Raw genomic sequence first — 72,089 nt, forward strand, 5'->3', positions numbered from 1 at the left:
AATCAGCACTTAGAACCTGAAAGAATGTAGTCCCTCCTCCAGGTGGCAGGCTTGTATTCGCTTTGAACAGATAAGTTTTTGTTTGTTGATGTTTTTTTCTCTTTTTTTCTTTCTTTTCTTTTTTGCGTTTTTTTTTTTTTTTGGTTTAGTTGTTTTTCTTTTTCCTTAAAATGTGTTCACATTTTCATAATATACAGAAAAAAGTATGTGGTTATTTGGTTTGCTCTAAGTCCATTAGAAAATTGGCTTCGGGGAGACGGTCGGGCTGGGGGACTATCCTACCACACGTACCTGCGGGGGTGGTGAGTGCCTTGTTTAAAAATTTTCAAAAAAACTTTTTTTTTTCTTTTTGGAAAACCAACGGACACGTATAAAGCATTCTGTCCACTTGGTAGTTTTCGTAAGTCTTTTTACTTACAAGGGGGAAGGACTGCGGGAGCCTCTTTTTCGATTTTCTTTCCAATGTATCATTATTGTTATCATGAACTATGATTTGTGGAGTCCGAGGGCGGCGTCTAAGTTTCATTGGGTTTTGCTTCTGCTTCTGGGCTGGGTGTCTCTTTAGGAGTTTTCTTCCAGAGAGTCCGTTAGGGGCTCCAGGGGGACGGCCGTGGCCGGCTCGTGCTGTTTCAAGCGCTTAATGGTGTTCTTCAGGGCTTGCCTCTTATTGCAGAACCAAACTCTAACTACTTCCCGGTCATAGTTCAGCTTCTCGGCAATTTCGGTCATTTCCTGCCCAGAGGGGTGTGTGTTCTTCTCAAAGTGGGCATTGAGGATCTCAAGGGCCTGGGGTGTGAAGGAGGTGCGCCGCTTGCGCTTTTTGGACGGTTCGCTCCCGATAAACTCGGTCAGGTTCTGCATACCTGCTCGGTGGCGGGCCTCAGCCTCAGCCATCCACCGCTCAAGCACCGGCTTGATCTTCTGGGCACTTTTAGGGGTGATGTCCAGCTTTTCAAACCTGGCAGGATACAAAAGGCCAGGGTTCAGTTTGGCTGTCAGACTGCTAGCTATAGTGTTCTCTTGGGCTTCCTGTGGTAGGAAAAAGTGGCTTCTCAGGATGGTGTGTCTGGGGGGAGAATTGAGAAAGAACAGTCTTACACTGAGTCCTCTGCCAGGGGGGGCCTCCTGCCTGCCTGCCTGCTTGACCGCCTGGCAGAGCGAATTCACTCCGGATGGGCAGCCGCCTGCAAGGTACGGTCCCCCGCTCAAGCCAGAGCCCGCCGCCCCGCACGCATGCTTCATGCCCCGCATGCAGCCCGCACAGCCACACGGATGGGGGTGGGGGTGGGGAGGGGTGCAGACGGCGGGACCCGCGAGCCCGTGCGCCGGACACAAGAACCCCCCGCCGCTCTTTGTCCCGCACACACTGGAGCGCTGAGCGTTTCCACCCCGCGTCCCAGCCGCGTTTGCCCCACCGTCCCAGCCTCTAAGCGAAAACCAACACCCAACACCGGGAAGCGGTGTCCAAGACAACAGCTGTCATGTTCTTTCGTTTAGGACCATTCTTTCTTAGGTCTTACGCTTACTTTTCCTGAAACTCCTCCCATGGCTCGGTTATGAAAATGTTGTGTCTGTGGCCAGACTCAGTGATGGCAACTGGGACGCGGTTCTTTTCATCTCTGTTGAGTGTCTCATTTTAATCTCAGTCTCTCTCTCTCTCTCCCCCAACCCCTTCTCTCTCTAGTAATAAACAATTTGCACGGTATGTCAGTTAACAACTTGCCCCCTTTCCAGGTGAAACACGGCCCGTTGCTACTTTACTAGGGGTCTGGAGCAGCTGGACACCTTGTAATGGCTACGAACACCCCCCTCCCCTGATGGGCAAGGCCGCCTCGTGCCTTTCAAGCCCCGGCCGGGGTAATGGTGTACTTTGGCACCAGGGCATCAAGCTGTGTTTAATGTGTGATATCTGCAAATGGTACGCCAATGATATCATTTTCTGCGAATGAGATCTTCTATGTATCCATCGCCATCAGCAATTCTTTGCTACACTGATTTTAAAAAGTATGAAGCATCTCCGGACAAAATGATACAGAGTGTTTTAAGAGGTCATCCTGGTATCAAATTCAGCCTCACGCTCAGTGAAATACACCAAAGTGCCAATTGCTTTCGTGCCTGCATTTGTTTATTCTAAACCCAAATTCACGGCCCTCCATGTGATGACTTCAGATACACAGAGCCTCTCTTTTGGATCCTCTTGGGACACACTCTTTTTCAGCGTTCAGTGTATCGAAAGACAACCGCCTGACTGCAGAGTGCACCTTAGAGAGCGAAAATAAACCAGCTATAGCCGGTCAGACTAGGCTTTAGAGGGACTCTTGCAGAAGGGCACAAAAGTAGAGGCTTCCTTTACCGGCCATAATCTTATCTCTGACACTGCATTTTAGATGCGGTGATAAGCCCTGCAAATAGTATCAAGTTTTAACGTGATTTCCATAGCATTGCCTTCCCTGTAGAGCTCAAGGGGTTATTTGTTTTTTTAAAAACCCAACTTCCACTACTGATCAAAGGGGGGAAGAAGTACATTTTGCTTTCAGTAGAAAATGAACTAATTATCTAATGTCATTTAATGAGCTTGCCACAAAGCTCAAACTGTCGTGGTTATTTGCTACATACCACATTTTACCATAAAGGCTGCAGAGCTTAAACTCTGGGTAGATTGACAACAGGCTTCACAGTGCCATGGCATGAGGGACAAAGCTTGCAACAGGAATGTTCGGTGTGTCGGTGGTGTTTCCTTCTCTGTGTCTCTGTTAAGGAGGGACTGGTAAAGCCATGCCCGGGAGTCACGGTCTCTCATAGTGACACCTGGGTGTGCAGGCTCAAATGTGGTTTCCTTCCCTTCTCTTGAATAAATGTGAATTATCCCAATGTCAGAGCTCCGACTCTTTCAATACTTTTCATTTTTTTTTCCTCTTGGCAGTTAGCTCTTAAAACTAGCTCACCAAGACGCTAGAAGCTAGAGAAGGGCTATAAAATCAAGGCATCTGGCATATACTGTGATGCGGTGAATTCCCAGGGTCTCTCTCTCCATTTTAGCCATAGCTTTCTTGGCTTCCCCTGGGGAAGACTTCAGAAATCTACATGTTTGATTGGGAATGCCCCAGACACTCTATGGGTGTCGGTGAAAACATGAGATGGCACTTAAGCCAATAAAAGGAAATCACGTTTTAGGACTAAAAATAAGCCAAAGAGGACTTGAGCAAAAATAACAAACTGACAACTTAAAAAACCTGTGGCTGCCTTCATCACAAGGCTGTCAAGATGAAACAAAATTAATGTTTCCCAACAGGGAGCAACAGTATTCATATCATTGATGCTGTTTGTTAGTGTTGATGTTTCAGTCGGTGTTGTTGGGAATAACATATACAAGCCTTGAAACAAATTTCCCAGCAGTAGTATCCTTGTATAGACTGAATAAAGGTTATTTTCTGCAGGGAGGTATCTTATAAGAAAAAACAGTAGGGGAGACCATAGAAGTGAGAGGATCCTATGGCGCTTTTTGTATTTAACAACAATCAATGGGTTTTATGGAAAATCATTGAGCAAAATGTGAGCTGCAAGCTACTACCCCATACTGATGTTATTTATAACCTTAGTCTTAAACTGCAGGAAAAGTACACTTCCGTCCTTTGGGGAATACATTAAAAGTATAAAGAGCAGATAAAAAGACAGCATTTCATGGATCACCAAGAACAAAATCCACTTAAATGAGTTTAGAGTTGGTTTCTTGGCTTTTCCTGATGGAGGAGGACTCAGAAGGCATTGCCCAAGAGGAAAAAGCTCTTACAGAAGTGCCTTTGTTACCTCATGCATAAACATGGGATTAGTGCAACACACACACAGGCATGCACGGGGTCGGCTGCTGGCGGCTTGACCCAGATCAACTTGAACACAACCAAGGCCGGGTTCTGTCATTTATTTATTTATTTATTTATTTATTTATTTATTTATTTGGAGGGGTGGGGACAGGGTAGGCCAGAGTCTCACTACCCCTTTTCGAGCCACGTAAAGCAGCTGCTTCTTTGAAAACACGGGCTTTTCGTGTTGTGTCTGGGAAGGCAATGTTAAAGCATTCCATTGCGGTCACGAGATGGTTAATTTTCTTGGTAAAGTGTATTTCCTTGGAAACATCCCGAGAGCCATCCCTGGGCAGAAATAGTGGGAGTGTGAACACCCGTTGGGACTGGCAGCCTTATGGCCTTTGCTCAGGATACCCGTCTGCCAACAGGAGCCGGGGGCTCTCAGCTGCGTCGGAGGGTGGGTCCAGAAGGAAGCTTCTGGCCCGCGGTGGGGGATTTCCAATGACACTGCCTTCTTTGTGAGTTGACAGGAGTTATCAAGCCAGGCCCCGAAACTGCTTTAGCACCTTCATTTCTATCAATGTCACCGATTGCAACGTATAAGCCCCTCCCCCCACAACGTAGTTCCCATACTCTACCCCTCCAGCTCTGCCCACCCGAAGAAGACAAGCTGAGCCATGAGGACAAACGAGGCCCAGGCCGGCCAGGAGAGGTGACAGCATGTGGGCACGGGTTACCTGCAGATGGCCGACTGGCTGTACGCGGGGCCCTCTGTAGCACTGAGAGCCTGTCCCACCTGAGTCTGGGTCAGGCCAAGGGACAGGCGCCGGATTTTAAAAGCTTTGGCAAATTCTCGGATCTCCTCCAGATTAACCCCATCCACCTCACCCGCTGCAGTTTGAGGATCTGTGGAGATGTTTTTAAAAACGGGGTCAATACGTCAACACACATCCAAGTAATATCAGTTTATTACGGCTTCTAAGAAAGTGGCTCTCTTTAACAGCAGGTGGTGGGGAAACCGACACGGCAGAATGTTCTCTTTGTCTCCCACGTGAGGCACCCAGGACCCATCCTCAAGTCGTTACACCTCCACGAATCACCCTTCGGGATAGTTCTATCCCAGATACAACCACAGGTAGTTCACACACGACCACTTTCATGGTACAGGAGCGTGTTCCCCTGAGTGGGACCCGTAATAGCCAGGCCAGGAGGGCGCTAGCTAGGGGATACAACTCCATTTTGCCCATCGATAGGTTCACTTATTGTGCAAAAATAGAAACATGGAAAGGTTTCAATTTGTAATGTCTTAAGTGGGTTCTTTAGGGCTAAAAATTGCCCTTGAAAAAAACAGGATTTTGTGTTTTTCGCTTTACCGGATCACCACTGCAGTAAGGCTAACAGATGGTAATGTTGTCTAATTTCTTACGTTCACGTTAGCCCTTCGGAAGAGCATGCTTATGAAGCTGTGAGACTAATATTGTCTTTTTTCCCCCTGGTAGCAGTTTACTGACACGATGCCTTTGTCCCCTAAAAGGGCACATAATAAAAAATGCTTACTGCAGGAAGGCTCCTTTGGTGCCGGATAACGCGGTCAATTTAGGACTTATCAAGGGAAATGACACAACAGCTGGAGAACGAACCCCCGCCCCCCCCCCCCCCCCCCCCNCCTGGAGACAGCATGGGTTGGGGATAGGGGAAGATTTCAAAGTGCTGCTCGCTCCTGCCTGGAGTGAAGCCGTTCTCCCTGCTAGCTGATTCTATTGTTCTCCACCTCATTCCTCGGACTTCCGTGAAAAGTTTTTCTCTTCCTCTTTCTGCACAATAATCCATCATTTTCAGGAAATTCAAGTACTTGTCTAGGGACTCTGGTGGACTAGATTCATCTTCGGGGCTCAAGGCTACAGAAACTCCTGTGATCATGAAGAGAAATAAACATTTGTATTTCAAGGGCCAATTTTTCAAAGACTTTGAAATAAACATGTTAATACCTGGGGGGGCGGGGCTTGGAGCTTCCCATACAAATCTCTCATTGCAGGGGAAATGCACTCTGCCGGTAGAATCAGCAAGACAGTGAGGCACTGTACCTTATTTCTCTTCACATTAAAAAAATCCTATAGAATTTTTGCATGTCCTTCGTTGGAAGTTTGTCGAGGAAAGATTGAAAAGTGGTACAACCACTGCCACCCGTCTGTACTTCTCAAGTGACACCTGGGCATCCTACTGAGTATTAAGGGGGAGCAAGAGAAATAGGGGAGGCAGTTCCAGCCTCTACGGGGTTTAGAGTCTATAGGGGTTGGTGCTCAGTATTATGAATGCGAATCAATTCATGAAAAATACCAGGCTGAGTATAATCAAAAACTAACTGTGTCACCCCCACAGCAGAATTTACAGAGAAGGGAGAGGTGACAGGAGGGAGGATTCATCTCGGTCATGCCCAATGGGCAGCTGTCCCGGAATGGAGGGGCCAGTGGGAGCAGCGTGCAGACAGGCAGGAGCAAAGCACTCTGGGGGTTGCCTGCAAGCGTTCTGGCAGGCTGGACTGGGGAGCTCGTGCTAGGAGTGGGGGTTATTTCAGTGTAGGATATCGAGAATCTGTGTCCATGGGCGGGGGCACAGGGTGACTAGAAAACTGATTAAGGTTAATTAAAATCTTGCTCTATCCCCCCCACCCCCAAATTCTCCCCAGAGGGCTGGCAACCCTGGTTAAAGGAAGACTTGTTTGGGTTGTCCTTGGGAGAGGCTGCCCTCTGGATCTTAATTCCCACCAGTGCAGCAGCCTGGAAGCAACTTCAAGGGTTTGCTAAGGATTCTGGGAAGTCACGTCCATGCACGCAGCTGCCTGGAGCCTCTTCTCTCACTTCTTGCTTTAGACATTTCTAGAGCAGAAGTTGCAAATGAGCAGCTTGAGCATGAAACTCAGCTTTCCTAGAGCTTACAAGTTTTGAGAATTGCCAACATTTAAACATTGGGAGGTTTCTCAAGAAAAACATCTCATTTTTTTTTTTTTAATGTTCCTTTGAAATGCTGGAAGGTTTGGCTGCACCAGGCCTCCATTGGCACTTCCTTGGGAACAATCCATCAGTGGGTTCTCGCTGCCCGTTCAGCTCCTACTCCTTGGCAGCCCTCCTTAGACCTGCTGCCTGGCTCAGCCTATTTTGGGGACTCTATGTTCTGAGTGTGCTTTCCTGACGGGGTGGAAATCACTTCTGGGGTGGTGGTGGGGGAAGGTGACAAAGTCTTCGATTGGACGATGGTTGTGGCCCCCCAGAGGGCCGTGGTCCATAAACAGTACAGATGTGCGGTAGACCTGTGAGAGTAACCTTTCACGGGGGAAGGAGGGCAACTGGGATAAAAAAAGCATAAAATGGTTTCTTGTGGGGGAAGGAGGTGATGATACAATAGTAGTCGAGAAGCTCTGGTTTGGAAGAGATCTGGCCACTTGGTACAGATGGGCACGGGGAGAGAAGGCTGAGGGTCATGGCAGCCTTACCCGCGTGGACGGTGGAGGTTCAAAACCAAGGGTGGAAAATTGGAAACCAGAGACTTTCCTTGTGACGATATGGCTTTTAGGACGGTGCTTTTCTTCCTTTGGCAAGACTAGGAGTCACCTGATGGGGTCCAGGACATGCATTTTGAGCAAGTACCCCAGGTGATTCAGACACAGAAAAGTTGCTGTACCGCCTGTGTAAGAGAGTGATGAGCCAAAAAGGTGCTGTGAAGGGGGACCCCTGGGCCGGCACCCCATCCTTTACTCTTCCCTGACCCCAACTCCACCATTTATGGCAAGAGGCAAACACCTGCATGTCAGAGGGCTGGGGTTGCCAGTGTAGTCTGGAGTTAGAGGGAGAGTTTTTCTCCGGGCAAAGCTAAGTAGCCATTGTGGGAAGTAAACACGTTGCGTTATATTAGCTCCATCTCTAGGTCCTCAGGAATCAAGCGAGTTATGCAGCATGTGAGGGGCGGGTCTTTGATCTCGAAGAATACTGTGCTCTGTGGATGTAAATCCGTCCTATCTTACTTCTTCCCTTCCCTTGCTGCCTTCCAGGCTTCTGTCTCCTCCCTGGTTCCCCGAGACTAGCAACTCCATCCGTGTGTAGATTGCCAGGTTACTGGCAATAACCAGAGTGGGACAGAAAGCTGTGGGCTTTTACTCCCTGCACTGATCTGACTGTCACAGCTTTCACTCCAAAGCTCAGAGAGCTGGGCACCTGCCCCGCTGAGCCCAGGGTCTTCCATGGGGCTCCAGACACTCATCACTCCTTCCTCTTCTCACGCATTTCCCCTCTTGTCTTTTTCCTTGTTCTACTTAGAGAGCTAACGAGATAGGAATTCTTGTGAAATTTAAACTGGTAGATGACCTGTTGGATAAAGGCCAAGAGAAGGGAACTCGTATCTCCTTCTTTGCATAGCTTGTTAATTGCTGGAGATGAGCTGCCTGGTTTTCTTTATGTTATTGTTCTTACCCCTAAAATCGGGTGGTAAAATGTCTTCCTGCAGTTTTCTCCATGAGTTCTAAGATGACAGGGGCCCCCCTTCCCATGCAAAGAAGGGGCCCACCCATGGACAAAAATCGGATTCACCCTGATTACAACATGTGGGACTTGTTTTCACACTTCGGGAGAACTCATGAAGTGGTGTCTGTAAGGTGTTTTTTGAATTAATAATTAAAAAAAAAATCAATGCCTTTTTTTTTTTTTTGATCCTAAAGTTTCGGTCTTAAACTCTTGAGGATTTTCCCTCCACTGTTGCAACAACACCCCTTCCTTAAGGGGTATACGCTGTTCTATCTGAGAAGGGATATACGCTTTTTTATCTCTATCTGAGATGGGCGCTTCTTCCCTGGGCTGTGACTTCAGCTCTCAGGCTGGCTCAGAGGTTGACGTTGTCCTGGGATAGCTCAGTCTGGCCTTCCATCATCCAATCTCCTGGCTCGGGGAGGTTGGGTTAATGTCAAGCATGAATCTGAGACCTGCTCGATGCGGACTTCACAGGGATCTCTCAGATTCGCTACCAGGTCAGTTCAGCACTAGGGCAACCCGGTCAGGGATTTCTCTGCATCAAGGAAGAAGTGACACCTTTTAGAGAAGTTTGCTCCAGATTAAGTCAGCCCAGTATATTAAGTACAGGGTCAGGAAGCAACAGCGACGATTGCCAGGGTCAGCCGCAAGTCTGACCCCTGCTACAGGAGACAGAAGATCAACCTGTTATAGAGATTAACTGGCTCAGAGATTTAGAATCAACTGGCATTGAAGACCGGCAGGATTTCGTAAGTATGATGTTTCCCAAATCAAATCTGGAATGCAAGGGCCGAAAAGTAAAAAAAAAAAAAATTATGGGAACTAAATGCAAATCGGGTGAAAACAAACCTGTTCTGCAGAATCTGGGTCCATACTGAACGGAGTGCTGAGGAAGGACTGGCACAGGTGTTTTAATTTTTTAAATTTAGCTCCTTCCACCAGTTAACGTAGACACCTGTATAAGGGGTTGCTAACTGGGTCGAACCGTCACCATCCATCAACATCATCTTTCTAAACCTCTGCTTGTGGGATTTTTCTATGAAAAATATGCAACTTTAAAGAAGCTGCCAAGTATGAATTAACGGTCTTCTGTAAACACCCATCTGCTTTCTTCTGCTATTCTTGCAGCAAATAATGGGCATATTTACCAAATATTTCTAAGAAATAAGAAACCACTTGAGAACGTGCAATGTAATTTGGGAGAACAGTTTCCTTGCAAAATGGTGACTTCATTGTGGAAAATGGTGTGAACTGTGATCATGGGAATCAGGGGTGCCGTGAGCTATCACCATGCATCTTTATGTTCACTTTATGGTTTGTTTTTTCTGGTAATAGCCAGAGGTCCTTTGCTGTCTAAAAAAATCAACTTTATAGGCCAGGGGTTTAAAGAGTGTGTACTGAAAAACAAAACAAAACCAAACTCAACAAAGAATAAAAAAACCCCCAAAACCCCGAAATCTACCTGTTTTTAAACAGTACTGTGTAATCTTGAGCCAGTTTGAGACATTTGTCAAGTCATTTGTTTGACTCTGTTAGACTTTCCAAAGGCCGTGCTTTTAGAAACTATATTTACCCTGATGACTGTGGAGACCGAGCAAGGCGTAACACAGGGCAAGCTGTGTGGGCACGCGAACAGTACCTACAGTGGGTGTTCTGAGGAGTAAGGAGTCTGCTTGTTTGGTTATGCTGAGCTCAGATGTGGTGCTCTTTGCCTGGAGTGGGGAAGATTTCGGGTGAATTTTGGTTCCATTTTATCTGGAACAATGGCAAGTTGCGCAGTGCTATGATGACGGTCTTTGACCATGATGTGGGAGGGTTCATTGACCAAGGTCTTGGCCACAGGTCAAGTCCAATTTGACCTGGTTCTTCCTATGGCCTTGGTTTCTTGGAGGGATTTGTTGATTAACCATCTAATACTCAATTCAAGAATTATTGATTCTAGCAAGTCCTTCTGTTCTGTCTCAACCTCTAAAACCAAGTTAACTATCGACTGTATTGCCATAGTCCCTGTTCACGTGTTGATCATAGCATTCATTTCCCTTTATTGTAGTTGTGTTGCTTTGTTACCAGTTCATGACCTCCTCCAGGGCAAGGAGCCCATCTTGCTTATTTCTGCTTTCTTAAGTTCTATTCCTGTGCTCGGCATATACATGGCACTGTGTTTTTATTTTTAAGTTGACAGCCTCTGACAAAAACCACCTTTTTACTCCCCTGTAATTTAACCTGTATCACAACTACATCTGAAGTATGGGGTTGGGTCTCCCCACATTATCCTATCTGCCCATTTGGTGAAGTTTCATCTCAGACAAAAATAATTTTAAATGTATATTTCATGCTTGAATATAATTTCAAAATATGCACAATGTCTAGTTTTTCTCTTTATATTAGCTCAGGGAAAAGCCTGTGCTTTAATTGTAAGGCATGGGTCTCGGCCTTTAAAGAATTATTTGAAGATATTTAGGTGATTTGATATATATTGTCATTCAAATTTCACTGGATAAAATTTAGGTGTAAGCATCCTATTTTTTAAGGCAACTGTGTATGTAGTGTGTGTACAACCCATGGAATCAGACTATTCGGGTTATCACCCTGGCCCTGCCACCCATCAGATTTGTCACACAGAGTGTCACCGTCTCTCAACCAAGCGGGATGTGGTCCCTCTGACAGAAGATGGCCAAAATGGGTTGTACTTTCAGGATCTATCCCATGTCAGTTTCAAGATCTGCAAACGAGGATTTCTATGACCTCATTGTATTAAAATGAGCACAGTATTGAAAGTGCTTTGAAAACCCCACTTTACAAATCCAGTCTTCAGCAGAGATTTGTGGGGGCAATCAGCAGCAGAGAAGTGCTCCGTGCTTCACTCATTGTGTAGTTGGGTTTTGAGACAGAAGGAAATCAATTAAACAACATGCTCAAAATCTGTGGCAATTTTAAGCCCAGGAATGGATTTGTGTAAATTCTGACCCCCACGGGACCGCTAGAGCCTCTCCTCTATCTGCCAGAGAAGGCTCCTCATCCAGGCTCTGCATACGGGTTTGGAGTTTCCTGCCTCAAGGGCATACGGTAAAGGAGTCTCTGTCCCCATTTTTTATATTTCATATCAGAATATGTAATATGATTCACTCATTATACACCCAGAACTTAGATGCCTCATTGGCCACTGTGCAATTGAAATTCCATCTGTCCCATTAAGTAGCTCTGTGACTGGTTTCCAAAAAAGGCTAATCCTTTCCTGCCCAGTTTGAGACAAGTGACTGGAGAGAACCCTATCCTCCATCCATCTGTCTCTGTGTTCAGCCACTCATTCATCTCCAACATGGACCGGGTGTTTACATTGTGTAAAATACTGCGTTTGTGGGGTGATTTGTACTTTATATCATATATAACTTATTTCTTCTCTCTAAGATGTTTGATCTCAGTTCCTTTTCTTTCAGGACCAAAGCTTAACAGCCTATCCTAAATTTATGACCTTGCTGCTGTTTACAACTAGAGTATTTTGTGGAACTTAGGCAGAATATCAAATTGGAATGACATTGAAATCTTTTCTGACACCCCTATGAGGAGTGTCTTTATTGGGCAAAATCTGGCTATAATTAAATTAACTTTATTTATGATTTTATTCCAGTAAAACTCGAGTTTCTGGCCCAAACAAGAGCGGCTGTATATCTAAACAACCTATAATAACTGGTTGATGGCAAACTCCATACGTACTCTGAAACTCTGGTGTTGACCCATCTTTGGGATCAGCTTCCAGACTAGTTGAGATACTTGGGTATTTTTTTTTTCTTCCCATAATTCCTCATTTTCTTCTTCATTCCATATCCTTCTTGCCTGAATTATCCATATAATTGAATATACATGCATGTATGCACACACATATATATTCTTTTTTGGGGGGGTTGCTTGCGTGGGGAGGGCATGGCAACCCTCCATTTTGCTTTGCATTACAGATGATGTGTGAGGATCCCTACTGTTCCCATTATAACAAGTTATTCACGACACTTGATCAAACACAGATACTCAGAGGTGTCCTTATTTTATGGCACAGATGGCTATGCAGTGCCAAAGCCCTTTAAACCTGTAATTACTGGATTTTCGGTTCCTGGAAAATTATAATCGAAGGGTACATTCTGCGGTTTTATTTATGGGTAAAAATGGCACCGAAGGTGAATGACTAACCTGAAATCAGACCACCATCCCATTCATCCTCACACATTTTGATTTGCATGTGATACATGTGCTGTCTTCACATGGGGCCACGTACCATTTCTAAAAATTGTATCTATAGGTGACCCACTCAGGGAAGCGGACCTGCAGGCTTATTTGATTTTATGAATGGTGGCGCAGAGATTTCCCATCCCGTTCCAGCCCACGCAGCCTCCCCACGAGCCGCTGGAGACGGCTCATTGTGCGCACACACCCACCCGCCCACGGGCACGCTCTCTTTCATTGCCTCTGACACCTACAAATAGAACGGCAGGGGACTTCAAACACACGGAAAAGCAGCTTGACCTGCTGGCTGAGTGCCCATTGTTGGTTATTTCAGTCCTGAGCTCCGTGGCTCATGGCCTGTGAGCTGATCAGCTTCTCCCTTCTGAAGCCGCAGGGCTGACTCTGCGTGGCAGAAAGCACTTGAGATCGAGACCGGCCCCTGCGAGCACTCATCAAGGGGGTGTGCTCGGGGGGCCTGCTTCCCTAAGGAACCATCTGGCCCTGGGCAGAGACCTTATGCCGGTATTGGCCTAGAAGGGAGAGGAAATTCCTCTTTGATGTTTAAAGAAAGAGAGAAAGAAGGACAGAGGGGTGGCGGGGAGAGAGAAAGGGAGGAGGAGGAGGAGGAGGAGAAGAGAGAGAACGGAAGGCATTGCAGACAGGCAACAAGAAGGCCATCGTGATTTAACCGAGCCAGAAAGGATACTTACTGCTGACTAACTGGCCCACGCTCAAAGCTGAAGAAGAGGAGGATGAGGAGGAAGAAGAGGAAGCCTGCCGGACGGGGCTTTGAGACATGGATGCTTGGCTGTGAGCCAGGTGCAGAAGGCTGCTTTGGGAGGCTGCTTGACCCACTGACGTCTGGGAGGGTTGGTGGAGCTACATGGGAGGAGGATGTAAAAAATACACACATGAGTGAGAAATCGGGGGAGGGAAAATGCCAGAGGATAGAAGTTTCATCTGGGGTTGAAGCATTGTATTTCCAAGAACGTTATACTTCTCAGGCACGGTGCAAACTCTACACAACTGGCAGGGTTTATTTATTTTTTTATTTTTTATTTTTTGGTATATAATATGTTGCTGCTTGCCTGACAGGCATTTTATTAGTAATCCTAAATATATTATTAATTCCCTCCTTGGCTTGCTGGAGTACCCAATTTTCTACCTTTCTCGACCACAGCGTGTGGCTGGACTCTTTTCTGCCTGTTGACACAATTACAGCGCACTTGACAGGCTTCTCCAGTATGTATAGAGAAAATACAGTGCTGGCAATCAACTCGGAGTGTGGGACTCAAGCTTACAGGTGTGGCTGCGTCCAACAGTTTTATCTTCTGTAACTGGTATTTTTAGGAACGTTCCCATTGAGGCTGAGTATGAATTGAGTTTGGGAACTTTCTGTCCCTGTCCTGATCAAAGAGACTGGCTGGCTTACTGTAAAGTTGGGAAGAACGTTCTCTGATGTCCTCTAGGAAACGGAGAGAGAAGTTGGGGCAGCTGGAGGAAAATATCCAGTAACATTTGTAGCTTTCAGTTGTTGATTTCTTTTAACATTTGTAGCTTTCAGTTGTCGATTTCTTACTCTGCGCCACCCTGTGTTAAGGACTCTGATGCCCTTGCTCATTTAATTCTTATATCAGCCTGTGAAATGGGTGTTATTTTGACCTCTCTTTTGCAGACAAAGAAGCAGAAGCTCTGAGAGGTTAAAGGGTTTTGTGGGTTCATCCAGTAGGTGTGGGGAAGCTGGTGTCTGGACACACGAAGTCTGACCCTGAGGCCTGAGCTCTTAATCACCATGCCAGAAGCAAGAATTAACCTAATTTTCAAAATTCAGTGTTCCTCGGGAAAGGCTGTCTTTATGTCCATTTATTCCTGACTCCTTTACAGGTTCTCAAAGGGCGGTTTTTCTGGGTGGTGAGAGAAGCCCAGCTCAGGAGAGGAAAGTTGGAGGAAAGGGAAGGGTTTGCAAATACCAGGTCCCCTTGGAGGCCCAGGAGGGATACTTCTCCATCTGTGCGCTGGCACCCCGCCCCTTCTGCCCAGGAAGCTGACACAGAGGGTGAGCTCAAGGCCCCGGATGGGAGCACGATCAGCTCCAGCCATTGCGACCTTTGTGATTGGAGAGAGCCCTCCTAGGTTTACAAACTGCTTTCGTGGCCATCTTCACACTCACACAGGTGGAGCAGAGTTTTTATAAAAGGAAGTCAGCCTGGGAGTAGAATCAGGTCAGTCCTTGAACTTTAATGGGAGTGCCAACCAAAGTTCAGGGCCTGACCTGATCTTTGACACCTTCTCAGGACCTGACAGCCAGCCTGGGACGTGTTAATGTCACATTTGTCACTGCTTTCCCTGTGCGTGTGTGTGTGTTTGTGCGTGTGCTCATTTTTTCATTCACTTTACTGAGAGATCATTTATACATAATAAAATATACCCATTCAAGCATGCAGTTCGATGAGTTTTGTCAAATAGATACATCTGTGAAACACCGTCATAATGAAGACATAGAACCTTCCTTCCCATCATTCTGTAAAGTTCCCTCATCCCCTTCGCAATCAATTTCCCCCCAAGGCCCAGCCCCAGACAAGCACAATGGACTTTCTGTCACAATGGACTTGTTTGGCATGATTCTAAAAATGGAATCGTACAGTATGTACTCTTCTTTTCTATGGCCTTTTTTGCTTGGATACAGTTTTTAAGATTCATTTTGTTGCATGTGTCAGCAGTATCATCCCTTTTTATTGCTGAGTAGTATATATAGTATCTATTTGTAGTGTGTATCTCTCTATATAGATATCCATGCCACAGGTGGCTTATCCATTCATCTGTTGATGGACATTTGGGTTATTTACAGTTTGGGGCTATTATGAATAGAACGGTCATAAACACTTAATGTACAAGGGTTTGTGTATACTTGTGTTTTCAGTTCTCTTCTGTAAATACCTGGGAGCGGAATTGTGGAATTTCTGTATCCTACTATAAACACATGTTGAACTTTTTAAAGAAACTACCAGACTGATTTCCAATGTGGTTGTAGCATTTCATATTCCCACAAGAAATGTATGAAAGTTCCAGCTGCTCTCCATCCTTACCGATGCCTGGGATTTGTCAATCTTTTAAATTCCCTAATGTGTTTTTTAACCATCAATTAACATTTTACCTGCAAGCAACTGTTAGTAAGATGCTACTTTGGAAATGCATAAGGAGCTATTTCTCCTCTGGTCCCTCGTGGTAATGCTTTTGCTCCCCAGGTTCACATGATAGCCCTATGCAGCAGATATACCTAGCATGATTCTGAGGAGTAAATGACTGACCCAAGATCACGTGGTCTGGAGCACATTAGAATCTGGGCTCTCATTCATAGCTCAGGGCTCCTTCCGGGATGCCGTTTTGTCCCCCTTCAGAATTGCTTGAAGTTACCTTTCAAGTGAACGTCCTTATTGTTACTGAACTGTGCTAAGTGGAGGCTATATTGTGAATAAAAGATAGTGATAATTGACATAGAACCCAAATTAATATGCATCAAGCATCTGCCCCAAAGTAATTAGCCAATCTGCCGAGCACATAATCAACAACTGAATCCAGTAAATTTTATTCTGTAGGGACACATATTAAAGATTAAATCTATTTTTAATTCGCTTAATAAAAGGTGATGGATATTTGCATGTCAGTCTACCCCTTCTAACTTATTGGGTTGTCCTTCTAAATATTGTTACTTGACACAGGTTTTCACAGTTTTGAGTCACTGAATCATGAGATAGCCTTCCGTTTTACCATTCCATCAATATTTTATTGGCCCTGGGTGTGGTAAAGGACCATCAAGGAACTGGGTGAGACAATAATCAATTAAAATTTTTCTTCCTCAGATACAACTCAGTAGAGAAACAAATTAATGGGCTGCAGTCTCACTACAGACTCAAAAAGCAAACGAAGGCTTATGCATTAAGCGATGCAGGAGAAATTCAAGAGGAAAATAAAATAGTTCTTTTAAGAGCTTGTTCTGTATCCACGCAGAGAATGAGATGACTCTAAGATATCTAAGAATCTAAGAAAGACCCATTTCTTCCAAAGGAAATAAGTATTTTTTTTTTTTTAGGACATTGGGGTTCTGCTTTCCCTCCAGAGTTTAACAAGACAATATGGAAAAACCAAGAAAAATTTTGAAAAGTTCTTACTAGTCAAGATTTGGAATTATATAAGCAGTAGCAGGCTTACTGGGGCCCATATGTCTCATTCCAACTTAGGGAATGTATGAACATGTATCTGTTAATTCTAGAATCACTTGTAAGTCCAGATGGAAGAGCCTTTGGTACATATGGAAATGAGCCCAGAGACTGACCTTCTTTATAACTTCTTCCCTCAGAAAAAGCGGGTGCTAGAGTAACACTTCTGTTACTTCCCATCCCTAACACTAATTCTTTCAGGTAAATGACAAAAAAAAAGTAGCCTTATCTGTGATAGTCTTAGTTTAATGATTTTTGGTGCATTAATCTGTAGAAATATTATGTTAAAAATATATGCCTCAAATAAAAAAAGAGAAACCAGAGATTTAAGCTACTCCATGAAACAACTCTGGGTTTCAATATAAAAATTTCGAAGACTTTAAATAAACAGCATTAGAAAGATGTTAATTAGAATTAATTATGTTGTTTTTCAGACCCTGACTTAAATCTGAAAATCACGTATGACTTGTACTGCATAATTACTGGCAAAAGGAATAGGCGTGTAAATGCCTCAAACATAACTGGCCATAAAAAGTGGACTCGTTCACCAAAAGGAAGCTCAGGGAGTTAGGGAATAAGCAGAAGCCTGAAGGAAAGGGTTCTTTCCTTTTCCTTCCTGGAGAGAAAGGGGATCTTAGAAGCTTCTATGAAGACAGATGTTTTATTACATCGCCTTGATCTTGAGAGGCCAACTATATGGATACCATTTATTGGATACTCCCCATGTGTTTTTATGTATACTTTTAAATCTCGGTATTAGCCCTCTTGCTTGGGTATTGGTGTTGTCCTTACAGAAGAGGAAACAGACTTAAAAAGACCAGATGGCTTACCGGGGTCACACAGCTGGTATAACTGAGCTTTGAGTCCAGGGAGCCGGCGCTCCTTCCAGCAGGCACCCCGCTGCCCCACTCCTGTCTACACTGGAGACGGGTATGAGTCAGGGAGACAGCAGGAAGCTCTAGCTGGGTGGTACGCGAACAAATGAGATGTGTTCAAATTGGTCACGGCGAGCCACACGCTCGAGTTGATCAGCGTGGATCACGGTCTATCATTTTGAACATAGCTCATCTGTTTGGCTAAATATGACAATAAGTGATTTTGTAGTTAAGGATTATTTTCTACAGGTCCTGAAGTATTTAAAATGTCATATTTTTTAGGAAAACATGGTAGTCGGAGGCAGCCAGAGCCTGAGGATTGTGGTGTCGCCTGGGACACGTCTCAGATGGAGTTGCCTATAGATTTTCTTTTGCTTAATATAATGAGTCCTAGTTATTGGTAGTACCCCAAATTTACTTTTCTCAGTATCCCGTTTATATGATCATATTTTCTATTTATTCTCTATACTCCCACTGCACTGCCCAAAGGAGCTGGAATCTGTTGCCGTCTAAGTTCCAGGAATCACTGTCTTGTCTGTTATTGAGCTGTAAGTCAGATGTAAATAGGCTGTGTTATAGGCTGAAATGTGTCCCACCCCAAATTCATATGATAAAGTCCTAACCTCCAGTATCTCAGGATGGGACTATAATTGGAGATTGGGTTTTCAAAGAGGTAATGAGGTTAAAATGAGGTCCTTAGGGCAGGGCTTCATCCTGTATGACTGGTGTCCTTTGAAGAAGAGATCAGGACCCAGACTGGTGGAGAGGGGAGACCACGCGAGGACACAGGAAGGAGGTGACCACCTGCAAACCCAGAAGAGGGGCCTCAGGGGAAGGCGCCCCTCTCCAACAGTGATCTTGGACTTCTAGCTTCCAGAACTATGAGACAATAGACTTCACCCTGTCTGTGGCGCATTCTTACGGTAGCCCAAGCTGACTCATACAGGCTGAGAGCACAGAGCCAACAAAAAAGGAGAGGGAAGGGGCAGTTCATGTTAGCCTGGGGCTTAGCATTACCCAGGGAAGGAGGGAGGAAAGTCCATCTCGTCCAGAAAATGACAAACAGGGAAGGACAGGATTCGGGGTCCGAAAAGCTTCTCTTTCCCATTGCCTTTCAGAGGCTGGCTTCTTTGGTTTGTTGTGTTGGCTCGAATTGCTGGGTGTTTAATATATTCAACAAAAGTAAATTCAAGGACAAGCACGCTTTATAGACATTCTTGATTTTCTATGCCCTGGCTCCCTGTATAGCTTCCATATGTAACACAGTATATCCTTAATAATGTTTTAGTTTCTGGAATGAAGCATCTTCCAATTGAATCCACAACTGCTATAAAAATAAGTCGAGGTGACAAGTGTCTTGGAAAGTGGAATAAAATGCAGTATGTGCTAGACAAGTTGGAAAAATGAATGCGTATAAACAGTAGAATTCAAATGGAATTAAATATAGAGAGATTAATTTGGGGAAGGAAAAACTCTACAATTATGCCAAAGCAAAATGGAGGAGGTCTGGCCTTTTACAAGTATGTCAGGGAGCCATAATGAACCGCAGGCTAAATCCCCAGGTGGTGCAATGAGAACGTGAACATAACCCCAAGAGTTCTAGCAGGAGCAAGAGCATGCAGGAGGACATCGTGATTCCCCCTCCCTGCACTGGCTGGGATTTTCCTGAGCACCTACTGTGTACCTTATCATAGCTAGAAGAGAAATTAAGTCAGTGGGTCTCAAGATTTAGCATTTGTCAGAATCACCTGGAAGGGCTATTAAAACACAGATCATATCCCCCACCCTTGCCTGGAGGGTGTGATGCAGCAGGTCTGGGATGGGGCTCAAGAATTTGCATTTCTAACAAGTTCCCAGGTGATGCTGATGGTTGGGGGACCACACAAGGTTTTTGAAGGAGCTTCTCTTTGAAAAAGGGTAAAGGAAGAGGATTTATTACGTCCGGACAAGAGAAGCCACAGCCCAGATTTAATAAGAACCTTCAAGAATAAGGAGGACATAATGACTGCCTGAGTGTTACTGAGCAGCTCATTCTACTGTGGGTAGGTCAGGAGCCCAGGTCATAGATTTGCTAGGATTTAGCAAATGAAGATGAATGGAGCAGGGGAAAGCAGAGATGAGGGAGCGTGTAGGGAAGCTTCGAGAAGGAGGGATCCTGGACAGACGGATGGTGGCCAGAGTTTGCCAGACAGAGAAGGTGCGAAAGACACTGCAGGCCAGGACACTGTCGGCCGGGCTTGGCAGGGAGTGACAAGGGGAGACCAGAGGGCAAGATGCCCAGTTGTGTGGCTGGAAGGTCAAAGGGCTGTTTTCCATTGGAGTTGCTGATACACGTTGCATCCATCTAGGAAAACTCCTATGCTATTTCAGATCCCCTGTGGGTGGAAATGCCTCATTTATGCCTCATCGTGGGTGCCTTTCCCAAAAAGATCGGGAACCACTATTACAGGCAGGCAGGGGCTTGGGAAGGACAGTTGATTTTCAAAAACGGTAAGGGAGTACATGTTGTATTTATTTGAAAAACGAATGGATTTGGATAATCAACGGCATTTTGGGGAGCCAATTTAAATGAACTGCCTTCCTTTGGTTTCCTATTAACGCCACAATTACTTTTTGAAGAGACCTTGCTCTGCCTTTATAGATGGCAGGCTCCCAGTACTATAGCCATGGCCTTTAATTTTTGAAAAATTTCAATGCTTTGATTCTACAAATTGCAACATTTTTCCTTTCAAATGTCTCTACCCTCCTAATGATGCTACAAACTCTTGCTAACTTTTGTTGGAACTTAGTCAAAGGGAGAATAAATATACACAAAATTGATGTCTGTGCTGCTTATGGAGAAATCATATTAATTCACGGTCACAGGGTTGTAAGGGCAAACCAGGGGGTCCGGGGCCCCCTTACTTTGGTGGGGAGTTCCCCGTAACCCATGGTAGCTGCAGCGTCCCATGGAGGGAGCAAAAGGTTACTTTCAAGCTCCACCAAAAGTTTTGTATTAAGTAGCTTTTTTTTTTCCTGCACAGAAAGATACTTGTATCTTTCTCTGTTTCTTCTTTTTTAAATCTAGTCTTTTTCTGACTTTTATTCTCTTGCATTGCTCACCAAGAATCCCTGATGTGATAGTGTGAAGGCTGTATCTAGGGCCATCCAGTCTTGGTATATATTTTAAAAATATATTGCTTGCGTTCCAGATGATAACTTTGCAGGTTCTCAATCTTTTATCATTGGAATAAATCATCATCAAGAGTTGTTGAAGGTCCACTCCTAGATTTTCTTCAGGTTCTTTTAATTAATGGTAGGTGGATGTAAAAATGAAATTAAAGATGTAATGATTTTTATTAAATTAAAACAGATCACCCCAGGTCGTCTGGTCCGAGGGCGCTATACTTCACTCCATGAAAGTGAACTCCCTTCCGAGTGTGAGTTAGGGAACTTTCTGCTCCTGTAATTTATGATGTATTTTACTGTTGGAACTATGCTCTTGTGAGATCAGGCATTTGTCATAAATCACATGAAAAAATAAATTGAGAAACTTCTCTACTGTATGATAGAAATCCTTTATTTTTTAGTGGTTGTCTGTATTATATTTCTTCAATGTAAAGGGTAATATTTAAAGAAAAAAATTGAAGACCACTATCCTTATACCACCAGCTCTGAGCTTTTTGCTTTTGGACTCTTGGGCATTTTATGATCTGCTATCCTCAGGATCCCAGCTTTTATATCCAGGACTCAGACTCGCACATCTCCTGTCAATTCACCCAACTTGTTAACTTTACTGTATGCTCCAAGGTGTTTCAAGGTGTTTCAGAGCTGATGCCAAGAAAGAGCAATCGTCGTTCGTTTCTTTCCACCGTTTCCTGATCTTTCTGATTGGTTCCTTTGATCTTTCTGGGTCTAGAACAGACCGCGGGCACATGCCTGGAACAAGAAGGACAGGCCCGGGGGTGCCTGGTGTGACTTGGAAATTTGGGAAGGTTCGCATACCACTCGTCTCCAGCTGTGCTCACGTGTTCTCTCAGCATGCACGTACAGGAAAGGGGCTTGGTGCACACCCTGTCAAGGACAGTCCTGCCCTCTGGGATGTGGCTCATAACTGACACGAAGTGGATTGGCGAGGTACACCCCCAAGGGCTGGCTGTTTCTTGCCAGTCGCTTGGTCTCCAATTCTACAGTGAAGAAGAAGGTCATGGCGGTTAAACCAGCAGAGGGCCAGGTATTCCTGCAGTGATAATGAAGTTTGCTCCAGGGACCAACAGGTGCAGTGTGAGAATGTTCCTGAGGTGTGTCTGTGCTCGTGAGATGGGCTGTGGAAATGGATCGTTGATGTCTACTTTGGGCGAAGAGTGGAGGAATGGCACCATATCTGCCTCTTTTTTGTCATTGCTTGGTTAGTTCCTTCTCCTGGATTAAAACCATCCTGCCTCAAACCTAGAGCTGTGATTTTATGTAACTGGAATCGTCTCTCACCTACACGCCCTCCTCTGAAATCCAAGGCGAGAGTGAGAGCTACTTTGTATTAAGTGTTGATGATTTCTAGTTAACTCATCACCTTTGTGGCAATTTACGACTCGGCTTTGCTGATGGAAATAGTTTTTAGCAAAGTGTCTGAAAAGAGGCTGATCTCATTTTTCCCCCTAGAGATAATTTTCGCATAAGTTTGAACAGATAGAAATAGGTCTTAAAAAGCCAATAAAAGATAGAGGCTCTTGCCTTATGTAGGGAGCCGTTTAGAAGATAGCGAGTCCAATGGCATCTTGTAAATAGTAAAAGAAATAGGCTAACTGGGGAGAGGGGAAGGAAGTCCTTAGTGATACATTTGGCTGGGACTGTGCCACTGCCTATGGTTAAGCTGAGGAAGAAGAGGGGGCCGGGAACCTTGGCTTAGGCTTAGATTGGAGGGAAACCCAAAGGGCATAGACCAGAGTCTCCATCTCTGGGAAGTGTGTTCAGACCTGACTTGGTCTTTCCTAGTGTTCGCCCCTCAGTGGTGGAGGTATATTTGCTGGACCCACTCATAGATCCCCTTGCTACTCCCTCATGGCACTTACTGTAGATCTTAGGTACATACTTGTGCAAGTTTTTGATGAATGTCCATCTTCCTGGCTAGACCACGAACTCCATGAAGGAAGGGCTCATGGTGTCTGTCATGTCTACCAGCCTAGCTTCTAGGTAAAGTGCCTGACAAATAGCAGGAAGTCAATAAATATATATATTAAACAGATTTTTAAAAATATTTATTGGACAAGCAACCAGATTTTCCAAGCATAGCCTTCGAGTGCCACCAAGAATGGACTGTAGGCATGGTTGGATCCGAAGCCAAATGGCTGAGATCTCTGGAAAGATACTTGTACTTTGCTGCAGATGAATGACGAAGAATTTCGCAGTGCTTTCTTCTTCCTTTTTCCTTTGTATTTTATTTCCCTGCTAGATGCTTTACATTATGCAGTTTTCCATCAACTCAAAAGGCCAACTACTCAGTCACGCACTCGCTGTTTGTATTCGTCTTCCCCTCCCACCACCTTTCCTGTCAGTGCCGCCTCCAGCTGCAAATCTGGGTCTTAGCCTGGCCCAGCTTTTGCTTCTTAACTCACCCAGCTGCTGGTTTCAAAATGTTTCAAACAGAGCAGATCCAGACTTGAAAGCATTATGACAAAGAAAGAGAAGAATTGATGTTTCTCCATTGCTTTCCCCCATTTCATCTCGGCAGCATTTGACCCTGTGTCCACTTCCTACTTTTAAAAAACTTTTGGATGCTAGATCATTACCCTCTGGATTCCTCTCCTCCTTAACTAGCCACTTCTTCCATCTCTCCCTTCCTCTTCCATTCCTTAAAAGCTGAAGTTTCCCCAAGTGACTCCTTCATCTTCCTTCCTTCTCTCGCTCCTCCTGATTTCTCTGGATGTTGGATTTGTTCTCAGCTACAGCCCTGGCACTCGTTGGCTCTCAGATCCTGTCCTGAGCACCACTACGATTCCAGACCCTTCGTTCCAGCTATCCAGCGCGAGCTTTCATAAATTCCTCTTTGTGTTTTGCTACCGTCTCCGAAATGGTTTGTTTACAATAGATGTTTCACCACTTCAGCTCAGCCTCCATCTGCTCCCCGAGTTAGAGTTGTTTTCTTGAGAAATAAAGCTGAGCGTGTCATTCTTCCCTTTAAATACCTCTTACCGATTCCCAGGGCTGCAGAGTAGACGGTCATCACCATCCTCACGACTGCGTACATGCCTACTGTGTGCCAGGCACTAACCACTTCATGTAGGTTGACTCACTGAATCCTCACAAGCACACTGGGAGCTAGGTACTGGTTATGCCCATTTTGCAGATGAGGACCCTGGGGCCCCGAGATGATGCATAATGTGTTGAAGATCACACAGAGACAAAGTCCATCATTTCCAGCTTGATTATGGAGCCCTTTCCATGACTATCCTCAGCCTTCCCCTGTGCTCCAATCACATGAGCCTTTCTTCTGTATCGAGACACTCCAGCCTCCTTCCTACTCCCCTGCCTTTGCGCCTGCTGTTCCCGTGGCCTGGCATGCTGTGATCCCATCATCACTCCATCTTCATCCGTCAAGACTCAGTCCCCAAACATTCTCTCTGTGAGAATTCAAAACTCTTCCGACAAAGTTGGTCCCTCCCACGTCTGTCATGATATTGAACATTGTACACACCTGTCCTGTTATGGGACATTCCCTGCTCTATTGCATAGTGGAGCATTTTTTTTTCATTAATGGCTAAGGCATAAGTAGTTTTGGTTTCTTCTTGACCCCTTTTTAAATTGTCTGAAGGTTAAGTATCATCAGTGTCAAAGTAAGGATGAATCCCTATTGAATTTTAGGCCACTATTTGTTTATAACTTAATATATTAATATTTTTAGATTAGAGAGCTTGCTCTTACCCATATTCTCTAAGAACGAAAAAAGAGCTACTTGCCTTTTAAAATTATTGATGTGTTAATATTCAGGATGGAATATTTTGTGATTTAAAAAATTACTCTTTATGGACTGGGACCAAACAGAAGACGAGCGGTAAGGAGGGGGGTCCAGGTAGCCACGGATGCCTGGATGTGGGGCCGTTACCTGCTGGCCGGGCTTGATGGGTGACAGCGTAATGCCCTGGGTGTTGATTACTGGCAGGATCTGGTTCCCGATGACCGTGGCAATGATCTGGCCCTGGGCGTTGGTCAGGAGCTGGGGGGTGATGGGCTGCACTTGGAGGCCCTGAGTGCCGCTCGCTGCTTGGCTCGATGGCCCCGGATTCGGCATCAGGGGGATGGTCCCAATAATCTGCAAGAGACGGGCCCAAAGGTGAGGTGCTGGGCTCTGCTCTGGGTCTGCACACACAGCTGAAGACCCCTCATGCCCTGCTTTGTGCAGAAGGCTCCCGAGAGCCGATCGAGAGACTGTAACCAGATCTGGAGATGTGGGTGTGGAAGACAGTGGCAGGGCATGGTAACCTGTAGGAGAGATAAGCACACGTGAACGGGGTGCATGGAAAGGCAGGGGAAAGCATCTTACTTGAAAGTAAAATCAAGCTTCGGTGAGGGCGCAAACCTGGGATTTCTGCTGAGGCAGCACAGACATCTGCTTTGTTGTCTCAGAACCAGCTAGAAGATAGACCTCTCATGGCACCCAAGACCCTTGTCTAGCAGGGGAGCCACATCCCTTCTCCAGAGAAGCACCTCAGACCCAGCGTGCTCCCTCACATCCTTTCCCCTGCCTCTTTCTCCTCTGCTCTCTGCATCCCTGCATCCTTTCACCTTTCATCCTACTCCTCTCTCAAGGTCCCTGGCACCCCAGCAGGTGTGGGCCTCAGCGCTCTGGTGCTCATGGTGGTCGAGAGTCCAGGTCCTGACTTCAGGGAGACAAGATTCCGTTCCGAGCTCTGCCACCTACTAGCTCAGGCAAAGAGCCTCAGCTTTCTAAAGGCTTGAGAGAAGTGGGATCATAAACAAATGTTTGAAACTCTTAAAATAGAGTTGGAGTGACAACTAAAAATGGAAATTTTGAAAATGTGCATTTTAGACAATGTGTTTGAAACTGGGTCTTAAGTGTTAGAAGTTCAGGGTTTCTGTGGCAGGTGGCAGAGAAGGTTTGTGTCTGCATCTAGCAGTTTCTGGCTTCAGTGAAGGCATCATGCAGAGTGTTGCAAGGAGGGACCTGGCTGGACCCAGTCACGGTGCTAAGGAGGGAGGGAGCATGGGCAGGACAGCAAACGGTCAGGGTGTCTCTGAGAGCTGGAAACAGATCACATTTGTATGTTGACCAGGGTGAATTTAATCAGTACAAAACAAAAATATGATCTATGTTTCCCAAAGTTATGGACTTTTCTGGGGGAGTCATGGAGCTGGCGGTTTTTCCCCTCCACACAGCACAGGGTGGTTCAGCAGCTCTGCCCTTTGAGTCACCTTCCAGGGTCCCCTCCCAGATGTGAACTGTGGTCACGTGGCCTGGGTGCCACCAAGACATAGTCATAATACTGTCTCCGGAAGTGCTTCTATGTCTATGGTTTCATTTCCTTCCACGTTCCTACGTCCACTAGGAAGTGGGCACTAGTCCCGCCCCCTTTAATTGAATAAGACAGTGAAGCTCAGCTGTCACTTGATGGAAGCATTGGTAAGTGACAGACCTGGAGTCCATGTCCAGCTGAGCCCCAGTTGGTGGTGGCTTTTCCATCATGTCATCTGGTTCCCACCATGTGGAGGACACTGGAGGGGACCCACTCTCAGACCCACTCTGCATCCCATTGGCAGTTTCCCTCCAGACAATACGCTGTTTGCGTTCTGAGTTTATAAATGATTCTGCTTTCAGCACTCCAGAGAGGGCTCTGAACGTAGGTTCTCAGCACACGTCTTTTGAATGAATGGTTTCTAGACTCTGCTATCACCGGGATTCCAGAAGCAGCAAGAACTGCGGGAGAACCCCAACAGCACACCATTCAGGGAGGAGGATGGTGATGGAGAGAGCGCCCCCTCTGCACTTGACCTTGCTTCCACCACCAAAGCCCCCAGGGGATGGTGCTAATGGAGGAGCTGTGTGCATGCCAAGTATCCGGCCGTTGTCAGTGGAGGCCCATAGAGTTCACCTAATGACTTCGAGAGGGGTCAGCAGGCCCCCAGGGAGTCCGTAGCCCTGCGGTGTCCCTGAGCAAGCCTGCGGGGTCGTGGGCAGAATCGGCAGCGAACCCGTCACAGCAGTACCAGAAGGTCAGGAGGAGTCCCCTTCAACAGGTGAGAGCACATAAGGACTGTGTTGATGAGTGGCCTTGCGGGACGCAGCTCAGGCTTCAGACACTGCTCCTCTGACCCCACGGCCAGCGTGGAGAGATCTGGGGAGCAGGCTCCTCGTCCCGCACCTACAAGGACCTGTCCGCTCTGGCTTCCCCGAGTCTTAGGCCTGAGAAGCCCCGCTCCATTGGATTGGCCTGAGTCAAAAGCCAAGAGCAGCTGCATTCATTTAGGTGGCAGGGCTGTGGGCTCTATTTTAGGCAGGATGTCAGTGTGTGCAGGAGCCCGAGTGAGCAAGTAAGCCGGGAGAAGGCTTCCGAGTGAGGCTCAGTGCCTGACAGCTACGGAGCCCGCCGTGATGCTGGAAGGCATTCTGCTCCTAGAAGATTGACACGAGTCTCTGCTTGCCTTGCGGTAATGAGATGTTTCGCCTGCTTTCCCAGTGGAAAGAAGAAAGGCAAATGCAAACGACTCGCCTTTCCTGTGGGTGCATCCTCGCCCCAAACGCTGTTGCTTGACATTACTAAAACATGGTGCCACTTACGTCTCCTCCCCACCGGCTCCTCTCTTCTTTTGGGGGCCGCAGCATCACTTGAGGAGGGTGGGACAGCACAGGTGTGGGAACCAGAGGGATATGGAACTGCATGGCTGGAGGGACCCTTTAATAAGGAGGTTTGCCTGCCAGGTGGGGGGTGGGTTGGACAGTTCCAAGGTCTGGAAGCCTTCTGTAAAGCTGTCTGTTTCTCATCTTTGTTCCGCTTGCAGGGGAGTTGAGATGACTATCTGGGCACGTGAAGAACTTGGCAGGGCATGATGGGGGTTTCCCAACACCCCCCAGCGAAAACCAGCATGCCGGTTTTCATTTGCTTCCGTTCATCAACTGTAGAGATGATCACACACTGTGTTGTCTACAAATTCCCAGGTGTGCCTATTTTGCTAAGGTTGGCTCCGACTCCTCTAGCCCTTCCACAGACCTCACCAAAACACTTCCTCGGATCCTGATGCCAGAGAGATCTCAACAAGGAAGACAGAGACACCGAGGCAGCCATGGTGTGAAGCTCTTGGCACTTGCCTAAGTTGGCAGTTTTACTTGTGGAAATTGTATTTGAAATTAGAGGCCTTTTGATTTTCAAGGGAAGTATTTACATCTATACATGTTCCAAGGAGATCAAGAAATTAAAACCGACATTTGATGTTAGGAGAGCTCTGACTTGAAGGCAAAGAGAGACAAGATGCTTCTGAGACATCTGTAGCCCTAAGACCAGACTTTGGAGTTCGAGTTTTTGGCTCCCGGAGCTCAGGATTTGCTGCTAGGAGAGTCCTGATGGAAAGACGTGCTGCTGAGCGCACGAGGCCAGCCAGTAGGCTGTGACTCCTGGTCAAGGCATTAACAACACAGGAGAACTGACTTCGGTGGAGCAGCCTAGTACCTTCAGACTCTTCTCTGCATGGAGTGTGGCATCACGTGCCAAGGAGAAGACCAAGAAGATGCAACTGGGGGCAGGGGAAGGGGCAACAAGGCAGACACATTGCATGCAAAGATTCTATCAATTCAACAGAGAAACGATATGTACCAAACAAGCGGCAAGGACTGCCTGATAAGAATCTTTATATCCCTGGGGTGGGTGCTGCAAGGCATATTGGGAATGAATGAGCAGTATCAGAGGAAGAACGATGAGGGTGGTTAGGAAGACTTGACCAAAGAAATGGGGGCAGAGCAGAGCCTTGAGGGTTGGGTGGGATTCGGCAGGGCAGAAACCATTCCAAACAAGAGGCTAGCTGGGCATGAGAAACACAGGGGATGGAAGCGAGTGGGTTGAGACAGAGAATCAGGGACAGGTCTGCATGGAAGGTGTCCAATCCCATCCAGGCAAGGGGGTTCAAGGATGGTTTTGAGGGCTGGGGAGGAGTGCTGAAATGGAGTTATTTCCGGGATGAAGACAAAGGTGTGGATAGAAGAGACTGAAGTAGTGAGAGACTCCAGACAGGAGCTTGGTCACCAGGATGCTATTGCAGTTGGCCAAGGGTGAAGCAAAATGCCTCCATGAGTCCTGGACAGAGGGGCTGCTGGATTCACTGACTGCCACTTCAATTCAAACCGCACGGCCTACTTTATGCCTAGGTTGCAACATTAGAAATTTTTGGGTGAAGTTATTGCCCCATCAATCCCACAGCAAATAGCTCAGGCATCGTTTGCATTGATCCTCGATGTCTTCTCTCACCGTAATGACTCGTCTTCTGATGAATGCTTTAACCAGGCTGTGGCCCCTACTGATGTTGTAATGATAACTTGTGACCTGAAAGAGTTCTGGCCTTTCCGACAGGGGACTTCCTTGGTTGTTGCTGCTCGTGTCCACCTGTCTTTTCCCTTAGAGGAGTTCTGAGCATCAATCACAACCGAAAGAAAAGTCCATGTGGCAATAGCAACTGAAAATAATAGTTAAAATGACTCCTAGAATGCATAAGCACCTGTATCCCTGTTTCTGTAAAAGTTTGGGTGGCTTACACATAAAAGTGACTGTCGTTCATCCAGCAGCAATTAGGACTTTAGCCATCATGAAGTTATCTTGGGACTGTAGCAAATCTCAGCAATCCGGGGCCACCAGATTATTGTTACAGGGTCCTTATGGACTTTGTGCTAGTTGAGGTGTGTAGTAGGGACGAATTAGGACTGATGGAGGATAACGTGCACTGAATTTATTCACTGCCCATATGTGGCGTCCTCAGCAGCAGCTGACGCTGGCATCACAGAAGCCCTGGGCACCCAGACAGGTCATCTGATGGGCCACATGTCGTAATCATCTATGACATGCTGTTAAACTGCCATGGAGGATGTGTTTGCAGATGTCAAATTGACAAGTAATTTTGTTGCACGTATCTTTATGAAAAGGAAATCCGTCAATGCTGTAAATCGGTGACTTTCTCAGCATCTTCAATCCATCAGCAGAGAAAATTCTTTGCCAAATATTTGTGTAACCTCAGCACTTTCTGGTCAAGAGGCTTTAGTTAGCACTAACATTGAACAAAGAGCACAAGAGAGCCAGGGAACTGGTGTGAGCGATCACCAGGACGGAAGTAGCCCATCACTTTCCCCTTCCTTTCTGGTCTGGCAATGGCCATTCTGTCTCTCTTTCTCCAAGGGAGGATTTTGTCTTTATGTAACACATTCAGTGTGATCTCCTTGTGCTCCAGTTGTAAGATTGAACCCACTTAGAATTATTTTGATAGCTCCGGTTAGGATGTTGATTCCAGGAAAGGTAGGAGAACACAATTATTCCCCAAACAAAATGTATTTTTCCGAGATGCACTCGTGCCTTCTTACATTTAGCTCTGTCCAAGATGGGGAAAAAGAGAGGAGTGGATGTTGAGAGGGCCTTTAGCTGAGAATCTGAACCAGAGAAGAGTAAAGGCATGAAGATACGCAGATGAAGGACCTCAAGAGAGGGAGACACCCAACCAGGGACCCTTGGGTTTAATCTTGGAGGCAACGCCAATCTGTTGGCCGTGGCTTCCCCGAACTCTGGAGGTCTCAGGGTTTGGGAAAAATACAGCACCATGAATGATTAACAATGTCTGGCTTGGGTACAGGCAGCAAGAATGACAGTGGCTGAAGGTGGCATCACTGAAGCCCAGGGGATGAGGCAAATCATCTTAGACCAATTTGCAAGAAATGGACGATGTGTAGCTCTTTAATGAGCAGCTGTGAAAAAGTATTTCTTAAGGTGTACATTTTGATGCTTGCGTGATGGGTATTGAGAAGTGCTCTATCCCCGGGGAATACCTACCTACTCAACGTTCCCCACTGTCCGTAAGAATTAGGGTCCCTGTTGGATGCTCCGCTGTTGGTTTTCAACTTTGGATACACTCACAGACACGAGTAAAGAATCAGAGGTGCCAGGATCTTTACAGGTCACTGTGGTCACATTAGGAGAAGGATAATTTACACGAAAGCCGGGTGTTGCAAAGACAGCAATAACATCAGTAAAAACTTCCTCTTCTCTAAAATCTTCTTAAGAGCCATTAAAGATCATTCTCCTTAATAGAATTTGGGATAGGTATAGAGAGGAATAAAATTCTCCACTGACGGTTCAAGCCCAGGCTTTGCCACTAACCAGTGGGAGATTGTTGGCAAATAACTTCACTTCTTAGAACCTCAAATTCATCTGTAAAATGGGAATATCGACGTCCACTTCAGAAGCATATCGTGAGGACAAAATAAGATAATGTACACGGGGCGCCTGGGTGGCACAGCGGTTAAGCGTCTGCCTTTGGCTCAGGGTGTTGTCCCGGCGTTATGGNGTGAGGACAAAATAAGATAATGTACACGGGGCGCCTGGGTGGCACAGCGGTTAAGCGTCTGCCTTTGGCTCAGGGTGTTGTCCCGGCGTTATGGGATCGAACCCCACATCAGGCTCCTCCGCTATGAGCCTGCTTCTTCCTCTCCCACTCCCCCTGCTTGTGTTCCCTCTCTCGCTGGCTGTCTCCATCTCTGTCAAATAAATAAATAAAATCTTAAAAAAAAAAAGATAATGTACACAAAGGACCGAACACTGCTTCACCAACCAAACTGGTGTTCAATAAATGTTTGTTCATAGCTTAATTTTGCTTACAAACCTGTGTGGTAACTCCTGGCATTTGTACTAATTTGTAAAAGCTCCTTTATATTTTTATGAGTATTATGATTTACAATGAAAATAGTTTACCATGAAGAACAGAAAACAGTAGTTTACCGTGAAAAATAATTAAATCCTCCTTGTCTTATAATGGAATGCTAAGCTGGAAGTTTCCGTTGAAGCACCAAGATTCGGTAGATGTTGCCTTCCAAGGGAGGGACTAGATTATGATGCTGAAAACCAATTAGACAATTCCAGAATGCAGAGGGCAGACACAGAAGGGTTTTTGAAATTCTGTGTGTCTTCCTCTCTCCCAGGGATGGGGAATGGGGAGTTTCTCCTCACCTCCAGGTTAATAAAAGTGGTTGGGTAACTATTGTCACCTCAAATTTGGGGAACACACACCTAAGGAATCTAAAGGTGAGAGGCTATGGTTTTTGAGCTGAGGAGGGAAGAGAGAAAAAGAAGAGCAAAGAAGAGGAAGGAAGAGAAAGGAGAGTGATGAGAGAGAGAGACAGAGAGAGAGAGACAGAGGGCTATACTGCATTGGTCCTTGCAACCCTCTCACTGAGAGCAGGCAAAGATAGGTAAATGTTTTCCTGGACTCATTATCATGGGTCTGAGCCATTTATAATCCTGTCCCAGAGGACCCCCTGGGAAATGGGCACTGGGACAACATCACGGAGAGAGCCTTGAGGAGTGGACCTGGAGAAAACTGATCTCTGGGAGGGGAGTGGGCAGCCGGAAGGAAACACATTGCCCATAGCACTGTGCCCTTGGAAGGCCCCANGGAGAGAGCCTTGAGGAGTGGACCTGGAGAAAACCGATCTCTGGGAGGGGAGTGGGCAGCCGGAAGGAAACACATTGCCCATAGCACTGTGCCCTTGGAAGGCCCCAGCTGGACCTCAGACGACCTCATGAGAGAGCTGGCTTGAGCCATCTGCTGGCCCAGAGGGCGGAGGCTATCTCTTAACAGTTCAACAGAGAACCATTTTTATGACCATCTGATCTCTCCCCACCTCAGCTTGCCCTGTCAAGAACGGAGTTAGCAAGCTGATGAAAGGAGAATCATTCCACCTGGGAAAGACTAGCCTTTCCCAGAGTAGCAGCAGGAAGGAGACCAGCCTCGGGACGCTGCTGGTGGCTGTGGAAAGTTTAAGTTAGGTTCCAAATGTTGATTATTTTCAGGGAATGGGGCATCTTCTTGGCACCTTATGGTCACTCTAGAACACTGTGTTTCCCTGAGTGCTTACGAGAAGTCATGGGGCAAGAGCCAGAGCCTTAATCCAAGGGGAAGGGACAGGCCGTGGCCACTGAGCAGGTTGGCAGGGCCAGTGAGAGGCTCTGAGGATTATACCCTGCTGGATATCACTTCTGTCCTCTTTCCCCATTTTAGGGGAAGGGGGTTGATAACTGTCAATTACGTGACCAAGGGATTTAAGTTTGTCATTCTCTCCTGACTGTGTCTCATCACTGCCTGAGAGGGGCAAGTATGAGCAGAAGCTACATCTCTTTATGTTTTTCTTCAAATGTTAGCATTTCGGGCCCATAGTTCAGTGGTTTTGTATAAATTAAACATGACTTAATCATGAATATTAGTGCGTATTTTCTAAGCCATTCCCATCTGTAATTTTGAAAACAGGTAAAGATAGGGACTGCCTTTACCTTAATCATTAAGGTCAATAATACTAAAAAAGGAGTATCTGTGGGTCATGAGACTTTGTTCACTAAGAACACTTGCAAAGTAGAGGAGAAATGAAGGCAAGAAGGAGACTTGGAAGAGAAGAGAAAATTTGACGAGCTACTAGACAAGAGGATTTAAAACTATGAGCACGATATACACCTTTCCATAGACTGTGAACTTGGTTTAGTTCGGAGAGCCAGTGGCTGCCATTTTTCACGCTGATCGTGGACATGTCAGCCAGTGAATTACTGAACTCTACAGCTGCAACTCAGGATGTACTCTACATTGTCTAATTGCATTTCAATTAAAAAAAAAAAGAAAAAAAAGTCAGCCGACTTAAAAACGGATAGTACGACAATGTCTTCCTAGCTGAAATGCTACTGGAGCTCTTGAAAACCTGAAAGTTGCACCAGGGAAAGCCAGTGCCCACCAGAGGAGAAAACAGTGACAATACCCAAGGGAAGGGCAGAGGAGTCGGGAGGAACTTTGACCTAGTTATTTGGCAGTTATCTTAGCAAGACTGTTCTCACCAGCAACAGCAGTATTTACAGAGTACAATAAAGATGCTCATATGGGTCTTCACTTCCTGTCTTATCTTTAATTAGATACATAATTAATGAGCACAAGACGACCCCACACTCCCAAACGCAATCTCGAGCACAGTCTTTTATTTGTTCAATTGTCGAAGAAGAAGGAGTCTAACGTATATGCGTTTGTTTTCCAATTCCAAATCATGAGGCAGGAGGAAAGGGATCCCGCTCGATCTTCATGACCGAAGACAGGATAAGTCATGTCAGTTCCAAAGGTGTTTGATAGGGATGATTTGCTTATAGAGCATGGCCTGAATCCTGGTTCTGCGGCCCATTAGCAGCAAACACTGTGGAAGAAACTCCACATCTCAGGGAACTGACAAGTCTCCCAGGTAGGAGTCAACTCAATTGATACAATGATCACTCTTATTGGACCTGAATCTTTCTTGAGTTCTTTGGCAAAATGAAGTTAGCAGCTGCGGCCACGGTCTGAACTGTTGACAGATCCTATTATAATAATACTACAACTGAATCCGGCACATTCGACACTCTGCATGCAGGTGTTTTTGGTGTTTTAAAAAAAATTTTTTCTTTTTAAGATGCATCATAATATCTGTTCTTACATATTTTACTGTAAATGTGAGATTTTTCTATTCTCTCTTTTATGGGGGTTCCCACTCAAGCATTAGGAAACATTGACAGAATAAAAGTTTTGAGCTAGAGTATAGTCTAAAGATTAAAGTAAATGTACACAAGATGATCCTATGTCGAGATAGGATTTAAGTGGGGAGTCATTGTAATTGCCTGCCTGGCTTATTCGTGGAGTGGCTGGTGGGCAGGGATCAGTGTCCAGCACACAAATCCTTTTCTTGAACATAGTATAGGTGTCCACCATTAGCACAAGGTTTTTTTTCTTTTAAGATTTTTATGTATTTATTTGTCAGAAAGAGAGAGAGAGAGAGAGTGCGAGCACAAGCAGGGGGAGTGGCAGGCAGAGGGAGAAGCAGGCTCCCCACTGAGCAGAGATTCCCGATGTGGGAATTAATCCCCGGACCCTAGGATCATGACCTGAGCCGAAGGTAGACGCTTAACTGACTGAGCCACCCGGGCGCCCCTCAACACAAGTTTTAAAATTGTATCTGAATTATAAATTTACTTTACTGAAAGGTATATCGGTAAACTCTGGATTATTTAGGAGTTCTTTATTTCTCTATGGTGCTATTTTCCCTCTACCACTCTGCTTTTACTTAACTAGAAGAAGGGATGGGGAAGACAGAAGTGGGGAGAGTGAATTTTGCAAAATATTAGCTCAAGGTTTTATTGGGCCTGATATGGAATCCAAAGTTGATTAGCTTCATCTGGGACTGGACAGAAATACCCAGTGATACAGAAAGGGTTCTCCCAGCAAAGCTCAAATAAACAAGACGCAGCACTAGATACAATTTTCTTTGGGTAAGGGAAGTGGAATTTGGAGAGATTCTTTTAGAAATGGATGGGGAAATTGTCATTTTGTTTCATGTCCATCTTCCCCTTGGAAATTCATCACTTATGCTTAGTAATTGGTTTGTTTGGTTGTTTATACAAATATTAATACTTACATATTAAAAGTATTTTTTTTAAGATTTTATTTATTTATTTATTTATTTATTTATTTATTTATTTATTTATTTGACACAGAGAGANGAGAGATTCTTTTAGAAATGGATGGGGAAATTGTCATTTTGTTTCATGTCCATCTTCCCCTTGGAAATTCATCACTTATGGTTAGTAATTGGTTTGTTTGGTTGTTTATACAAATATTAATACTTACATATTAAAAGTATTTTTTTAAGATTTTATTTATTTATTTATTTATTTATTTATTTGACAGAGAGAGAGAGAGAGACAGCCAGCGAGAGAGGGAACACAAGCAGGGGGAGTGGGAGAGGAAGAAGCAGGCTCTTAGCGGAGGAGCCTGATGTGGGGCTCAATCCCAGAACGCTGGGATCACGCCCTGAGCCGAAGGCAGATGCTTAATGACTACGCCACCCAGGCGCCCCTAAAAGTATTTTTATATGAAGAGATAATACAGACATATTAGCAACACTTTCATTGTCAGAAAGAGTAGTGGGTTGAAGTAACTGTAGATATTCTAGCAAAGGAACAAAAGTCTCTTCAACCTTATCTGGAAAAGCCAGGTAATTGAACATCTCTGCTTTATTCTGAATGGCTTCAAAATTAAGAGAGTTGTTTTATTCATGCATTTGCTTCATGCACAAATTAATCCCTTGCATATTCACTCACTCACTCACTCACTCACTCACTCACTCACTCACTCAGCAAATCCTTTCAGGGGCCTGCTGTGAGCCCAGCCCTGGGCCATACCACCTGCTCTCATTCCTACTGTAGAAGACCAGGAAATCATCCAGCCATCTAAATTCATGAAAATCCTTTCTTTTGTTTGAAAATCACTTTGATTGTAAAAAGAAGCTGGTTTTGACGCTTGCAGAAATCAGGTGGCAATCAGGTAGCAATTGGGGGTAGGTAGAGGTAAATCCATTGGGACCTCTGGTCCCCAAGAACATAAATGGAAACGCTGGTTTCCCACTGGAGATGAGGAAGGATAGGCGGATGGTGGGGGACGCCCTTCAGTTTGCACAGAACCACATTCCTCCTTAGCGACCACGTTGCCGTCATAAGACCTCTGCCATCTTGATTCCACTACAAGGATCTACATGAATTCATTTTGTGGTAAACAAGGGCTCAGTTCCACCGTGCTCTCACACAGCTCCCCCCTCTTCATCTATGGATGTATTGTAACTTTCCTATAGAGAATCTGAATTGGAATTTAACAAATGCATATTTCAGCCCATGGTTAATTTGTAACAAGGGCAAATACATACAAAAGCAAATTCCTTCAAGCCATTATGGCCCAGGTTTCAATTTGTGGCTTCTCACTTGATTTTCAATGGTAGGGAACGAAAATGTTTGTAAATATGATCTAATGCTCCAATTTCCAATTCTCTGCAGAGGCTTTACATTTTCGTTTTGATAGTCGTTGTATTTGCCTGGTAGGGTGTTCCACATACCAGATAGCAAAGACAAATTCTTGAGGATGAACCGGCAACATTCGTTATTCATCATCTTCCCCTTTCTCCCCAATGACTACAAATTAAACTCTGAGTACTATTTATTTTCTTTGCAGCTGCTAACACTGTGGAATTCCGAAAACATTATTTTTCTCCTCCAAAGAGGATCCTAACTGTAGTGAAGCCATCATTTTGCAGAAAGACCAACTTTGTAAGATTTTATATGGCTTTGCCTAAGACTTTAAGTTTTAATACCAGCAAAAAATACCTAGAATGTGAGCAAGTATTTCTGCTTCTGCCTGCTGATGCCAGATTAAGTGACTAAATCAGATTAATGTTATTTATTGCTTGGGAGAACACCTTTTAGTTTGACTCAGCCTTGGTCCTTAGAAGCTTTAGTAAACATCCTGGACCTATGAACTGTATATTTTATATTTCTTCCCAGATGGGAGGGAAAAAAAAAAAGCAATAGCAATGAGCTCAAAAAAAACCCCCAAATTGGGGACCAGTGATCTTCAACATTCTAGATTCTTTGGAGCAATGGGTCCCGGTGAAGGAAATGTTTGGCAATTGCTCAGGAAAAGTGCTCCGCATACTTAACATTACCTAGTGCTGTGAGGGCATCCAGCCTGCAAAGCTGAACTTATATTAATATAAACAACAAAGCAAGAGTCTAAAAAAAAAGGAAGGGTGGGGAATGAAACCGCTCGAAGCGTCATTAAAGATGCTTTTATTTATCACCACCCAGTTTCATGAGTCCAAGGTGATTCATAGGCTTTTCGTCAGGAGAATATCCATTGTTGTGGCAAAATGAAATGTATTTTGGTACTTGCTTGCCTATTTATCTATCTGTTCAATCAGAAAAAAGTTGCCTCATAACTCCAACATAAATTACTTTTGCAATTTCCTCTTAGTAATTTTTTTTTTCTTAGCGTTCTTTAGGGTGAGACTATGGAGTTTCTCATTTCTCACAACAAAGACCGTGACTCCTTACAATTATGCTGATGAGTTTTTCTAATGAAATTGCATCCTCATTTTCAGAGGTGACCAATCTGCACCCTTACCCCTAACCATCAAGCCAGGTGTGGAGGGATGTGATTGAAGAGGGCCACTGCACTCGTCCTAGCGTGGTTTCTCATAGTTTTGTGCTTCCTATTTTAAATGTCCCTTAGAGTGTGTGTGGGTGTGTGTGTGTGCGCGCACGTATCGACTCTGGTACTTCAAATGTGGTCCTGAAAAAATGTAATTTATCATTATGAATAAACCACGACTGTAACGATTTTTTAACTGTCCCGTTTTAAGCTCAATAATTTATAATTTATACCAATAGTATGAATTTTGGAATTTGTAATTTCAAAAGCGATTTTTGAAGTATAGCCTTATCAGGAATGTGTCTTGGTTTTTTTTTTTTTTTTTTTTTTTAAGATTTCATTTACTTGAGAGAGAGAGTGAGTGAGAGAGAGCAGAAGCCGGAGAAAGGGCAGAGGGAGAGGGAGGAGCAGACTTCCTACTGAGGAGGGAGCCTGATGTGGTCCCAAAGATGTCACCTTTTATATTAACAAATGTAAATAGTTCCTTTATAATTCAACGATACTGAGAAGATGCTACATTAAAATCCATCCATAACTTGCCATGAAATCCTCAAATTCCGTGCTTGAGTTTAAAACAGATTTTTGTTTTTCTAGCTATGTATATCACTAAATCTCTTCCTTTTGGTTGCCTGGGAGAGCTTGCTAACATCACCTACAGATTTATTGAAGGTAGGTGGATATGCTTTTTATCCTAGAGCATCAAGGAAACCAGCAGTAGTTAAATGAACCTAGCAGGTAATCATCCTGCAGCCATGCTTTTTGATTAAATGAAGTCCAGCAGCCACAAAGTCATGTTATAGAGGCAAACTACACATCGCTTAGCCCTCTGTTGCTGACAATCTAGAGACAATGAGGTAGTCAGCCTAACCTGTTACTAATGGTGTGGGCAGCAGACTCAAAATTCCTCGCCTGGCCCTCCCCGTGCTGGAGGGACCCTGGGTTCCAAGACGCCGGTTGTCAAGGGAACAAGATGCGAGGGGCAGGGTTTGCTTACCACACACTAAGTGCCAGGGCTGTGGCAAGCCTTCAACATCCTTTATTACTTTTCCTCCTTACAGCAACCCCAAAACGTCAGTAGTTTAAAACATTGAAGAAAGTTAAGTAAACAGACAATGCCATTTCCATCAGGTACAGTAATGCTGGATGCTTAAAAGCATTTCCCCGTAAAACTTCAATATATTTAACAGACTCTACTTTAGATCAACCACCCTAAGTGGATTAAAATATACACGGATGAGAAGCGTGCTATATATATGGAAAGGCTGCCGTGTGGCAGGCTGTGTATTAGGCACTCATTCCAGAGGCGCTGAAAGCAGTTTCACTCAGAGGAAAGCCGAGTTTCGAAGAAACCAGATCTGCCCTCAACTGCAGACTCTTCCCTTTACTAACTGTGTGGCCCTGGGAAGCTGGTTAACTCTTCTGAACCCATGTTTGCTCAGCTGTAAATTAGGGATATTAGGGCAAGAGCCATGTAAGAAGGAAATGAAATGATGAATTTATGGAAAATGCTTCTCGAATAGCATATTAGCTTGTATGAAGGCTCTATGCATCCACTCCACAGATTTTATTTACTATGTTTAGGGCTTACTGTGGGCCAGGAGTCATTCTAACCGCTTGGGCTACATCAGTGAATCAGACAAAAAGTTTTAAATTCTTATCAGAGCACAGTGATTAAGAGTGGCCTCTGATACGGACAAGACTGAGTTTGGATTCTGCCATTTCCAGCTGGTGATCTTGGAAGTTTGTTAATCTGTACAATAGGGATAAGCCATATTCCATGGTTGTGGTAAAGGTGAAATGAAAGAATATATTGAATGCTAAGCACTCTTTGTTGTGCAGAAAGTGCTCACAGTAGCACCTGGGTGGCTCAGTCCGTTGAGTGTATGCCTTTGGCTCATGATCTTGGGGTCTTGGGATTGAGCCCCGCATGGGGCCCCTTGCTTAGCGAGGAGCCTGCTTCTCCTTCCACCTCTGTTGCTCCCCCTGCTGCTTCTGCTCTCTCATTCTCTCTCTCTCTTAAATAAATAATAAAATCTTAAAAAAAAAAAAGAAATTGCTCAATAGACGGCAGGACTTTAGGAATTTTATTATTGTTAGTACTAATCCCTCTAACAACCCAGGGAGGAAGATACTGTTGTCAGCGCCCAGAAGCGAAGACTGCAGCTGAGTTAGACTGGCTGCCTTGCCTGGGGGTCACAGAGCTGCTTGGGGGTGGTGTCTAACTCGGAAGCCTGGGCTGGCGGGCGCCTTCTATGGAACCAGGTGGACCTTCGCGCTGTCCACCTCCGTAACTCTGAGACACCGACTTTTTGTGACTATCTATTGATAAGCATCAGAGCTAGGGAGTATGTAATGTGTTTCCGTTGTGTATGGGGGGGTGCTTGATTGATGCCATTCACTTTTAAGTATAAAGCTGTATCACATCCTGACTTTGCTGTCACCCTGAATACCCCCGCGTTATGACATCTCAGGATCTATTTCTATTATTATTTTTATAAGATGGAAAATGTTAGTTGATGAGCTGATTAGCAATTTGGAGCAATGTTCTATGTGACTGCATTAAATTCAGTTGGATCGTGCAAAGGCCTACTTCTGTACGTTTGAACTCGAACCTGGCTCCTCCCACTGTTCTGAATTGTGACTTTTCCATTCCTACCTATTTCTGATCTATTTCTCATTTCTCTCTTATTGGCCTGTGAGTTGAGGACATGTTGCCCACGTCTTTAAGAAGACTGCCTCGTGTCAACAACTCACGGGCCAACAAGAAAGTTGGGTGCGTCATTGGGCGTATGGCATAGTAAATGGTTCAGTGAACATTTATTTGGAGGTTGAATGCATCTCACATGTGAATTTAATGTTTTCCTCTCTTTAGGAATGTTCTGCCTAACCATAAAAATCATGCGCTGAAAAAACTGGTGTTGATCTAGGGATGCTAAGTCAAAATTCAGTACTTCCTCGCCCTCAGATCCAAATCAAGTTTAATTTTCATTCTCTACTTGGGAAAACTGAGACATAAATAGCTTTCACTTCCATCCTTGACTTTTTACTAAAATCTAATTACTGAAAAGAGAGTCATCGTCAATAGCCCAGCATACAGTCTTTTCGGTACTGGATTTGGCTAAGGCTATTTATCAAATAAATAACACGCTTCCTCAATTATAAGACCCCCACATTTTTTCTACTTTTAATATTTGTGAAATCAAGTTGCCCTAACCGTTGAAATATCTGTTTAATGGGGTAATATTTTCTTCCATTCTGAAAAAAGCTGTTCTTAAATTGATGGTATAACTTAGTATCAGTGGTTTCTTGGACTCAGAATAGACTGTTAGCTATTTCTCTTTTTCTTTAGAAGGGCTTAGTTCCTTAGAGGGGCAGCTTCCAAAGGGAAGGAGATGGAAATATATAGTGCCTTGCCACTCCAGGAGCTTCCTCAATTCCAAAATCATTTTGCTGTGTGATACTACAAAAAGCCCCAACCCCATTCATTGAGAGAGTTCCCTAAGTGGCTCTGAAAGGCTCACTTTGGTGAATGCCCCTATCAAACCCACACCATACACTCTTCCCGCCTGGCTAGGATGCCTGGCTGGAAGGCAGGGGACCCACAGTACCCCAGACCCTGATGCCTTGAGGCTGATTTTCCCCGGCAGGTTAAAGTGAAGACCTGAAGTCATTTGTTCAAGATTATCTCATTGCTTTAGAGACTTCCCTGAACTTCCTCTCCAGGTCCTTTGATCAGCAAAAATAATAATGGTGAGAATATTGATTAAAGTAACATATTTATTTTGGCAAGGTTTAAAGCTTGTGTTTATACATCTTCAAGAGAAATCTTTGAGGTTGATAGGGCAAGAATTACAGTTCCCATTTGCAGATGGAGCAAGGAAGTTTCCGGAGTTTGTGACCTAATGGAGCCTCTAGGAAATGAACCTAGGTCTTTAAACCCAAGAAAGTGAGGGTGGTATGGGAGGATATGGTTGGACTTCGGGCTCAGATCTCAGTGCTGCCAGTTCCTAAGGGTGTCATCCCAAAAGTTTGCTCATGGGCACAGCTGGGGTAATCAAACTACGGTCAAGTCCTCTGACAGGATCACAGATGATACCAGCCCCATGGTGAAGGCTCACTGCCTGGGAGGTATCATTAATTCCACTATTCTTTTCTAGAAATCACTTCACCGGATGGAATGTCCTAGTTAAAATCTAGTGTTCTAAGAACTAACACGGTTCTAGAATTTTGCCACTGAAATGAGCTACATGAACATGGGTTAGTGGTACTATTTTGCAGTCAGGGTGCACTGACTGGATTGTAAGCTCTGCTAGTCAAAGATTTGAGAAGTTGGATCAGTTCTGAGGGAGCCGTCTGCGAATAGCGCCTTGTAACTTATTACCTGTTTGGAATTACAGCTGTTAATTAGGTTGCTTCATTAGTTAATTGGCCCCTTTCCTATTTACCCAGAAAGGATGTGCCCAATCTCCATTCAGGAGCCTACACAAGAACACATTTCCCTATTCTCAGGAAAACGAAATATTCATAGATGAAGAATTAAAAAAAAAAATGCAGTGGTTAGAAAAAGTAACAGCACCACCATTCAAAATTCTGCTTTAGATAAGAGAGACCTTGGTTCTCTCTGGCTCAATCTACAGGGTAAATCTCCTAAAACGAGATTTTGTTATTATTATTATTATTAATTTATTTATTTATTTATTTCTGGCCACTCCTTTAATTTGCGCACGACAGGTTGCACTGAGGGCTGGAGCGTAGGAAGAACGATTTCAGAGGGTGCTTTATTTTTAGTTCAAGTTGGCCAGCTCTTCGGGCTGTTGGCATTAATGGGATTAACCCTCTCATTTCAGAAATGGGGGAGGTAAGGAGGAACCACGGCGGGGATGGAGGGGCGACCTCTGGCCGGGCAGCGAAGGTGTGGGCTGAGCGTTCGCTCAGGGACAGGGCGTGCTTCTGCAGCTGGCGTTGACCGGCTCTGAGACCCCATTACGTCCTGCGTGTCAGCCGCCGAGCCTCTGCAGAGGCAAGGCCTCCCATCAAATCACCTCCCGCGAAATCACTGCGCAGCCCAGGGCCATCAGGGCTCATTAGCGCCGTTTACCATCAAGGGCGCCCCACTCCTCAGAAGGGCGAGGACCCAGGACCCGAGGGCCAGGCCCCGGGTCACTCCACCAGCCGGCCCCGTCCACTCCGGCCTTGACCGGTGGCTCGGGGCAGCGCGTCCAGCGGGGGCCTGGGGACAGCACTGCGCGCTCGCGGTGCAGCCCGGAGGTCAGACCGGCGCCCCCTCCCCTCCAGCTCCCCGCAAAGGTGCTCCCAGCTGTGCGCGCCCTCAAAGCCTCAGCGCTCAAACACCGGGAAGGGCCTCCTTTTGGACTGAAATCATTATCTCGCAATCGAAAGCGTTTTAAGGAACGCGCGTGAAGGACTCCCCGCAGCATTTCCCAAAGCGTGCTCCGTCAAGGTCAATTCTGCAAAATGTGGGGTGGACATGAAGTTTGGGGAAAGCGGGGTCAGAAAAGTTCAAGGTGTCTGCCGCGCGTCAGAGCCCCGCTGCCTCCCCCCACCCCGCCCCCCGCCCCCTGTCCGAGCTCATCCGCGCGGAGCCAAGGCCAAGGTTCCTCCCCGCCTCCCGCCCGGGAACCCTCGTTTGTGCGCGGCCCAGGGGGGCTCGTCCATTTCCAAGGCGCACACTTAGGGAAACGGGGCTTTAATGCAATGGCCTCTCCTGAAATGAGGAAATAAAGCTCTCAATCGGGCTCAAAGGGGAAATTGGATACGTTAGTAGAAAGATTGAGATTGTTTATTGTTGTTATTGTTTCATCTTTATTACTCAGATGAAGCCAGGGTAAAATTCTTATAATATTACTAACCCCATGAACATTTATTTCCCAGTCTCTGGAAAGAGCTGATTTTAAAAGTGTTAAAAAATGCGATTAAGGGGTGTCTGGTGGCTCAGTTGGTTGAAACTACGACTCTTGGTTTGGGCTTAGGTCAGGATCTCGGGGTCCTGAGTTGGGGCCCCCTGTCTGGCTTGCCTTGGGTGTGGAACCTGCTTGGGAATCTCTCTTTCCCTCTGCTCCCGACCTCGCACAAGCGCGCTCTCTCTCTCTTAAAAAAAAAGATGCGATTAACAAAATGCATATTTGATATGTATTCTGCATGTGATTGAATTTTTACACCTTCTTAAGACTTCATATAATATTTGCAAATGAGAAAAGAAAATCTTTTGTCAGACGGTTTTGAATTTTGGTTTAGAAAACATGCCCAAAACCATTATCTAGATTGTTCCGTTCATATTTGGGGAAAAATACACAGACACCAACTCTGAATTTTAAGATACCTACTCAGAATTTTCAAGCAAAATATGTTTGATTCTTAATTATGCGACGTGTCTAAACAATATGTTCTATTTTTTGTATTAAAAATGGTCTTCAGTACATATGATTTTGTAGCTTTTTAAAAAGATACCATTTTTTAGTAAAGATGCAAATCTTGCATGAAAAGAATGACCAGTGTTATAGTATCTACCACTTTGGGGGCGAGGGGGCTGGGGGAGAACGTGTCAAGGCCTCGGCTGTATCAGTAATGTTTTATTTCTTTTAAAAATAAGCAAGAGAACTGAGGCTTATACGGAAAAATGTTAATATCTTAATATTTCTGTTACTGTTATGTTAACATGGTTGAACAAGGATCCTTTTGTATTTTTTTTGGTAAAATATTATCATGCTTATTTTATTTAGGTAGGCTCCATGCCCAACTCGGAGCCCAACTTGGGGCTTGAACTCAAGACTATGAGATTAAGATATGAGCTGAAATTAAGAGTCAGTTGCTTAACCGACTGAGCCCCCCAGGCACTCCTGTAAAAAATTATATTTACTTTTTTATACATTTAATGTGTTTCATTATAAAAAATAAAATAAGGGGCGCCTGGGGGCTTCGTTCGCTTAAGCATCTGCTGTGGACTCAGGTCGTGATCCTGGGGTCCTGGGATCGAGTTCCGCCTCCGTCTAGATCTCCCTGCTCAGCAGGGAGTCTGCCTCTCCCTCTTCCTCTGCCCCTCCCCCCTGTCGTTGCTCTCTCTCAAATAAATAATTTAAAAAGTTAAATTAAAGAGTATGTGTGAAACTCCTTGAATTCCTGATCCACTGTTTATCTGGATGTGTCTAATGTGCCTCATTTGCTCTAGTCACATTGTCAGTTACACATTTTATCTCCTTTGCACGGGGTTTGAAATTAGTTTTACAAACGCTGGCAGCTATGGCTTTATTTGTTCTCCTGTGCAGATCTAATAAAACCCACAGAGAGGTGCAATGGACACTTACTGAAAAAAATCATTATATCTCAATTCTTTGGCTGAGATTTGCATTTATTATAACTTCATCTTCATTCATCTTGTAGTGATTTTCTCTAAAAGATTCTCATCTTTCTATTTAAATTAGCTGTTGAATTACTTTAGCAATCCATGGTTCAGGGTCAATTGCTGGCTTTTCATTTAAAAAAGAATAGCTATTACATGAATTTATTGATAAATTAATATTATTTGTTAGTACTTAAGACATATCAGGTGCTGTGCTGAGCACATTGCCTGCTACTATCATGTGTAACCCCACCACAAAGTATGTGAGATGTCTTATCACTCCCATCTTTACTGATGAGGTAACAGGGGCCCAGAATGTTTCTGTAACTTGTCCAAGGCCACATAGTTAGAAAAGCGTTCCAATCACACCTCTTTCCTTCAAAGCCCACACTCTTAGCTGCTCTATGGCCTTCTAGAGATGCTGTTTAGCTTTTGATTTTTAATAATTCAGAGGAATGTCCCAATGTAAGCATCATGTTTCTTCAATTCTAAGACATGTATCTTTCACCTATTTGAAAGTTATGGTATTAGAATGGTTGGTTTGTACAAATGCGGTGCTGGTGGTGTTCCTACCCTGGAATTCGCCCTTCTCCAGCCCAGGGCTGCCGAATGGAGGCGACCCACCATCCATGGTTTTGCACTGTCAAGGGTGTCTTTTCTAAGCTACAATGAATAGGCTACAATCAGTATCAGCAGATTGCTTTTCTTTGATCGTGGCCTGTGGTCCTTTTGGAAGGCAGCTCCTACCTCCTGCAAACCCTTCTGTCTTGCCAAAGCAGCTCTGCTCAGCCATGGCTTGCTTATTTGATGCTGTGTATATTCTTGAGTAATGAATTGAATGGGTAAGTCTTTTAAATTTTTCTCCTTTTTAAACATTAAAGAAAGTAGGGGTGCCTGGGTGGCTCAGTTGGTTAAGCATTTGCCTTCAGCTCAGGTCATGATCTCAGGGTCCTGGGATTGAGCCCCATGTCTGGGCTCCCTGCTCAGGGAGGAGTCTGCTTCTCCCTCTCCTTCTGCTCCTCCCCGCACCCTGGCTCTCTCTCTCAAATAAATAAATAAAATCTTCAAAAATAAAAAATAAAAAAGGTAATGTTATTTAGTTGATTTTTTTTTTTCTTGACTGGCTCTTTAAGGATGGGAGGGAGGGACTCTGGCTTGACTTGTTGCCACTTAAGAAAATTTCACAGTGGTGGAGAGCTAATTTCATCAGGAAACATTCTGAGCTTCAGTTAAAATGTAAAATGCTTTCCTTAGCCCCAGGATAAAATGAAATTTCATTTGCTTTTACTTTCCTGCAATAATGCCAATAAGGAGATATTGCCAGGGGCAATCGGGAAGCCAGTTCTAGAGCTGAACAAATCGATGGTAAATCTACTTGCCAAATCCTGAGCGTACCCACTGAATGAGTGTTAAGAACACACACACGTACACAGCACACACACACACACACACACACCCCTACTGCACTATCCGGGGTAAGGGTAAGATTTCCCTAAAATAACTTCATGTTCTACTGCTAAGATTCTCACATTCTCAAACTCCTCACGCACACAGTGGGTTTGAGTGCACAATGTGAACTGAAAACACATAGCTTCTTAATTAATAATAACAGCATATACTGAGTGTTAGCATTATTGAATGCTGACTATGTGCCTGACCACATGCTGAGCTCTTTAATCCTAAAAGCTGGTTCCCTTTTTATCCCCATTTTTCTTTTTTAGCATTATTTATTTCTTTATTTGAGAGAGAGAGAGAGCCCGCACGACTGGGGGGAGGGGCAGGGGCAGAGGGAGAGGGAGAAGCAAACTCCTTGCTGAGCGTGGAGCCCGATGTGGGGCTCGATCCCAGGAAACTGAGGTCATGATCAGAGCCAAAGGCAGAAGCTTAACCAAGACTAAAGCACCCAGGACCCCCTTATCCCCACTTTTCAGATGAGGAAATTAAGGCATAAGAGAGGGAAGTCAATCGCCTGAGGTCTCACAGCTGATGAATGGCCTCCTGGTTCCAGAACCCATTCTGTGTGCCTGTAGGTTCTATTAACCCTTGCTATATATCCAAACCACAGATAGGTTTCCAGGAAATGCTAGATGAAACTCTAAACCATGCTGATGATTTTTGTAGTCACTTTTTATTACTGAGTCTTTACCTGTATACTCAGGCATGATGGTAGGCTTTTTATACACCTTATCTCACTTAAACTTCAAAATCTAGGGACTTAGATTTTATTATCCTTATTTCATAGTGAAACTGAAGCTCAGAGAGCTCAAGTAATTTGCTTGAGGTCACAGAGCCAGTAAGTTATTGGCTGACATACGATCCAAACACGTGTCTAGCTAGTGCTCATTCCCTTGTCTGGCTTCCACACTCCGAGGAGTTCCTGATTTGGTAAGCAAAGGCAACTCGAATGTTCTTCTTCGCACTGTGACAGTCATCATAAATTTCATGATCACGAATTACCAAGAGGACACTTGCTACCCTCCCACCTCAGAGTGAAGCTGGGTACGATATCATTTTTAAAAACTTTAACAGTCCTGGGGTAAGATATGTGCTTTGTGACTTTAGAATATAGTATTTCTGTGAAAACTCATCACTCTTTGGAATAGTGTGTGACTTTTGAATTAACCGCAAATGGATGGCAGAGTCAGAAAGGTAAAAGAATGACTGAGCTGGTTAGGGAAAAAAAAGAAGAGAAAACAAAAGTCCCTATACATATGGCGGTTTTCTATCCCTTGAAATTTACTGAAATCCAGTAAGTGGAAACAGTCAGATTCCAAGACAAGGAAACAAAACTGCAAGTTTCGGGGGGCAGTGGGCAGGGGGGCTTTCTTTCTGTTGAGATTGGGGCATGTCTCCCTTCCCGTGTGGGGTGGGCATCTGTCCCGCTGTGTAGGAAGACCTAGAACCATTTGCCCCGAGACCATGAGCCACTGGACTGGGCCTCCTCACAGAGGTTGCTTTAAACTTGGAGGATAAGACTCTGGTTTAAGAAGATAAAGTCATTGATTGCCCTAAGGTCCAAAATTAGAAACATGCAGAGCTTGGATCCTATCCCAGGCAGGTCTGAATTTAGTCAGTCTTTTCCTGGGTAATCCCATTTTGGTTTCCAAGTAGCCAAGAGAGAGAATCTGAGCAGGGGGGAGCAAGGATCAGTCCCCCCCCAACCCCATGCGTCCTCTGCAGCCTGACCTCCCCCAAGTATCAGCAGAGTAAAACACGCTTTCCAAACCTAGGTGTAGATTTTAATGTTATTACTTCTGGGCAGACTTCCAAATGTAAAAAATAGTGGATGTCAAGAACTCAAATGAAGGGATCTATAAATATATTAAGAGTTTTCTCTTTGTACCTTTTCTGGGAAAGCTCTGTGGAGATTTTTAAGGAATTGAAAATGGGCTGGATAAAGTAATTCTCGTTTACACGGGTTTTTGAGCAAGGCTAATTATATTAACCTGATTCCAATGTAGTCTTATTTTTTGTACCACATTAATACAAGCATAAGGAACACACACACACACACACACACACACACACACCCCAAGTAATTTTTGCCCTTCTTTTTTGGTATAATCTGGCCACTTCACACAAGATACACACAAGTATCTTTGCGCCCAGAGATGCAAAGCATGCACGTTTTTTTCTGGGAAGATGACTGTGTTTATATTATAAAGGTTTTTAAAAAAACGCACACATGCAGTGCTACAGGAACGTGGCCAATTCATCGACTTTGGAAACGTGAGTACCTTGGTTTTCTCCAGCACTAGGAGGAGTTAATTACACGATGCCACTGGGCATGTTTCTAGAACTCTCAGACAAGACTTCACGAGTGGGCAGTATCGATTTCTCTGTGATGTAAGTTTTTTTCACTTTCGGAGGTTTGTGTACCATATCAAGTCAACTATCAGAGCACAGTTTCTAAAACAAAAGAATTTTAAAATTAAAACCAACTCTTCTTCAATATATGCAGAGTGCCAATCAAGCTTTTAATCGGAAGCTCATTTTCCTGAGGGTACTCATGGGCGGGGCGAGCTATCCCTGGGGTGGGAGCTGGCAAAGGCCAAACAGAGCGGAAAGGCTGTAACTCTAGCCCCTGAGAACGGGATGGATTTTTAACTGGCAAAATGATCCGCCATTAAATCACCGGAAGAATAAACTCCTAATAATTCCTTCTCAGCAATAAAGCATTTTCTCCATCACAAATTCTCAAGTGGTGGGGCAGAGTGGTGCATTTTCCTTGGACACTGGAAGCAGAAAAATCAGGGGGCAATACACATCAGTGGATATGCTTTCCATCTTGAACTCTTAGAATTTACATCTCAAGGGCCAGCTGCCTGGCAGGAATGAATCGGGGTGTTCTATTTTGGGCATAACTCTGGGAAGCAGCTTCCAGGACCGACCTGATCTGAGTATGAGTTATAGATATTATAACCAACTTTTCTTCCACGCCAAAACCCCGTCCCTCCAGAAATCTTAATAGGCTTTTGAGAGCCTCCATTTAGAGCCGGCTGCATAAAATGATCCTTTGATGAAAAGGGATTGGAACAAGGGTTAAAGCCGACATTGAGAGGTGACTGTGGAGGGCACGGTGTTCATACAACCCTCCTTTAATATGTGTGGTGTGCACCTGTGATAAGATGATTCATTACCTGGGGCTGCTCTTTGACAAGCTCCATCGTTCAGCCCTTGGGGTTCTGACGGGACAATCCTGCACCCGCCCAGGAAATATAACAAGGTCAGCTTTTTTCCCCTGGGACGTAGATTGAGACGGTTTAGCTTATAATGCATCTCTGTTTACTCTTTATGTAAAATAAAAACAGGGTTCAAGACGTCGCAATTCCTGTTCTCCACGGAGCAGGCCAAGCAGGGATCCGTAAACTCACTGCTGAGTAAATAAGTCTGGGAGGGAAAATCCTGGAGAGGGTGCAAGCTCCTTCTGCCTTCTGTTCCGTCCTCAGAAATGGCCACACTTGAGGTCGGGCTGCCCTAGCCACTGAGGATCTATGTCAAGCCTTTGAATGGAGGGCCCTTCTGATACCCTCAGCTTTAACTCCGGTTTGCTTTTCATGCAGCTTTTAGGTTCATTGGCGTCTTAAAGGGGGAGCTCCCCTCATCTGAAGCTCCGTCAGCGCCCTGGGGACCGAGACGCAGGGACAGGAGGGGTATAAGGGAACGGGCACGCTGCCCATGACATGAGGAAGGTTTGCTGGCCCCAGCAGACTGAAGTAAACCTGCAGGCGTACCAGAACCAGCCGAGCTTCCAGGAGAATCAGCAAGAGGCCCTCACCTCTCCCGAGACCGCACTGGTCCCACCCATCACGTCCCCACACATTCAGAAATCGGCTGGCTTAGGGCTACTTTAGAGATCTTAGAGCAATTAGGGAAGGAAACTTCCCAGTTTCCCCCATTGTCCAAGTTTAAAAAGAATGAATAACTAAAAGAGCAAAACTGAAATTTTATTTTTAAAATTTACCTTTAAAAAAAAAAAAAGGAAAAAGAAAAAGGAAAAGAATGTCCCGTCATGAAAAGTATTTCCCTCAGTTAAGGTCAGAACACGAGCCATTGTACAGAAATAAAAACAAAATAAAACTTAGCCATTCTAGGGGAAGGAAAATAATCTTGCTTCTAAAATATAGAAACACCTCCCAACCCTTCTCCTATTCTTGACATTGCTAGTAAACATTTATTTATTTGCCTTGAATGGATGTGGTTACATATCACTGTCATGCAAAAGAAATTCATTTCCTCTCCGAGTTCAATCTGCCATAAAAATTCACTCTTGTTCCCATCTCCCACTCACCTGTCCTTGTGCATTAGTAACTAGTTGACCCGTGACCCCCTGAAGACTGGAGAGAGCATTGCCAAAGGCCTGTGAGCTTGCTATGGAGCCCATGGCTGCTGCTGCTGCAGCCTGACTTGCTAGTGGATTATTAACCAGCTGCAAAGAGAGAAAAGATCAGGGTGAAACCACCGAGAGGCACAGGCACAGAACACCGATACAACATTCACGCGGGGTAAGGATGGTCCCCTCCAACTGGCTCATGCAAAGGGCCCGGGACCCACCGGAGGGAGCCAGCTGACCAAGCTGTGGGCTCTTGGGGAGGTTGGACATGAGGCTGGAAACAAAATAGTTTCCACCAACCCTGGGCTGCTTAGTGGAGCCCCAGGAAAGAATGAAGTGGGCCCTGGGGTGGTGGGGGCGGGGGGGCGTTAGGGTCTTGCCCGGTGGATGAGCGATTTTGGAGAAGTCCCTGGATTTTGTCCTTTGTCCTAAATAAAACTCTGGGGAAATGTCTCCTTTCCCTGAGGTGAGCAGACCGAATGTGGATTTACATAGGTTGGGAGTAGGAGTGGAGGGGAGGAACAGATGTTAAGGATTTCTGCAAATGAATTGATCATTTTCATTTGTGAATTGCGTCATGACGTAAGGCAGGTGCCTCACCCCACTTTCTTCTCCAAGGAAGACAGAAACCAAAGTCAGTAGAAATGGAAACCTCCAGCCTCTGTGCTCTCAGAGGGGGAGTCTAGGGTTGGGACTTGGGCAAGGGGGACTCATACCAACCATGGGATTCAAGACCAAGGAGGAAGGTCCTCTGGTGAATGGCCAAGTTGACACCTATCTGCTTACTGTTGAACTAATATGTGGCCTTCCCTTGGTCTCTTTCCTGGGACAAGAGTGAAACAGGGAGGAGAATTTGACTTGGGTGGAGGGACCCACTCAAGGAGGAAGTTATAGCTGCCAAAACCTGTTTTTCCATGGAGACCAATTCAATATTCTTTATCCTGCCAATTTTCCACGCCACGGGTTTTCAGGCCTTCTGACCATGAGGCAGAAGTGTAGCTTGAACTAAAATCTGCATTTAGGTTAATGACTAGATATAAATTCAAGAAACATTTAAACTATTTTCACAGTATTGGTTTTGATACATGAATTTCATTTGTATTTATTCTAGGGTGTTATTTTTTCCCATATAGTTCCTCTCAAGTACAACGATTGTTGTGTATAATAATGCATTTTCCATCACCAGTTCCCACATCCATGAAATTCCTGCATTTTAGCAGAAGCCTGCCAAGACTAAGACTTGGTGGGAAAAAAATTAATGCCGTACTTAATTCGGGTCCTAGAAGCTTTTCTACTTTCTTCTTTACTTTCTCAATTCTTAGTCTCTCTTCTTTCTTTCTTCTCCTCCTTCCCTCTTCCTTTCCCTCAAAACATATCTTATTGCTTACTTCCTTTGGAAATTTGTCTAGAGTTTTATATCATCTGATGAGGATGGGAATACTAATTGCCAGGGGAAACACCAAAAGGGACAGAAATTTAAGGATTCTTTTTTCATTAATGTGATATCCTTATTTCTCTGGTTTCTTTATTCATCTATAACCGAATTTCACGTAAGTAGTTGTACAGAAAATCCCATTGACCTAGCGCATTTTTTTTAAAGAAGTGAAAATCCACTTTAAGCTCATTACTTTATGTGTCTTTTGCCTTTATCTCTCTCCTAAAAGACAGGAATGATTTTCTCTTGAAGGAGAAAAAATATTCTCATTCATCAGCCTCAAAGAAACCCTGTCTTATCCCAGATTACCACCACGGGATTTAAAATTCAGGTTAGACGCGTTCTTGGTGTTCTATTTTTATAGTGTAGATGAGGCAAATAGTGGTGGATGGTAAGTGAAAACTCTCTCTGTTTTTGGGTTGACTACCTTAGGTCAAAGAGTTTGTACTGTGTACCTTTTTTTTTTTTTTTCACTCCTGAAGTGAGAAGATCTTTGGGAATATTTTCCCCAAACTGCCCGGACAGACCCTGCATATGGCACACCATCTCAGCTCACGTGCCAGCTGGTATGTTTTCATTTCTTTTATGCCATACATGTTAAAATCACGGTGAAATTCCCCAGGTTCAGAGAGATCTCAAAATAAGCTTCTCAATCTCAAAGAACAATGAAATCATGTGTCGTTTGGTGTTCGTGTTGAATATGCCATTTTGTCCATGAGTTTTGGGTGCAAAATTTGAATCAGTACGTGCAGAATGTTTTCTAAGAAGATAGTGAATTCCTCTTTAATGAAGAGAAAATATTTTCAGAAATTGTAAGACATTTCCCTAACATGTAGGGCAATCAAAAATTCAAATAGGAAATTATGGAATTACTCTCTGGAAACACTGGTACCGGAGAATTCCTTACATTTAGGACATGAACATATTGTCCAGCTACAGTCCCATGTATTTGCTGTAAATTCAGGCATCTTATAATGGATAAACTATGGTTTTGAAAGTAGCTACTTAAGCCTTTGTGTTATGGGGCCAGAAACGGGTATCCTTGCACTGTTCTGGAAGGTTGCCGAAGCAACCACAAATGTACAGATTTTGTTGATTTTTAATATTTCTTTCCTCTCTATCTTGGTCCTAGTTTCCTCCCTTTGCTGCCTTTCCCTCTTAATGGAACAAATGCCAACTTGATGACTCTCTTCTTTCCTGACCTAGGTCTTTGGGAAAGGCATGGGGGCTCTGGGGCGATGTCTCACTGGTCCCCGGAAGTGCAGCTAGAACCAAAGGCAAGGGAGTGTGGTGCATACGGATGGTGGGGACGAGTCACTGCATGCTGACAACATTTCAGGTGCACCATTGGTGGTGTTGACGGATGCAGCTTCGTAAATATCTTTGGGCTTTTCTGTCTGTGACTGCCAAGGCAGGGATGTAATACGCATGGAGATAAGCGGGGGGTGGGGGGTGGGGAGGAATGCTCGGGAAACCGTAAGTGTTCCCTTCATCACCTCGGGTCATGTCACTCTGCATTGTCCCCCGTCATGTCATATTAGCAGTGTTCCTATCAGTCCTTCTTCCTACTCAGGGTAGATTTGGACAGCGAGGAGCCCGGGCGCAACAAATGTACATAATGAGCACGCTGACATTCTAGGACCAACTGGATATTTTGAAGTCGCTGCCAAGTTTATGCCTTCAGATCTTTCATTGCCAATGTACCTAAGCAGCTAAAGGATGGCCCAAAGGAAGTCTGATTGTATGACATACTTGCATTTTCCACGGACCAACTCAACAGTCAGGCTGAATTCCAGTGCAGGCTTGTTTATAAACGTGGCAGTTCCCAAAGCAAGCGTGTGCAGAGTGCCAAGGTTCTCACGTTGCCTCCAGATGGAATCCACGCCTTCAATACATCGAGCTACAGTTCTATAATTCACAGACAGTCTACAAACCTTCTAATGGAAAAACTAGTTTCTTAAGATAGTCTCCTGCTTCCCTCCAATGTTAGAGAATAACATAATGGAGTAATTTTAAAAACAATTTTGTACTGGGGTGGGGGGAGGGCACTGGCTCTGAAACCAGACTGCGTTGGCTTGTGACTTTAAGTAAATCAGGTCTCATTGTCTCACGGGTAAGATGGGTGTAGAGATGGTACCATCCACAGAGTTAAGATGAGGATGAAATGAGCTAATACGTACAAAAGTTTGAGAACAATACTTGGCATATATCATGTTCTTGATAAATGCTAGCTATCAGTCTCACAGCTCGTATTGTGCGGAGGACTTTGAACTCATCAGTACATCAGAATTAGGACTCACCTTTACAAATATCTTCTCCCTTTGGAAATAATGTGGACACAGGCAAATGTGTTCTCTGTTTTGATATTTTAACTGCATCCTCTGATTTTATTTGACTTATTTTGAAAGAATAGTTTGAAGGAAGCTATTAGCTAACTAACAAGATTACTAGGTGAGGCGAGTTTCATGACTTTAAAGACAAATATGCCACTTGAAAGTATCTCAGACTGGAGGACATCAAAAAGAAGTATTGAAATACTGACTTCACCTGCTCATCTTGGGCTTCTCATAGTTGGTTATTTATAGAGAAATTAAGGGGGAAGACAGTGTTTTGACACTGAGGCTGGGGTTGGTCGTGACAGACCAGTGAAAGGAGACCTTTCTAGCATGTTATTCTTGTACTTTGTTGACAACATTTGTTGGGTTTCCACAAGGACACCCATTTTGGAGTTTAATTCCTGCCTCGTGTCAAAATATTGTGAATGAATCTATCCCACGCTTGCTGATTTGAAAGTGAAGGCATGCAGGAAGATTTGTAAAAACTTTTCCCTCGGATTCGCCATGGTTTCTTTCTACATGCGCCTTTCGATATTCTCATAATGAGAAACAAATCCATATTCCCAGGCCTGCAGAGCTTTGTACGCATCTTTGTTATCTGAGAACACTAAATGGTGATGAGCAGAAAGGCTCTGATAGGATCTCTTCCAGGAGCACTAGATGATGTCATATGTATGCCACCACATAACCGTCACCATAAATTATGTCACTACATGATGGAGGGGTATCTTTCTCCAAGTCTTGTCCCATCTTCCCATTCTCTGAAAGACTCACAACCTACAGCCTGGTAAAGAATCCAGGTTTCTTGAGTCTGAGCATTAACAGTCAGAATACTTTTCATGACACATTGCTGATTACAGTATTCTATTATTATGAATCGTATTTATGAAAATACGGCAGCGTGATAAGGCAAGTACCCTGTGGTGGTATATTCTGCTTATGCCTTTATTCTAAGAGGGACTTGTGAATGCAGCAGGCTCGAGACCTTTCTTTGGAGCATAATTGCCCATGATCTATAGTTTTATCATTCTCCTCATGAGCTATGTGCATTTCATAGAGTATGGATTTTGGAGCAGATCCTTTTGCTACTAACTTTTCCATTTAGAACCCTGAAACTGTGGCACCATTTGTTTTTAAATGAGGATGTTGATAAATGCATTCGTCACAGTTCACTCCTATGGAAGGTCCGAGTAACTTGCAGTGGCTGCCTAGACACAAGATGGCAAATATGTCTTTCCAAGTTCATTTACACGCATTAGGTCCTTGCCTTTCTTTTACTGTAGATGTGACACATGTGTCTCCTGGTCCCTTGGGACTCTTCTAACCAAATCAGCACTTGTACTTCTTACCCCCAGCCTTCTCTTAAAATGTCAAGGAAATACCAGTAGACATAGGTTGGAAGGTTGGCCATGTTTATCCCAACAACCTATTTGATGTGGGGTTTATCCTACTAGGCTTTCTCCTAAGATGTCCTAGACCACATGATTGTTCTGTGATACAACCAGAACAGTTAGAAATCAGTTTTGTGAGTTTTAGTGTCGAGCCCAGCTCTGCCACTTGCTCTCTGCCCACTTTCCTGCAGAGGCGGTGACGTGTTAGATGTTGACCATCCAACCTCTGCCCATCAGAAGTCTCTGGCTGGAGTGCCTGAGGTTTGCAGGCATGACCCAGGCACTACCATATCCTAAAATATCTTTGGCTCATCAATGTCAAATCACATCGATTCCACTACAGTTTTAGAATAAACTTGATTTATTTTTATTTTTTGACAAAACTCTAAGCATAGTAACTTCCTAATAATGCTCTACTATCCAGCCATATTCGCTAACAGGGGAATTTTTAAAGTGACCTAGTGTCTGAGGGTGGGGTCCCCAGAATGAGGATGGGGAAGGGAAGGATTCTGATCCCGTAGGAGCTGTGGAGTGTGACCTCGGCTTCAGAGCTGTCCCACCCCAAGGCAAGGAAGTTGGATGCTCTCCCTCGGCACTTAATTCTCCTGGTTGACAGACAGCTCCTAGGGTCAAGGAGGGGTTGGAAATCGAATCCTTGGCACTGTTGGCTCTTTACTCTTGGGGTAAAGTGGATACTGGGGGCTGAGGAATGGAAGAAGAGCTGCAGGGGCTGGTTGTTGAACGCCCCCCAAAAGGGCGGAGGCAACTCACAGAAAAGAGAGTTTCCAGGGGACCTAGGTGGGACATTATCATTACCTGCGACAGCGCAAGCATCACCTCCTTCCACTCATTAATGCCTTCATCCCACAACCGTTGATTCAGTACGCACTGTGCTATGGGCACAGTATGAGGGGAAACAGTGTGATGACCAAGTGCCCTCTTCCCTACCCTCATGGGGCTTTCAACAGGGGAAGAGACTTTGGTGGAGAGGGAAGGGAAGTAGGAGAAGCGGCATCCAGACCTAGAGAGGGTGGTAATCCAGGGTGGGGGGCCCTGAGATGGGTGGTGGGTCCAAAGAGACCTGGAAGGGGCAGCTCTGAGTCTTTGCCCCTATACTTCTCCAAGTTGCACAGAAATGTGCCTGGCAAGAGATGAGCCATTCTACCTGAAAGGATTGAGAGGTGGAATTCTGGAACCAGATTGCTTGGGTTCTAATTCTGAGGCTGCTAGTTACTAGCTGGTAACTAGCAGTACCTGTCTGCTACAGCCTGAACGTTTGTGCCACCTCCCCACCTGCTTCATGGGTGGACATCTGGACCCCCAAAGAAGAGGGTATTAGGATGAGGGGCTTTGGGTAGGCCTCATGAATGGGATTAGTGCCTTATAACAGACACCCTGTAGACATCGCCAGCCCCTTCCACCATGTGAAGACATGGTGAGAAGGTGCTGTGAACCAGGAAGAGGGCTCTCACCAGAGCCTGACCACCCTGGTGCCTTGCTCGTGGACTTCCCAGCCGCCAGCGCTGTTAGAAATAAATTTCTGTTGTTCATAAGCCACCCCCGAACAGAGTAACATGCTTTCTGCACGCAGGCTTCTTCAGTTTTAGTAAAAGGGGAATATTAATGGTGGTCATGACTTCATGGGGGTATTGGGGAAAATAACACAAGTGAGCATATGCAAACCGCTGGAGGAATTCCTGGCACATGGTAAGCATGATCTATGTTTTGCAGTAAGTGTTTTCCCTCCTTCTAGGAACTTCATGCTGCTGTAGGATTGGGTCCCCTCTGGCCGTCGCTCCCTCCAGGGCAGACACACTGGCCCTTTGGCAGATCCTCAACTATGTCAGGATGTTCACATTTGCTGGCTCTGTGTCCTGTTCACACATCTCTTCTCCAGTTCATCCCTTAGAGACACCTGCTTTGACCACCCTGTCTGAGTGGGCATCCCCTTTCTTTCAGAGATTTATACCAAGACATGTATAAGGAAACCATATGATGCCAGAGACTTGTTTCTACATAATCCATGGTGGGGAGGGGTGGGGAGAGGGCGGGATAGACAAGGAGGTCTTGGGTGGAGCACGTGGGAGCTGGGTGGCAGACACATACAGTTTGTTTGACTATTTGTTCTATTTTTGTATATACTTGCAATCTGCCACAATACAGTTTTTGAAAACTCCTATTTGCTCTCCATCCAGTCTTCTCCTTGCTTACCTCACAGCCCTAAGAGAGTCTAATATTCTCATTGGTTTATTCCCCACATCACCCTCTCTAGAATGTAGATTTTGGCTCACTGCTCTGTCTTCAGCTCCTTGACAGACAGCCCCTGGGGTCAAGGAAGGGTTGGAAATAGATTCCTTGGCATTGTTGGCTCTTTACTCTTGGGGTAAAGTGGATACTGGGGGCTGAGGAATGGAAGAAGAGCATGCCAGGCACCCAGGCGGCCCTCAACCAACATTTATTGAATGAACATAGGAAGGAGTGAGTCCAGGACATGTAGGCTGGCCCAGGACCTTGGTGGGAGTTTGGCCCTTTAATATTTACATTAAAGAGTAAACATCTGGGAGGCAAATTTGTCTAAACTCTTCTTTTTTTAAATACAGCACCACACTTTACAGTCTCTCACACTGTGCTGGCTGGACTGGCCGGAGCCTCGAATGTGGTGATGCAGTCCCGAGGTTCCTGAATCATCCCTGAATGTGTCCCTCCCTCCTGTGAATGAACCAGCACTTATAGGCTCCTCTCAGTGGCTCAGGCAGATTCCCGCCAAGAGTCCTGGGATCCTCCGGGATATAATACTCAATAACAGCACTCTCTAAAGATGAAGAGCCAGTGATTCCCTGGATACCTTGGACTCAAAGCCCTACACATCCTTAGAAATTGCATGCCTGGAACTGGTGTGGGTAGGGCTGGGTGGAAGGAAGGCTTCATCTTTAGGTTTGATGTTTTGGGAGCTGCAGGATAAGGAGGCAGGGAAAGAGGCTTTTATATTTTTTTCCTTGGGCTGTGGTGGTGGAAATGGAACTGGGTCCTGGGAGTCTCCCTGCCCAGCCCAGCCTCCTAGGTTAGAGAGAGCAAAGCCCTTGTAGACAGCAGCGTGGGTGGGAACAGAAGGGGCTATTTCCCCAGAAAAGGATGGTCCCATCCGTCGCTGGGCACAAGCCATGCTGCTTTGAGGACTGGTGATAGGGTGCCAATCAGTTAAGGAGAGATCTGTTCTCCCTTTATGGGGCCCCACTGGGATGTATCAGACCACTTGGGCATTTAGATGGTTTATGGCTCTTGGAGGTCCCGGATGCAGAGACGGAAGTGAGCCTCTACTCAGATGGCTTCACAAATTCTGGACATCATTGCGGGTGGACAGAGGGGACTCTACAAGCCCAAGTGGACGTCCTAGAGAGTATTCTAGAAGTACCCTCAAAAGACAGGTGGATACTACGAGGGGCCCGGGTCCAGGTAATGCAGGATGATCAACAGATCTGTAAGGAGGGAGTGGGGACACTTGAGGGAGGGAAGGAAATAAACAAGTGTGGCCAGCGCACTGTGACTTAGCAGCAAACTACTGCAAAGCTCTTCGAAGGGATGCATTTCTTTTTTATTTTTAAATTTACTGATAAAAGAGTCAAGCCCAGAGTTGAGGGGAAAGCAAAACAAAACAAAACACTAGCTTTTAACTCAACCCAATACATTTGATTTTGAAGTAGAGAGGTCAGCATTATGGAAACATACCAACTCTAAATCAGATTTTATCCAAGTTATATCGAGCCCAATACTGTGTTACCACAAGCTTACACATCTCATTTCCTTTTCTGTCTAGTCCTCCGTTTAATAACCTGAAAATCTATCTTTTTATGGAGTTTCACGCTATTTTCTTACTTACATACAATAGTGCTACTCTTACCAATTGCCTATTGTCATGGCACATTAGTCAGGTGAATTTGTTGATATTTCAAAATTACTCTTTCTGTATTTTTTATTCTATCATCCAGTTTAAACAAGTGATCGGGAGCACTCCCGGGATGAAAGAAAAAGGCTATACTTTTTTTTGTTTAAAGAATAAATTGCTGCCCCAGTAGAGTAGTTGGCATTATTCTGGCTTCTAGCTGCGGGAATGTGCGGTTCACTCCATCCCCGCCTGTGCCTAATTTACTGACGCTACTTCCCAAATCAAAGAAAGACAAGGCACAGTCTACCCTAAGGAGCCTCTGGACAATTTTGCTCATGAGATGTCTCCTGGTGACTATGGTACAGGCTCTAAGCCAGACCCCAGAGGTATAGACACAAGGCAAGAGCCTCTGGCCTTTGGCGCTTCCAGTCTAATCCAGAACTGTGGATGTCCACCCTATGTCACTGTGGTCCTATAGGAAAGAGGCACCCTGAGCCCAGGTGAGGAGACCTCACGAGGCCTCAGGCAACCAGACCACTTGGGAACTGAATTTTAAAGGATGCTGAGGAGTTGACTGGGGAAAAGGTGGGAAGGGGAGAGAAAACTCTTCTCGATCACCAGCAATAGCGGGATCGCAGCATGGAGGCGGGGAGGGGGCCGTTTTGTGGATGTGAAGCCACTAGAGGCACTTAGATCTTTTGGGAAAACAAAGTGGAGAAAGGGAAGTAGCAGAGATGAGGTAAAGCGTGGGATGACTTTGTCCCTTTAAGGGGCTGGTCCTTTATTCTATAGGCAAGGATAGAGAGATGTAATCAGGTCTGAAGCTGAGAATGGTTGCTTTGGAGACTGAGTGGAACTGGCGAGGAGCGGGTCAGACTGAAGGCACAGGAGAACAGGAGGCTGCTGGAGCCAGCACAGGGGCCGAGGGCTGCCCTGCACTGGGGCAGAGGTGTGGTTTGGGGTAACTGCACAGGGAATGAAGTCCGGTTCATGGTTCACTGATTCAGCAAACACTGAGCGCCAACTACAAGTCAGGTACCGCGATATGGAGCTTTCAAGGTATGGGGGAGGCAGACACAAAGACAGATAAATCAAGAGCCAATGGTGTGAATCAAAACCACAGTGAGCTCTCCCCTCACACCTGTTAGAATGGTCACCACCAAAAAGACAAGAGATGACAAGAGTTGGTGAGGGTGTGGAGAAAAGGGACCCATCGTGCCCTGTTGGTGGGAATGTAAATTGGTGCAGCCACTGTGGAAAACAGTATGGAGGTTCCTCAAAAAGTTAAAAATAGGATTACTGTGTGATCCAGCCATTCCATTTCTGGATATTTATCCAAAGAATACAAAAGCACTCATTCACTTAAAAAGATATATACATAGTTAATTGGCCTGTTTAAGAAATCTATTTCTTCCTGTTTCAGTCTTGGTAGTTTATAGGTTTCCAGGAAGGCCTCCATCTCTTCCAGATTGCTTAGTTTTTTGGCATATAGCTGTTGATAAAAATTTCTAATAATCCTTCCAATTTCAATGNACTGGCAAAACTTGTCCAAAAACAAAGAGAAAGGACTGAGATTATTAAAATTATGACTGAAAAGGGAGAGGTCACGACCAGCACCATTGAAATTGCAAGGATTATTAGAAACTTTTATCAACAGCTATATGCCAAAAAACTAAACAATCTGGAAGAGATGGAGGCCTTCCTGGAAACCTATAAACTACCAAGACTGAAACAGGAAGAAATAGATTTCTTAAATAGGCCAATTAACTATGAAGATTTTGAGTCAGTGATAAACAACCTTCCAAATAGTAAAACTCCAGGCCCAGACGGTTTTCCTGGGGAATTCTACCAAACATTCAAAGAAGAAATAATACCTATTCTCCTAAAGCTATTTCAAAAAATAGAAACAGAAGGAAAGCTACCAAACTCATTCTATGAGGCTAATATTACCTTGATCCCCAAACCAGGCAAAGACCCCCTCAAAAAGGAGAATTACAGACCGATTTCTCTAATGAATATGGATGCCAAAATCCTCAACAAGATCCTTGCTAATAGAATCCAACAGTACATTAAAAGGATTATCCATCATGACCAAGTGGGATTCATACCTGGGATGCAAGCATGGTTCAACACTCGCAAATCAATCAATGTGATACATCATATCAACAAGAAAAGACTCAAGAACCATATGATCCTCTCAATTGATGCAGAAAAAGCATTTGACAAAATACAGCATCCTTTCCTGATTAAAACCCTTCAGAGTGTAGGAATAGAGGGTACATTTCTCAATCTCATAAAAGCCATCTATGAAAAGCCTACTGCAAGCATTATTCTCAATGGGGAAAAGCTGGAAGCCTTTCCCTTAAGATCAGGAACACGACAAGGATGCCCACTCTCGCCACTATTATTCAACATAGTACTAGAAGTCCTTGCAACAGCAATCAGAAGACAAAAAGGGATCAAAGGTATCCAAATCGGCAAAGAAGAAGTCAAACTGTCTCTCTTTGCAGATGACATGATACTCTATATGGAAAACCCAAAGGAATCCACTCCCAAACTATTAGAAGTTATAGAACAATTCAGTAAGGTGGCAGGATACAAAATCAATGCCCAGAAATCAGTTGCATTTCTATACACGAATAACGAGACTGAAGAAAGAGAAATTAGGGAATCCATCCCATTTACAATAACACCAAAAACCATACGTTACCTTGGAATTAACTTAACCAGAGACGTAAAGGACCTATATCCTAGAAACTATAGATCACTTTTGAAAGATATTGAGGAAGACATAAAAAGATGGAAAAATATTCCATGCTCATGGATTGGAAGAATTAACATAGTTAAAATGTCCATACTACCCAGAGCAATCTACACTTTCAATGCTATCCCGATCAAAATACCGAGGACATTTTTCAAAGAACTGGAACAAATAGTCCTTAAATTTGTATGGAACCAGAAAAGGCCCCGAATCTCCAAGGAACTGTTGAAAAGGAAAAACAAAGCTGGGGGCATCACAATGCCGGATTTCGAGCTGTACTACAAAGCTGTGATCACAAAGACAGCATGGTACTGGCACAAAAACAGACACATCGACCAATGGAACAGAATAGAGAACCCAGAAATGGACCCTCGGCTCTTTGGGCAACTAATCTTTGATAAAGCAGGAAAAAACATCCGGTGGAAAAAAGACAGTCTCTTCAATAAATGGTGCTGGGAAAATTGGACAGCTACATGCAAAAGAATGAAACTTGACCACTCTCTCACACCATACACAAAAATAAACTCCAAATGGATGAAAGACCTCAATGTGAGACAGGAATCCATCAAAATTCTAGAGGAGAACATAGGCAACAACTTCTATGACATCGGCCAGAGCAACCTTTTTCACGACACATCTCCAAAGGCAAGAGAAATAAAAGATAAAATGAACTTATGGGACTTTATCAGGATAAAGAGCTTCTGCACAGCCAAGGAAACAGTCAAAAAAACTAAGAGACAGCCCACGGAATGGGAGAATATATTTGCAAAGGACACCACAGATAAAGGACTGGTATCCAAGATCTACAAAGAACTTCTCAAACTCAATACACGAGAAACAAATAAACAAATCATAAAATGGGCAGAAGATATGAACAGACACTTTTCCAATGAAGACATACAAATGGCTAACAGACACATGAAAAAATGTTCAAAATCATTAGCCATCAGGGAAATTCAAATCAAAACCACACTGAGATACCACCTTACGCCAGTTAGAATGGCAAAGATAGACAAGGCAAGAAACAACAATTGTTGGAGAGGATGTGGAGAAAGGGGATCCCTCCTACATTGTTGGTGGGAATGCAAGTTGGTACAGCCACTCTGGAAAACAGTGTGGAGGTCCCTTAAAAAGTTAAAAATTGAACTACCCTATGACCCAGCCATTGCACTACTGGGTGTTTACCCCAAAGATACAGACGTAGTAAAGAGAAGGGCCATATGCACCCCAATGTTCATAGCTGCATTGTCCACAATAGCCAAATCATGGAAGGAGCCGAGATGCCCTTCAACAGATGACTGGATTAAGAAGCTGTGGTCCATATATACAATGGAATATTACTCAGCTATCAGAAAGAACGAATTCTCAACATTTGCTGCAACATGGACGGCACTGGAGGAGATAATGCTAAGTGAAATAAGTCAAGCAGAGAAAGACAATTATCATATGATTTCTCTCATCTATGGAACATAAGAACTAGGATGATCGGTAGGGGAAGAAAGGGATAAAGAAAAGGGGGGTAATCAGAAGGGGGAATGAAACATGAGAGACTATGGACTATGAGAAACAAACTGAAGACTTCAGAGGGAAGGGGGTGGGGGAATGGGATAGACTGGTGATGGGTAGTAAGGAGGGCACGTATTGCATGGTGCACTGGGTGTTATACGCAACTAATGAAGCATCGAACTTTACATCGGAATCCGGGGATGTACTGTATGGTGATTAACATAATATAATAAAAAAAAATCATTAAAAATTAAAAAAAAAGATATATACAATAGCCAAGATATGGAAACAACCTGAGTGTCCATTGTGATTCTGTGTGTGTGTGTATATATATATATATATGTATATGTGTATATACACACACACACACATATATATGATTGAATATTATTTAGCCATAAAAGATAATGAAATTTTGCCACGTGCAACACACAGACGCACCTCAAGTTGCATTATGCTAAGTGAAATAAGTCAGACAAAGACCTATACTGTATGATCTCACTTACATGTGGAACAACAAAATCAGCAACAAAAAAACCCAGCTTACAGATACAGAGAACAGAGCAGTGGTTGCCAGAGGTCAGGGGTGGATGGGGCGAAATGGGTAAAGGGGGTCAAATGGTACAAACTTCCAGTTACAAAATAAATAAGTCATGGGATATAATAGCATGGTGACTATAGTTTATAATACTGTATTGCATAGTTGGAAATTGCTAAGAGAGTAAATCTTGAAGTTCTCATCACTAGAAAAAAAGAATTTTGTAACTATGATTTTTGTAACTATGATTTTGGTGATGGGTGTTAGCTAGACTGATGATAGCAATCATTTTGTAATACATACAAATACCAAATCCTTATGTTATACACCTGAAACAACATGATGTCATATGACAATTACACATCAATTTATAAAAAAGAACCAATGGGTACAAACCAGACTAGGGGTGTGCTCAGTTAGTTGTGGAAACACTGGAGAAATGGCTAGTTCAGTGTGCAAAGCGGGGCATTAGGGAAACTTCCCGAAATAATTGACAGGAGCTCAGCCCTGACTAAATGGCAGATCAACTAAGCAGACAGAAAAAGAAGGGCAGATAGAATAGAAGAATGAGTACAAAGTTACGGAAACATCAGAATGCCTTGTGTGTTCTGAATGGCCAGAGCAGTTAGGGCAGGAAATGGGGTTAGGAAAATTCTAGGCAGGGTTCTGAAGGCAGAGCAAGAAGATTGAAGATATAAATTAGGAGGCACGTGTGTAAATGGCAAGCCTGTGTTCCTACGGTACAGAGCATCTCGCATGTTACCTCTCTGCACACTGTTGCTACGAAAGGACCTAAATAGTCACACTCATGGAGTAGTTTTAACAGCCTTACAGTACAGGAAACAACACTGCTTGATAGTCATTGAGTCATAAAATCCTTTCATGTTTTTTATAGAAAGGGAAACTAAACAGCTGACTGACCAAAAATTAACCATTGAATTTTGATTAATAAAAACAAAGCCATCCTCTTTTAAAATATAGAATGTTCTCTGTTATGAAATATTACAAAGATGGACGATAAGTGATACATTTTGTATCCACCTTGGTATCCACGACTGAGTCCCTTTTTTGAAGACTGGGCTCTGATTTTAGAAATTATAATTTTATAAATGAATTATATGGGTTCCATTAGTTGACAAGATTTCAGGTCTTTGACATTCTGCCCAGAGAAGACACAAGCCTTTATTTACTTTGGAGCTCTTTTACTCCTGAATATGTATATTTTGTATGGATAGATACTAAATTTACCATTCAAACTCAAGAGACTTTTTATTAAGTCCAAACCAGTTAAACTTATCACTTATGAGGAACAAAACATATGCTGCTTCTTCCTTTCATCCCAATAACCACACTGGGTATGAAAATGTGCTTGTAACAAATGTTACACATTATATCTTGGTTTTATCCACCCACTGGCAAGTGGACAGCCTGTTTAAACTGTTACTGAATTTTATTGTTATCCATAATGGCTTGCTAGCCTCATAAAATGTGTTCACTGAACAGCTGTTGTACACAAAAGCTAGTCAGAAGAAATGCTATGCTTCCCACAAAATAATACTACAGTTGGGTCGTGCATCCATTTACTTTTCCCCAAGGACAGAAAATCCGCAGGAATCAACCCATTTACCGTTGGTCTGCAATTGACCCTTAGAACATCTACTTCCTTGAATTCATAATAAGGGTCAAATGGACCTTTTAAATTGTAAGATGAAGAAAATGCTGTTTTTGGTCATGTCACCCCCATCTTTAAGTGAGTGCAGCCCTGGGCTAACACCTTCTAGAGTTCCTGCCTTTGTTGTAAAGAATAGAGAGATTTTTGGCGGATGGCAAGTCTGCCCATCATAAAAGCAGGCACCACACCCATGTCAGCCTCCTAGCCCAGAAGAGAACTTGGCCATTAGGAAAAACGAATGGTCCAAATTATTAGAGGAAATACGATTCTGTAGAAAGAGGAAGATAAGTACATGAAAGAGAAAGCAAAAAACATGGCCAGAATGCTCAGAGGTAAATAAAATCCTTCTGCGCTCACAAAATATATTGGTTATAGGTTGTTCTAAAAACATTAAGCTAACAGTAAGAACCACTACCTGTAGGAGCCGTAAGCCAAGAAAATATAAAAAGTTGTTGTATAGATCGTTCAGGAAGTTTCCATTAATAAAACTGAACATAGGTTAAAAAACATAAAGCTTAATCTCACCAAGAGCAAAAGCAAAGCTGGGTCAGAATTTTCCGCGTGGAGGGAGAAGAGAGCAGAAAGTCACTGAAGGAATCAATCGGCCCAATCAGCAGGGAGAAAAATCTGTTTAAAAATTTCTTGCCAATAGTGGTAACTGCTGAGAAATGACTGGCACTGCGATTCTAGGCAGAAACTAGGCAACCAGGAAGGGAGGAGGGAATGTGTTGAAATGGCGGGAAGTCAGGGCACTCGGGGACTCCAGGTCAGCTGCTCACTGGCTGTGTGTGCCTCCTTGCCCTGCCCAAGCTCCATTTGCTTGTCTGGAAAAAGAGAAGGTCAAACTACATCAACTCAAACTACAGCAGGTTCTCAAAAATGGTCCCTGATGGGCAACTAAGCCACAGCAGTTTTGGGGACCTGTGTTAGGGAGTTAAGCCTTCCCTGATGAATACCCCTGATGAATGTTGAGGCTCACCCATCCATTATCCCTTGAGCTGCCCCCAGGCCTGAGAGAACCATGGTTTCCTCCCTCCCCTGATATCTCTGCTGGGTTTGGGTTTCAAGCCAGCTCCAAGAATGTTCAGAGTCTCTGGAGTAGACTGGAAGAATGGCTTTCTAGGACTGCCGTTCCCAGCTCAGGGTCCTGGCACTAGCATCACTGGGAACTGCTGAAAATGCAAATTCTTGGCTTCATCCCAGACCTGCTGAACCAGAACCTTTAAGGTGGGGGTGGCGATCATCTGGGTTTGAACAGCTCCCCAGAGGCTGCCGAGGTGCACGAAGGCCTGGGAACCCTGAACGAGAGGATCTCCAAGGAATGGTAAACTTTTGTGATGATCATAAAATAATGGAATAAAATTTGGAGCAATGCTAATATTTTTTTCCAGTTCTCTTCCTGTAAGAGGTACCAAATAAATATGTTAAACAAAATGTTTTCTCAATCTGCCCTAGCAAGTGGGGACATGGGGCTGGAAATAAGTGTTTGGGTCAGGGCTTAAAGCAAGTTTCCAAAATGACTATGCCGTTCATTGACTTCTGGGCTGGTGGCCAGCACTGCGGGACAGCAGCGGGAGAACGTGATCCCATAGTACGTGGTTGAGGTGGGGGCTACCGGCCTTTCCAACATGATCAGAGCAACCCCAGTGTTCTAGCATTAGGGATCAGCGGAATTTTAAACCTGTGATAGAGTTTTAATAAAAAACTAATTACCTGGGGAGGGGGCGCCTCAGTCGGTTAAGCATCATCCTTTAACTCAGGTCATGATCCCGGGGTCCTGGGATCAGGTCCCATATTGGGCTCCCCGCTCAGCACGGAGCCTGCTTCTCCCTTTTCCCTCCACCTCTCCCCACCCCGCTTGTGCTCCCTTTCTCCCTCTCTCAAATAAATAAATAAAATCTTAAAAAAAAAAAACCCTAATTACCTGGTATTAAAAGATAAATTACTGCAAGTCAACCAAGCAAAGGCTTTCAAGGGCAAGAACAAAGACTAAGAACTGGCGTCTCCCAGTTTTGCCCAAATACAGAAGAAAACCACTCCTGAAGGGAAGGGGTGAAGGAGGGCTGGTCAACACTAGGAAACCTGGGCAAATACACCTGCTGGGGATTAACATCAGAGTCACGTCAGTACGAAACTCCAATTCTTTAGGTTTGGGGGGATATATTCCTGGGCCTGGGTGGTAGAAAGTTTTCCTCGTGCTTTGTTTGAGTTTTCAGATTAGCGTGTATGCTGCTAGCTGCTTGTTTGGTGTGCGACTTTAAAAAAAATAAGAGCACAGTTTATTGTTCTTGATATCTTTATGGTTCTATGTCACACTACATGGAGGAAAAACAAAGCAAAATGGCCAAGAGTAAAAAACAAAGAAGGGAAAATGTCAACATTTAGAGGTGATTATGTAATCACTTTATAGAAAATATCACTTAAAATAAAATACAGAAAAGGAAGATGAAAATAAAAAACCACATTAAATAAAGAGGTTTGTTTTCCCAAACTTTTGGTTTCAAGAACTTGGACACATTAAGTGAGATGATCTTTTTTTTTTTTTTTTTTAAAGAAAAGAGCCATGAAGTGATAAGGGGAAATACAATTTCTAAGGATTTATGAAAATAATGTGGAAGTCCATGACGTCTTTTTTTTAAAGATTTTTTTAAAAAATTTATTTGAGAGAGAGAGTGCACGTGCCAGAGAGAGCATGAGCATGGGTTAGGGGAGGGAGAGGGAGAAGCAGACTCCGCACTGAACAGGGGGCCTGATGTGGGGCTTGATCCCAGGAACCTGGGATCATGTGACTTGAGCTGAAGGCAGGTGCTTAACTGACTGAGCCACCCAGGCGCCCCCATGATGTCTTTCCTTAGAGCAACGTACATTTAGCTTGTAGCTCTACATGCTAGAAGCAATGATACTTTGGTGGAACCCTCGAGAATTACAGCAATTCTCAAAGTGTGTTTAATGGAACTCTGGTCCTGGGATTTGCTTTGGAATAAAAGGTTTGGGAGTCAAATAGGTTTGGGAAACATTGCACGAAGCATCTACCTCTTGGTGATGGACAGTGTATCTTGGTATGTTAAAGGTTCTGGAAATTGCCCACAGGTCAAGAAACCTGTTCTGCTTATTGAACTCTGTGCTTCCCAATATTTGATCATGTCCCCTTTGCATGTAATACCACTAAAATCCTAGAACTTGTGCTCTATGGTGTTCAGTCTGGGAGAAGTTGGGTGAAGTTACTTCATTACCCACAGATTTATCAAATGGGCTAATGGAATAAGCTTGCAATCCATGTTGGCTAGTCTCGTCAGCTATATCTAAAGGAAGGACTTTATACTCCAAACCCGGACGCTCCACAAGCCATCTAGGTCTCAACAAAATCCCCTCCGATGCTTTCGTTAATGTTCACGCGGATTGGTTAAGATAAAATTCACTGACTGAAGAAGAATCCTGGAGATCGCGCATGCTTTGAGAATTCACAAACACATCTGCATTACCATTAAGTGAGCAGGACGGTAGTATTTTTGAATTCCCATTAGGTGAAGTATCACTGTTAAGTAAGCACGATGGTGTCCTCACTATCGTCGCCTGCAGCGGCACCTCGTCTGTCCCAGAAAGGAGAGGCTGGGAGGGAATGGAGTGCAGGAGAAAGCCAGCCTGTGTGTCAGAGAAGAAACCCTTCAGAAGGGAGCTCTGGAAGATGATTCTCTGTATTGTACGTAGCGCCCTGCGTGTCCATGTGCGTTTACTTTGAAGGTTATGTGTTTTGAACTTGATCTGTGACTCACTTGCCTAATTCTAGCTTGAAAAGAAATCTCTATTATTTTCTTTTTTTTTTTTAAAGATTTTTTTATTTATTTGTCAGAGAGAGCACAAGCAGGGGGAGTGGAAGACAGAGGGAGAGGGAGAAGCAGACTCCCCGCTGGGCAAGAAGCCCAATGTGGGACTTGATCCCAGGACCCTGGGTTTATGAGCGGAGCTGAAGGCAGATGCTTAACCCACTGAGCCACCCAGGCATCCCTCTATTATTTTCTACTGTGTGTGCCCGACTAGATAATTGCTAAACCGGGGTGGGGAGGGATGGCCAGCAAAGTTTTTGTTTTGTTTTTAAAACCTCCATGGTAACAAAACCAAGAAAAACATATTTTCATATATCCAGAACATTATAGTTGAGAAAATTTTTTTGGCATTAAGAAGCAAATTTACCAATTCACATTTGGTCTTCTATTTGCCTTAGTTTCTGTCACCTCAACATTTTTTTTTTTTTGAAAGCTTAGGAATATTGGCAGCTAAATGTATTTGCATCTCTAGATGGGTTACTTTATCTCCCAATTACAAGGTGTTGGCTTGGCTATATCCAAAGTCCTGAAAAAAATAGTTTCCTTAACACAAAATATAATCATTGTAAATTATAATTAAATCTCACAATTAAAAATCTTGGCTCTACAATAACTCCATTTTCTATTTTATTCTTCTTCTTATTATTATTACTATTATTATTTTAAAGGGGGGGCAGAGAGGGAGAGGAAGAGAGAGACTCTTAAGCAGTCTTGATCTCACAACCCTGAGATCATGACCTGAGCCAAAATCAAGAGTCGGTGGCTCAACTGGACTGAGCCACCCAGGGGCCCAACCCACTTTGTTTGAAAGCTCGTCATTGCCAAGGTTGTTTTGAAGCATGTCAGATAAAACCAAAGCATGTAGAATTATTGCTCTGGGAAATAAATTTATTCAAAACATGAGACAATCATGTGTTACTGCCTTTTCCCTTAATTTTCTTTTATGTGTTTAGAAAAGTAATATGATACAGTGACTTCCATACTTCTGAAAACGAATGACACTAGTTTTCCTTCCCATAGTCATTGTTACTCCCAGCTAAGACCACCACGGACGTAGTTCTCTGTGACAAACATCTTCTCCAGGAGGGGGTGGGGGGAGGGGGGAGAGTCAGTAAACTGATGGCTATAGATGTCTGCAAATTGCCCAAGTAAAACAGTAAAACTACGGTAAGTAAACCTAGGAAATGTCCTGAAAATTGCATTCCATTTCAGAAAATTTTTGAAACAATCCTATAATTTTCTAAACATTTTTTTAATGCATTTCCCTCTTGTGAACTTTGTCACCTAGTATTCAAATAGTAATCATGGAATACATTATAAAATAGGTTATCTCAAGTAAAATGATTTTAAGTATAAAAGGGGGTTAATGTACCAGCCATTAATTTAACAGAACAGATAGAATATGAACTTGGCAGAAAAATCAGGACTTTGCCCCCGCTTTCTGGTTTTTGTTTTTCTTGGAAGACCAAGATCAGGGAATTCAATCCGCCATTAAAAGAGTCTTCCATGGCCAACTTTTCTTGGTTTACAAATCATTTTGACAATCAAACAAGGATGCTAACAGGACATTCAAACAACAGAAGCAAGGAGGTGATTTTTTTATTGATGGGGGGTGTGTAGAGTTGTCCCCTCTGGTCCTGGGGTAGTTAATTTTCCATGTGAGCGCTGCACCAGGCAGGGGAACCCCTCACCCAGAAAGCAGTCGTGTGGTCAGT

General features: G+C 44.2%; 1 protein-coding gene across 1 annotated transcript; it reads right to left on the reverse strand.

Annotated features, from left to right (window-relative positions):
* Positions 1-426: 426 nt before the first annotated feature.
* LOC100465222 (POU domain, class 6, transcription factor 2) lies at positions 427-57,144 on the reverse strand. Its single transcript, XM_034640925.1, has 6 exons — positions 57,007-57,144; positions 50,987-51,124; positions 24,706-24,912; positions 13,246-13,414; positions 4,541-4,709; positions 427-1,066 (listed from the first exon to the last, which is right to left on the reverse strand). Exons 1-6 carry the CDS (start codon positions 57,142-57,144, stop codon positions 562-564), a joined length of 1,326 nt encoding a protein of 441 aa, XP_034496816.1. The 3' UTR covers positions 427-561.
* Between the last annotated feature and the right edge of the window lie 14,945 nt (positions 57,145-72,089).

Source organism: Ailuropoda melanoleuca, chromosome 1 (genome assembly GCF_002007445.2).
Source record: "Ailuropoda melanoleuca isolate Jingjing chromosome 1, ASM200744v2, whole genome shotgun sequence".
In the NCBI taxonomy this organism is placed as follows: domain Eukaryota; kingdom Metazoa; phylum Chordata; class Mammalia; order Carnivora; family Ursidae; genus Ailuropoda; species Ailuropoda melanoleuca.

Coding starts and splice junctions, on each gene's coding strand:
- LOC100465222 (XM_034640925.1), bottom strand. CDS start 57,144: ATGAGGGTAGGGAAGAGGGCACTTGGTCATCACACTGTTTCCCCTCAT. Junction 13,415..24,705: donor CCATCAAGCCCGGCCAGCAG/GTAACGGCCCCA, acceptor CCTCCCATGTAG/CTCCACCAACCCTCCCAGAC. Junction 4,710..13,245: donor CGTGGGCCAGTTAGTCAGCA/GTAAGTATCCTT, acceptor ACATCTCCACAG/ATCCTCAAACTGCAGCGGGT.